The sequence below is a fragment of the Caretta caretta genome, chromosome 4 (assembly GCF_965140235.1).
Source record: "Caretta caretta isolate rCarCar2 chromosome 4, rCarCar1.hap1, whole genome shotgun sequence".
Lineage (NCBI taxonomy): Eukaryota > Metazoa > Chordata > Testudines > Cheloniidae > Caretta > Caretta caretta.
The window spans coordinates 71,547,758-71,619,846 of record NC_134209.1 but is presented as its reverse complement, the minus strand read 5'-3'; the positions used below and the strand labels follow the sequence as shown (position 1 = coordinate 71,619,846).

The 72,089-nt window shown below is 40.3% G+C and overlaps 1 protein-coding gene across 9 annotated transcripts; it reads left to right on the top strand.

Annotated features, from left to right (window-relative positions):
* Window positions 1-18,645: 18,645 nt before the first annotated feature.
* MAP9 (microtubule associated protein 9) lies at window positions 18,646-48,845 on the top strand. 9 transcript variants are annotated; one of them, XM_075127758.1, is made up of 15 exons: window positions 18,646-18,665; window positions 20,380-20,545; window positions 22,188-22,272; window positions 25,859-26,167; window positions 28,285-28,520; window positions 30,187-30,298; window positions 33,433-33,692; window positions 34,630-34,688; window positions 36,539-36,704; window positions 38,170-38,259; window positions 39,548-39,715; window positions 40,188-40,333; window positions 40,875-41,007; window positions 41,314-41,388; window positions 45,537-48,845. In XM_075127758.1, coding segments are annotated over exons 1-15 (2,130 nt in total). In that variant the 5' UTR covers window positions 18,646-18,663; the 3' UTR covers window positions 45,660-48,845. The 9 variants fall into 9 exon arrangements, with proteins under 9 accessions (XP_074983859.1, XP_074983861.1, XP_074983860.1 ...); XM_075127760.1 differs by lacking the exon at window positions 18,646-18,665 and adding an exon at window positions 19,223-19,626; XM_075127756.1 differs by lacking the exon at window positions 18,646-18,665 and adding an exon at window positions 19,985-20,115 and having other exon boundaries at window positions 39,548-39,712.
* The last annotated feature ends 23,244 nt before the right edge of the window (window positions 48,846-72,089 follow it).

The window sequence follows — 72,089 nt, the reverse complement described above, 5'->3', positions numbered from 1 at the left end:
CCTAGTCAATAGCATGGTACACAGGGACTAAGAAAATCTGATTCTATTCCCAGGTCTACAACTGGCTTCAATATTCTCTTGCTCTGAAGGACTAATCTGTGCACGCACCCTCATGCATAAACAAAAATGTATGGTCAAATTCTAACATTTTTGTGTGTGTGTGTGCGTGCACGTACATAGGTCTAGTGCTTCACAGCAAGAAAATATTGAGGTACAATTGCTCAACAGAAATATTGGTGAATGGGAATAGTATGAGAACTTTCATCTGAACCCCTAAAGATCCATTTAGGCATTTATTATGCACCATATACAGTTCTATCTGAGCATTTCCAACTTCATTTTAATCAGTAGCAGCAGCCTCAGACTCCTGGTGATGAATATGAATAATATTTGTGTAGCATTGTAAAAGTGTAGACATACTGACAAGGAATACATTTTGCCTGTTCTTTTTCTCCTTGACTTTAAATTTTGTCATGCAGGTTTGTGTCAAGCACAGACAACAGTGATATGATGCATGATAGTAGGAGCTAAGAAAGCTAATTAAGAATGAGACACCCATGTATTGAAGTGTTTCCATAAAACAAGATTCCTGGTGGGAAATGTTTTTGCTCTTGCCCTTGAAATGGAACTCAAACGTATCAAACACTCGGAGATCCATGCAGCTCTACTCAGATATCTTTATAGTTTTCAGCAAGATTTCTTTCTAATTTGAGTCTACTCTTTTATTTTCTTAGATAAAAATCAAGCAAAAGAAAATAAGTCCATCTGATTGGTCAGGGTTGGATATCTTGCCATTTCTACAGCAGACAAAATCCTATTGACATTTGCAGCTGGGATTCAAGCTTCAAGAACCTGCATGCATCATTTCTGGCTTATTTATTCATTGTACAAACATACATCATCTCATTCATAGTAGCATTGTGATAATGGAAAACAGAGGAAAAGAGAAACACAAAATGATATAGCTAAACAACAAAAAACCCAGCTATGTTAAAAATCTAAGAGGAACATCAGTAGGTACAGTATTTAAAAATATCTTAAAAGTAATCATAATTCAAGATAATAAAAATAGTATTTTACAGAAGACTATTAACTTTCAAATTTTAATTATATTGCCCATGTGATGTCACAACACAAGTACTTATCAGACCATCTAGCTAGACAGAAGGATGGAGCAGTGGCTAAGCTGTTGGTCTATGACTTGAGAGATCTGGGGTCAGGTCTCTGCTCTACCACACATTTCCTGTGTGACGTTGGGCAAGTTACTTACCCTTTCTGTACTTTAATTCCCAACTGTGAAACAGGGATAATAGCACTTCCCCTCTTCACAGGGGTATGGTGAGGCTAAATACATAAAGATCATGTGGTGCTCAATAATATGGGGGGGAAGGAGGGTATATAAGTATTATTATCAGTTACTTCAACAAACAAGTGAAGTTTGTGATCAATACTTGATTTACACACTATAGGCCCAATTGTGCCATCTTTACTCAAGTTGAATAGTTAGTACCTTACTCAGTGAGACTATCTGCAATGTAAAGTACTACTCAGTATGAGTGAGGGTGGCAAGAATCACATCCTGCATTCAAATCTATTTTTAAATCGTCTATTCTAGTGTAGCCATAATAGCAAGGAAGATTTAAAAGAGAAATAAGGAATATAAGAACACAAGAAAGGCCATACTGGGTCAAACGAAAGGTCCATCCAGCCCAGTATCCTGTCTACCGACAGTGGCCAATGCCAGGTGCCCCAGAGGGAGTGAACTTAACAGGTAATGATCTAGTGATCTCTCTCCTGCCATCCATCTCCACCCTCTGACAAACAGAGGCTAGGGACACCATTCCTTACCAGTCCTGGCTAATAGCCATTAATGAACTTAACCTCCATGAATTTATCCAGTTCTCTTTTAAACCCTGTTATAGTCCTAGCCTTCACAACCTCCTCAGGCAAGGAGTTCCACAGGTTGACCATGCACTGAGTGAAGAACTTCTTTTTATTTGTTTTAAACCTACTACTGATTAATTTCATTTGGTGGCCCCTAGTTCTTATATTATGGGAACAAGTAAATAACTTTTCCTTATTCACTTTCTCCACACCACTCATGATTTTATATACCTCTATCAGATCCCCCCTTAGTCTCCTCTTTTTCAAGCTGAAAAGTCCTAGCCTCTTTAATCTCTCCTCATATGGGACCCGTTCCAAACTCCTAATCATTTTAGTTGCCCTTTTTCTGAAGTTTTTCTAATGCCAGTATATCTTTTTTGAGATGGGGGACCACATCTGTACGCACTATTCAAGATGTGGGCGTACCATGGATTTATCTAAGGCAATGAGATATTGTCTGTCTTATTCTCTATCCCTCTTTTAATGATTCCTAACATCCCGTTTGCTTTTTTGACTGCCCTACACACTGCGTGGACGTCTTCAGAGAACTATCTAGGATGACTCCAAGATCTTTCTCCTGATTAGTTGTAGCTAAATTAGCCCCCATCATATTGTATGTATAGTTTGGGTTATTTTTTTCCAATGTGCATTACTTTACATTTATCTATATTAAATTTAATTTGCCATTTTGTTGCCCAATCACTTAGTTTTGCAAGATCTTTTTGAAGTTCTTCAGTCTGCTCTGGTCTTAACTATCTTGAGCAGTTTAGTATCATCTGCAAACTTTGCCACCGCACTGTTTACACCTTTCTCCAAATCATTTCTGACTAAAAAAGTTGAACAGGATTGGTCCTAGGACTGACCCTTGGGGAACACCACTAGTTACCCCTCTCCATTCTGAATATTTACCATTTATTCCTACCTTTTGTTCCCTGTCTTTTAACCAATTCTCAATCCATGAAAGGCTCTTCCCTCTTATCCCATGACAACTTAATTTATGTAAGAGCCTTTGGTGAGGGACCTTGTCAAAGGCTTTCTGGAAATCTAAGTACACTATGTCCACTGGATCCCCCTTGTCCACATGTTTGTTGACCCCTGCAAAGAACTCTAATAGATCAGTAAGACATGATCTCCCTTTACAGAAATCATGTTGACTTTTGCGCAACAATTTATGCTCTTCTATGTGTCTGACAATTTTATTCTTTACTATTGTTTCAACTAATTTGCCTGGTACTGACGTTAGACTAACTGGTCTGTAATTGCCAGGATCACCTCTAGAGCCCTTCTTAAATATTGGCATTACATTAGCTATCCTCCAGTCACTGGGTACAGTAGCTGATATAAAGGACAGGTTACAAACCATAGTTAATAGTTCCGCAATTTCACATTTGAGTTCTTTCAGAACTCTTGGGTGAATGCCATCTGGTCCTGGTGACTTGTTACTGTTAAGTTTCTCAATTAATTCCACGAACTCCTCTTCAATCTATGACAATTCCTCAGATTTGTCACCTACAAAAGATGGCTCAGGTTTGGGAATCTCCCTAACATCCTCAGCCATGAAGACTGAAGCAAAGAATTCATTTAGTTTCTCTGCAATGACTGTAGTGTCTTTAAGTGCTCCTTTTGTATCTCGATCGTCCGGGGACCCCACTGGTTGTTAAGGACTGATTTTATGACAAGCAGAGGCAAACATCACTATCATTAGGGAGCATTAGTCAGTCAACCTTTTTGACCATAAATCCATTTAATTTGGCTTTGTTTGTCATATAATGTGTGTTTTCTAGGATTAATTTTAATGGTGACAGCATGGCTCTCTCCTTAGAGCTAGAAGGTTGTGGAATACCATCCATGTCTTTAATCTAAGGTCCCGTCTGTGCCTCTGGTGATTCTGCAGGTGACAGTTTGTGGTACTACAGCACTTCTGAAAAGTGTAGGTGATAACCTCACTGACATTCTCCCTCTCTGAGTGAAACATGCTGTAATGTTAAGATTTATTGCTCAACATTTAATGACTGATGTGTTTTCCCAGCAGTATTATTTGCTCATTATTTGACAGTGCACTTAGAGATGCTTTGAGTATGCAAGATGTTTATGAAACGGTTAGGCTTGACTGTGGTTTCCATGCTGGCCAAAAGGTACTGGTCCATCTTAAGTCCAATTCTGTAACCCTTTACTCATGAGAGGAAAGTCTTTATATATAAATGGTACTATTCACATGCAACACTTGTCTATAAAGGGACTCCATAGATGAGCAAGGATTTGCAGGACTGGACACTTTAGCTACACTTACAGAAAGTCTTTTCTGCTGTCACAAACAAACTTTGTCTAGTTTAAAAGTGCCTATTACTGTGACTGATGGAAGTGTTAAAATTGTCTCATTTCTTATAAATTGCATTACATAAATCACATCATGTATTCTTAACAAACTGCAGCCTAAAGAAATATAGCCTTAAAGCATGGGGAAAAACCCCTAAATTAGACAAACATGAAAAACCTCCCAGTTCTTTCCTTCAATGTATCTGTGACTGCTGACCTTGAAAGCAGTATATACAATTCTAGTTTAATGATCTGGTTCATAAAAACTTCCATTTCTCAAAATCCTTACTCAGATTTTTTTTACCCGTTTACAAATGAGGATAAATATGTAAGAGTAGGAAGACCATTCTGATGCTAGCACAGCTATTATATTTGATGCATGTAGACCCTTCTCCACAGATCCCCATGATACCACATTATCATGCTGACATCATGGCTAATTAATTTGTGCATACATTCACTGATTTTGCTGCTCTGCATTAGAAGCATGGTGTCTGTCACATACAAAAGTCAGGAATTATGTTTTTCCACTGACAGACTCACTACAGGAATGACTGAAGATAAAGTTCAATTTAAAGTTGTTGGTTTTGAATTTGACACCTTTCCTTAGTTTTGTTTTCAGATATGCCTGAAAAATGTTATTTGTGCCCTATTGAAACACAAGCATTTTTCTACACACGGTGGAGACTCAGCTAGGGTATTGCTCATCAGATGATGACACTTTCTTTTAATGAAAACTAAAAAAAGGAGCTATGTGTATTTGGCTTTGAAGTAGTTTTGTTCTGCGGTTTTTGTAATTAAACTAAATTAAAATGTGTATGTTATCATATAATGATAGACTAGATCACAATGAATATGCACAAGGTGACAGAGGCAAAGTTGTTTGGGCAACCTTTCAGTTGACATTTCCTAACTTTTGTACTCATAGTTGTGCAACATTCACATTTCTTAACATCATTTTTTGTTTAGAATAGTTTAGGTGTCCAAAGAAGACAATAAAACTGTCTTCCTAGAACCAAGTTTGGAGGAGCCAAAATTGATGTTTAGAAGGGTTGGCCCCAAAGTCTTTCTGCTTTTGAAAATGTAGTTGCAGATTTGATCAAGGTATTCACATAGAAGCCCATTAGTATAGTTATCAAGGTCAGTCATTAAATACCGCTCACAGTCTGGACAAACCTTTCTCTGAGAATGAATGAAGTTTACTCAAAATAACTGTGAAGAATAAAAGGATACAGTATTATTGCTTCTGGAATTCTGTGATAGAAAAATGAAGAGATTATAATTCACTCAAAATACCATTTTGTGATTCAGCTAAATTTTGACATAGATCTCAGAAAATGATTATTAAGGAAGCTATGACAAAGTGCAGGGAGTTAGCACCTATTGGGAAGCAGGGGATGGGTGGGCACAAGCCTGCCCACAGCTAAAAGCTCCCTGACCCAGATCCCAAACAATTCTAGGGGACAACTAATGAGAAAACAGAGACGGGTGTGAGGGTCACAGGGTGAAAATCAGGGATCCAGAAGGGTTCACCGACCAGAGAACCCCAGAGCAGGGAGTTAACAGCTATGTATCGCTGAAGGGACTTCATTACTGGTTCAAATGGAGACTGGATCCCGTTTCATACTCGAGACCCTTCTGTTATTTTTTCACACCCAAACTCCCACTCAAGTAAATAAATGCCTAAAGAATCAGAATCAAGACCGTAGACACTGTTGTTGTGGTTTTTTCTAGTGAAAAGAACCCATTACAAGTTTTGTATAGGCTGCAAAGACATTAATAGAGCAATTCTTTTCCTGCCGTTTTTTTTTTAAAGAGATCACGCTGCTGAAATGTTAGGAAGTGCTCACACCTTTAAATACTAAAATAAATAGGTGGAATCTCAATTAATAAGGCTTAGTGACAGATAGAACTTCTGAGTTATATTCCCATATTTGCCACTGATTCATATGTATCATCTCATGCTAGTCACTTAACCTCTATGTGCCTCAATTTATCCATCTACAAATTAGATACAATAATAGGGCTTGACCCAAAGTCTTTGAACTCAGTAGGAATCTTTCCATTGAGTTCAATGGGTTTTGGATCAAGCCAGTAATGCTACCTCATTAATTATAAAGCTTAAAACACTAAGATACAAGTTTCTATACAAACACAAAGTATTATAATACAGACATGAGACTATGTGCAGTTCTATTTATTATAGTACACAAATACTTGTCTTCAGGAAGGATGCTACAATGTTTTTATACACCAAATGAAAAGGATGGTAACAAAAAGTATCTAAGTGTAATATATCAAGGTTATATATATATTCTGCAAGAATGGATTTCCAAAATCGGATGTGTTATAGAGGAAGGGTTATTTTATATGATGCAGAAAGAGTGTAATGCTGTATATTTGATTGTCAAGAAAAAAACGACTGAGAGATTGAGTAGGATTTAGGGATTTTTAAATTTATTTATATTTGAAAAAAATAGTTGGACAATTGGGTATGGAATTACAAAGTTAAATCAGTATATCTTTAAGATTCAAGTCATGCAACAACAAAAATCACTTTATACTTGCATCTGAAGAAGTGGGTTTTTACCCACAAAAACTTATGCCCAAATAAATCTCTTAGTCTTTAAGATGCCACTGGACTCCTCGTTGTTTTTGTGGATACAGACTAACACGGCTACCCCTCTGATACTTGCAGCTACTTAAGCAGTTTATGTAGCTAAAAATCTCATTTCAGGTTAACTTTCACCATCAGGAAATAATATATCAAAGCAAATTAAACACTGCTCTGTCCAACACAGATATATAGTATTTGACTTCAGATATAAGAATCTGTGTATCATTGTTCTGATGAAATACTGGATCTGATTCTGCAATCCTTACTCACATAAGTAACTCTTTCACAAGTAGCTGTATTTAATTACATGAGTAAGAGTTATAGGATCAGAGTCTTTAAGTAGTCAATAGACACCTAAAAATAAGCATCACAGCAGATTGCATTCTGGTTGTAACACTCTTTGAATTATATTGTATTTATGATGTGTGTCTCTGTATTATTTTTTCTGTCCTTAAAAGGTTCTCTTTTTCTGCTATCAGACGTCAATGGTGCTTCACAAACGTTTGAGCAACAGAATTCCTAAATACCTCAGGTCTGTTTATTTTAGTTTCATCAGTGTCATTTAAAAATAAGCAAGACCTTTAAAATACATTTATATTTGTGTTTGGATCCTGCATTCTTTAGGCAAAAATCCCATTCATCTCAATGTAATTTACATATATCAATGGGAGTTTTGCCTGAGTAAGGAAAGCAAGTTCTGGAACTAACTACTATTTTATGCTTTGACAGACACATTCACACATTTTCAGTCCCTCAGTACTGGGAAGTCTCAACTTTTTATTCAAATATCGCCTACATAAGTTATATTGATTATTTTTTTAAAAAATACTTCTGATTTCAGGCCTCTTTGTGTGATTAGTATTAAAAAAACAAGTCTTCTCTCTTTTTCGACTGTGAAAACACTGACAACTGATACTAACATGCATTTCAGGTGTCAGAGAAAAACACAGTCCTCAATCTCAGGTTGGGTGCAGCGAGTCAGATACACTTTATTATCTCAAGCAATTGCACAGAGGGAGAGAGTGCACTAGGACACAGGGTTTCCCCCACCTAGGCAGGTCTCTCTAAAGATAAACAATTAGAGCAAGCATTTATCTTTTTTTACAGAAAATAATAAGCAACAGCTGCATATTGTTCATACGTATTCCTGCATGAGATCTTATTTTTCTCACCAATTTCTCTTATAGTCTACATCAGAGGTCGGCAACCTATGGCACACGTGCCAAAGGTGGCATGTGAGCCGATTTCTGATGGCACGCAGCGGTGGGCTGAGCCGCCGCCGCTCTGGGGTTTCCGCTGCTGGCTCCTGCCAGCCAGGGTCCCCCGCCGGTCCCACTCAGCGCCTGCTGCTGGCCTGGGTGAAGGAACCCCAGGCTGGCAGCGGGCTGAGATCCAGGCTGGCAGGAGCCAGGGGCTGGAACCCCAGAGCAGGGGCGTGCTGAGCCGCTCAGTCGCAGCTCTGGGGTTCCGGCTGCTGGCCCCTTGCCAGCAGGGGTCCCCGGCTGCAGCCCCACTCACCTTGCTTCCGGCTGGAGTTCAGGGCCCTTCTCAGACAGGGTCCAGGCCTCCGGCCCTGCTCAGCCTGCTGCTGGTCTGGGGTACCAGCAGCCAGCTCCACTCACCTCAGCTGCCAATCTGGGGTTCCAGCTGTTGACCTCCTGCCAGCCGAGGTCTGGATCTCCAGCCTTGCTCAGCCTGCTTTCCGTTCTGGAGTCCCAGCAGGCCACCCTGGGCTCTGCTCCGGGCCTTGGATCAGTGCTCTGCAGCCTCCCTGCTGTGGCACACTGTCCCCAGCCTGGGACAGTGAGGGTTGCACACGAGGCAAGAGATGGTGCAGCTCAGCACCCCATCTTAAAATTGCTTATATCAGACCACGCTGCATTTGACCTCTTGCCTGCCTTCTATCGCCATTTTTTTCCCCACTGAGAGTTGAAGGGAACATTTAACAAAATGGCAAAGTGAAGAAAGTGAATCTAGATGTCCGATCATTTCAGCCTGCTTGGACAGACGCATTTGGATTTATTGAAAAGGACAGTGCTATTTCTGCTTTCTGTTACGAAAGTGGTGTTTGTTGCACATCAAGTGTTCGACATTTTGAAACGAAGCATGAGAAAAGCTTTCTTGATGAAGCAGACAAGACTGAATCGATTAAAAAGGCAGTAGCAGCCTATGAGAAGCAAAGCAGTGTTTTTAAAAGCTTAAGTGTAAGTAAAAATCAAGCTACAGAAGGAAGTTACAAAATTGCACAGTGCATTGCAAAAAATGGAAAGCCGTTTACAGATGGGGAATATGTAAAAAATTTTTCTCAGCAGTTCGGAGATTTTGTTCAATGATTTGCCAAATAAAGATACAATCATATCTAGAATAAAAGAACTGCCCATCTCTGCCGGAACAGTTGAGAGACGCATAAGTGAAATGGCAGAAAACATTAAGAAATGCAGACAACTGCATTGAAAGACACAGCAGTGTTTAGTGTTGCAATTGATGAGAGCGTGGATATAAACGACGTTCCATGTTTGGCAGTTGTTGCAAGATATTGTGCTTCCGATGAAATCCAAGAGGAACTTTGTTGCCTAAAACCCCTGCATGGCACAACAAAGGGGGAAGATATACTGGAAAGTTTTGTAAACCATTTTGAAGAACGAGGAGTTGACATCAGAAAAATATTTTGTGTGACAACAGATGGTGCTCCTGCCATGGTCAGAAAACAGAAGGGATTTGTAAAGTTACTTGGAGATCAAATTGGCCGTCTGACAGTCAAATTTCACTGCATCATCCATCAAGAAAACCTGTGTGCTAAAATTTCTAATTCAGAGCTTAATAATGTGATGAATACAGTAGTGCGAACTGTGAATTTCCTTGTTGCTCAATCTGCTTTGACTCACCGACAATTTCAAGCACTGCTAGAAGAGATGGACAGTGCTTATAACGACATCCCACTTTACAGCAACATTCAGTGGCTAAGTCGTGGCAAGGTTTTGTTGCGCTTTGAAAACAGTTTTGATGCAATCAAGGCCTTTTTGTCGGAAAAAGAACAAAACTACCCCGAACTGGATGATGACAAATGGCTGTGTAAGCTCATGTTTCTAACTGATATCACTGCTCACCTAAACGAACTCAACCTCTGTCTCCAGGGTGCAGGGCAAACAGTTCTGGATCTTTATGAAGCCTGGAAAGCATTTGTTGTGAAACTAGCAGTTTTTTCCAGGGATATTCAAACTTCTTCTTTCCGCTACTTCCAACTCAAAAGAGCTATCGACACGTTGCACTGTCAATGTCGATGAGATTGGAAAGTACATGCAAGAACTGGAATCAGAATTTTCTGACAGATTTCAAGATTTCCAGCAATTTGGCCCAATGCTTTCTTTTCTAATTAAACCTGAAAAGTTCAAAGAAAGCGACTTGGACGTGTCTGTATTTCAGTGGATGGGTGTTGAAGATTTCGAAATGCAACTCATTCAGTTAAAAAGCTCAGAATTGTGGACATCAAAGTTTGTGGATCTGCGGAGCGCACCTGAAGCTACCGAGAAATTCGATCATGGGGCCCCTATTCTGACCTGCTGGATGTCCCTGTCAGTGAAATTTAACTGTGTTTGAAGAAAATGCTTTCAGCATTTGGATCCACATACCTCTGTGAACAGGTATTTTCACACATGAAATCTGTCCTCTGTCCCTCTCGCAGCCGGTTAACAACTGATCACTCAGAAGCCTGTGTGAAGCTTAAAGTATCCAAATACGTGCTAGACACTGGAAAACTCAGCAAGGAAAAGCAAGGGCAAGAATCACACTAAACTGATAAGATCTGCATTTTAATTTAATTTTAAATAAAGCTTCTGAAACATTTTGAAAGCCTTGTTTACTTTACATATAACAGTAGTTTGATTATATACTATATAGACTTCTAAAAAAATGTTAAAATGTATTAATGGCACGCAAAGCCTTAAATTAGAGTGTATAAATGAAGACTCAGCACACCATCTCTGAAAGGTTGCCGACCCCTGGTCTACATTCTATTCTTATCTAATACAAGGTCACAACAGCCTCTTTCACAGTTCTTTTCCACTCGCTTTGCACTATCCCTGCTTCTACAAATCTCGCGTTATTAAAGCTAGAGTTAGCCTGACTCCTGCTCATTTCAGAGGCCTGCATCCAAATTCCCTTTATCTACTTCCACAAAGGTAAAGCTTAGACAGCAGTGATAATGTGTAAGAAACATGAACAATATGGACAATTGGCCAGCAAGGCAATGATTTTGTCCCTTTCAAATCTTTTGCTGCCACCTTCTGGAGTTTAAGAACAGTTTGATTGTCGGGCTTTGTGTGGAGGTTGTGTGTGTGTGTGTGTGTGTGTGTGTATATATTTTTTTTAGCACTATGACATATTTTTGTCTTCAGTAACAATTGCTGGCATTAGTACAGACAAACAATACATACATTCTCTACTTCAATATGTTTGCCATTTTAAAAATGCATGCACAGATTTTATGTTCCACTGAGAGATGGGATAGTGCAAATCCAGGATTTTAGGTTGTGTTATGTTTATAAAATAATGAAATAAGATGTAGAGATTTATCTTTATCAATTAAAACAGACTGAGTACATAAGGCATCAGAATTCTCTCCTCATCACTGCTGTACAGCGTTGACTGCTGCCAATTTAGAGCCTTGTGCTAATACCATCCATTTTGAAGGCAATACTATTCCAGTGTATTTGAGTAGGGAGCACTAACTAACCTTTATCAATATAATTGATTTCCTCTGTATAGGTAGAAACTGAAGATTGTCAGCTCACATAATTGAAATACAAAAGCAATATTATCTCTGAGACGGTTTGGAACTATGGGCTTTTAAATCTTGTAAGGATTCTGTCAACATTTGAATAACATATGAAATATTACTCATCACCTCACTGAAGATTCAGATGGATATGAATTGTACCAATATTTTACTACAGTATAAACACAGTCCTGCAGTCCCAGTTCAGGCAAGCCTCCCATTGCCTTCAAAAAGTTTAATACTGGAACTAAAGAGATTAGTGCAAGATAACTTTTTATTAGATATTCATGACATCACTGATTTTGCATCTTAAAATTAAAATGCACAGTGCCCCAACCTCATTTCTTATGTCCCCGTCTGTTCTCTCTCTGCCTCAAGGCCCATTACTTTCAAGAGGTTCAAGGTGGCTAGTAAATGCAGCACTGGGCTCAAAATGTTTCTCATTAAAGCTTTTTTTTTTTTTTCTAATCAAGTTTGTGCTGCGTTCAAAAAGTCACTTTCTCAGGTACTTTTGCTCCAGTATCTGTTTGCAACCAGATAATATGACCTACCCTTAATTCAAATAACTGGATATGAATGTCTATTATTGTGCTAAATAGATTTGAGAAATTAAACTACTAAATGCAGCACTGTGAAAAACCATTTTCCCAGGAGTTAAAATAAGAGCTGTGTCAACTCAACAGAAGTACATTTAGGGGCAAGAGCCCAGCCTGTGTCCTGGACCTTTTGTGCCACTCTGGGTATGCCAAGGGGCTGAAAAACTGTCCTAATAGGGAGGTTGAGGATTTCTGAAACACAGCTGGTTTAGAGCTCTTATAGTCAACAGGCAACTCAGACTGACAAAGAAAACAGTGCTGCAGATAAAAAAAAAAAAACAAGCTGGTAGATTTTCTCCCTCAGACCCAAAAAACATTGAACAAAGAACCCTTCAAGCTGGAGTCCAGATTGATGGAAGGAATGCTCATCTTTGCTTATCTAAGCCTGTCTTCCACGGCCTCAGACTTGTAAATTGAATGGGGGCTTTCTATTGCAGCAGTTCAGTGATATGAGTTAGTTGCAGCACACACTGTTTCATTAAAACTGTACTTCAAGCCCAGGCAGATGCTCCACAGTGAAGCAGAGGGAGAGGAGATAAAGAGATATCTTTCTTATTCTAAAAAGAAATTCTTGTTCACTACCACAGGAAAGCAATCCTTTCTGAAATGTTTCAGAGTAACAGCCGTGTTAGTCTGTATTCGCAAAAAGAAAAGGAGTACTTGTGGCACCTTAAAGACTAACCAATTTATTTGAGCATGAGCTTTCGTGAGCTACAGCTCACTTCATCCGAAGAAGTGAGCTGTAGCTCACGAAAGCTCATGCTCAAATAAATTGGTTAGTCTCTAAGGTGCCACAAGTACTCCTTTTCTTTCTGAAATGCTTTACCATTCATACACGACAGAGATTTGTAGCCTATCATTCAGAGCCTAGTCCTGGAATTGTTCCATTTCTCCCAGGGGGGTCTACACAGGGAAGTCATTCCAGACAGCTCTGTGGCCTAGGGAGGTGAGCAAACTGTCAAAACAATCAGTCTTTTTGGAGCACAAGCACTAGGAAGCTCATTTACATAAGCTTTTCTCTCCAGGGCAACTCCATAACTGCTAGCCACACAGCTGGAGGGTTTGTTTTATGTTTGCTTCCGCTGCACAATAGCCAGTATACTGCATAGGTAAGCCTGCTGTGAAGCTAGCATCTGTGACTTTCTATGGCTATGCAGTAGCACAGGTTGAGTATAGTTTCTACAGGATTGCCTTTTGAAATGATTCTGAATTTGTAAGACTCCATCCAGGTTAAAAAGTAAACCAGGAAGTTTCTGATCTCAAAGTGCTAGCTTTGCTTATTAAAGAAGAGCTAAGCCAGATTTCATATAAACAACTCAAATAAAATGTGACCATTCCAGATTTGGATAAGCAATCACAAATTCTGGGAGAAAATGCTAATCTGCCCATATTGGAATGCCCATTAAGGATTAATATTCAGGATTTGGATATACCTGTCTTTTTGATAAGAAAAAACTCAGCATATAGCAAGTAGAGTGCCAGGTGTCTGGTTGATAAGGGGACCTGACAGCGTCTGGTCAGATCTACTGACACCCAAAATCCGGTTATTGCAGGTGGAGGAGGCAGGGAAACGCTAGCTCATCACTCACACCAGCCCCTACTCAGCCAGGGCCGCCTCCTACCTATCTCAGGTGGCTACAGCTTCCAGCCCCGGCTTGGCAGGCAAGCCCTGCCTGACCCGGGCAGAGGGGATGCGGGGGGTGAGGGGGAAAGCAGCAAGTCCTGGGAGAGGGGAGGAGCAAACGGGGGTCTGACCTTGGGAGTGGGGCTCAGGGGTGGGGCTTGGGGGAAGAGGCAGAGCAAGGCAGATTAGTTTTACAGCTCTATCAGAAAATGAATGATTGTTTGATTATTTCATTTACCAAAGGTAATTGAAGCAAATATTTATGAAGTCATTGGGAGGTGAACTATCTCCAATTCAACAGGTTAATCATTAATATTTGGAGGATTTTTTTGCCATGCTGTATTAGGAGGAGAACATCACCAGACAGACATCTAAATTGTTTTATTTATCTAAAACAACAACTTCATGTATTCTGGATATTTTACTGCAACAGCAAACATAATATTTTAACAAAACAAGCATATGAATTTTTGAATTTAGTTAAACATTTAAGTTTTTTAAAATCAGGTTTGTTTTTGTTAAAATTGTTTTTAACTAAAATAGTTAAATGAAATATTTAAAAAAACATTAAATCTACTGTGTCAGCCAGGTCAACATGAGAAACATAAAATTTTGGCTTCTGCAGCTAACTCAGTCGTCTTCACCTTCATTTTCTTGTTTGTTCTTAATCTGGAAAAGAAAAACAAGCTTTCCTGCTTTTTCAGGTCCCAAACAATTTCTCAATTTGGAATGAATTAGTCCAAAGGAAGAAAATATTCTTTCTACACCGGCAGAAGAAGCTACTGCTCTTAAAAGTGAGATTATTACTTCAACAGTCTCTGAATCCAAGTGCTTAAGTGACTTACATCAATTCACTGGTGTGATTTTCTTTAAAACATCAGCAAACATATATTTCTTGAATGGTTCACCCTTACCTCTGAAGTTTATTATAACTGGCATTATGGAGGGATGATTGCTGGATGTCCATGTCATAGCCAACTCCTCTTCTTCAGCAGTTAAGATTTGACCCTGGTACTGAGTATTGAGAATATCTGCAAGAAAATGAGCTGGAGATAGTGCTTGTCCCATTCTTTTTTTTTATGCTTGTAATTTAACTCTGTCGTTGCATATTTCTCTTTTTAAGATCTCACTCAGTTCCTTCCAAATTTCAACAGCGTCAGCAATAAAACAGCTATTTCCCTGCATTTTGTTCAAGGTTACAGAAATAGGCTTCGGGGCACTCAGCATGTGTTCAAGATTTCTCTTAAATCCAATGTTGAGAACTTTGGCTGTGGCAGTGCCATCTATTTTTTCACAATTTTGTTCACAAACTGTCGTCAGATTAGGCCAGTTCTTGATATAGTGCTCAAAACAGTTCACTGCTGAGTTCCACCGCACGTCTTGTGGGAGAGTTAGCTTGGCTCCTCCCACTTTTTTCAGAGCAGCTGCTGCAAAGTGGTAGTTACGGAAGTATTTTGCAATTTCAACAACATTAGCCTTTATTTCTGGAACACTGAACTCTTTGGCTAGGAGGAGCATCAAATGAGCACTGCAACCATATGTTATTAGCTTAGGACTCTATTCTAAATAATTTCTTCTCATCTTGGATACATTTGCAGCATTGTCTGTGACCAAGCTGCGTACTAGACATTTGAATTTTTTTTCACAGTTCATTATAGCTTTTACTGCTTCTTCTTGAACGTATTCTACTGTGTGTACATTTCCTGATGTATCAATTGTTTCTGTAAGGAAGGCAGTCCCTTCTTCTGTTGTCACACAAGTACATACAACAAGATCACCGTGGACATTGCTCCGCCCATCAAGACTCAGGTTAACAATTTTACCCTCTAGATCTTTCGCACACTGGTCAATTTCTCTTTCATACACTTTATCCAGCGATTTGCATGTGACATCTGCTCTGTTGGCTGGACTGTATCCTGGTCTTAATGACTGAACCAGGTTAATGAAGTGTAGGTTCTCAATCATATGGAAAGGAGAGTTTGTTGCATAAACAAACTGGGCAATTTTTTAATCAATTACCTCCTTTTGTAATCTGCTGGTTCTTATCACAAACTTAACTATGGTTGTTTCTGGATGGTGGAATTTTTTTTTCCTTTTTGCTATTGTGGCTATGTGACATACATGATGTGACTGAAACACTATCCCTGGCAGATAACTCTGAAACTATAGAAAATGATGGTGATCTTGAGGGTGAATAGTCTTCAGAATCCAGAATTCTTCTAAACAAAATAAGTCAATGCAGTTATTTAATTACTGTTACGATACTGCTCATTTAGTATTACTCATTGCATTCACTGACAGGCCGTACTACTTTAAAGATGAAATTGTAAAAGGAAGATCTGCCTATTTCAGCTATTTATTTTTTATCACAACTCCATCTAAAATGATAGTACCAAAGAGTAACAACTATATTTTTTGTTCAAACATGAGAATTCAAGAATGGTCCAGAAGGAAGACAGAAAGTCCTTAAGAAAGAAGTATGAAATAAAAGTTTACTAACCTGAAGGTCCTGCATGTTCAGACATGTTCCTTTCATCATCTTCAATGCATCTTCCTCCTGAGAAGTAACACTTCTCATGAACTTGTTTCATTCGGGCGACCAAGCCTTGCATTTCTTTGTTGCACTGTTTGCATTTTGCACGCATACCTGTCTTACCCACAGGTAGAGGAACTTCATTAAAATATTCCAAAACTGGGTCTCTTTTACGACCTGCTGCCATTATAGATTTTCCCTTTTAGTGAGAGAATTGTATGGTAGATCTCAAATCAATGAAGACTACACTCAGAAAGATCTCAAGACTTCTGGAATATGCTGTTCAAACAGTTTCACTTTTGTTTCTACTGCCTGTCCCTTCCTTCTCACATTTATCTCCAGACTTCTCCTTGTCCAGCTCTATTCCACCCCCAACAATCTTCTATTCATTGAACTTTTTGAAACTTTTCACTTTTAGCGAGAGATTGACTCTGTGTACACAAATGTGCAGAGGGACAATACGGTTGAGGTCTGTTATTTCTCACCTCTATATATTATATATTTTTTTATTTAAAAACATTTTTGCTGTTAACAAGCACGTTATCTCTGGAGAGACAAATCCACAGTTTGAGAACTGCAAAACTAAGCATCTCTGTTGGTATCTTCTAGACTGAGCACTGAGTCCCTGTGGGTAGATAGAAAGATTTAACCTAATAATCTATACAGAAGACCCTGGAACTCCATAAGATTGGGTCCCTAAGCCATGAACTTCTGGAACTCATTTACAAAACTTTTCTTAAACATTACATGAATATATGGTCTCATACTATAGAATTAGAATTTATAATCCCTGATCAGAAATCTTTGAGCTATAAAGTATCTTAATTAAAACTAACTTTAGGTTAGGTTTTTTCCTCAAAAAGCATTTTATTCAAAAAAATCCGATTTAAATAAAAAAATCTGATTTTTTTTAAATCACGCACTAGCACAATAGAATTGCTTTCAAAATAAAAAAATCTGATTTTTTTTTTTTAAATCACTGATTTTTATCCACCCTGGTCTGCACTTGGAATTAGCCCTGATTTCACATATCAACTTAAGTGCATTGATGCAAAACTCTAATGTAGACAACCAAAGCAACAATTTGCACTAGTAGAATTTACCCCTGCTTCTACTGGTGCAAAAGGCAGCTTTCCATTTTTATATTATGGGTTTATGCTCATTCAGCTATATCAAAGACTGAAATTGGGACAAATTCCAAGAGCAGACAGGGCATAAGATACAGAAATGTGCATGTTATCGTCCTATTATGTTAAGTAGAGCAGTGTAAATTCTTCAGAATTACCTGCAAATATTGATTTAAATTAAAGATGGAAGTTACTTAGACTTTGTAGAAAAGGAGTACTTGTGGCACCTTAGAGACTAACCAATTTATTTGAGCATAAGCTTTCGTGAGCTACTAACAGGGCTATTACTCTGAAACCTTAGACTTTGTTGAGCCCCTTGTTGTTCACTTTCTGTGAATATTCTAGAAAATTAGTTTACTGACAGGAATGTTTGCAGAAGCATTACATTTAGGGTGACCTAGATGTACTGATTTTATAGGGACAATCCCGATTGTTGGGTCTTTTTCTTATATAGGCTCCTATTACCCCCCCACACACACACACACTTCCTGTCCCGATTTTTCACACTTGCTGTCTGGTCACCTGAATTACATTTTAAGTGAATACAGAAGTACACTGGCAGAAACTAAATGTTGAACTGGTATATATGATTGTCTGCACTAGAAACCTCCTTCCAATTGTTATTCTAATGCAAGGAAAAGAACCAATCAAAATGTAACAACAGAGTTTTGAGTATCCAGCATTATTACCTACACTGTTTATGAGTAATCTATAGACCAAGAATTATTCACAAAAATTATTCTATGATTTCAAATAACTAAACTTGGCAACATTGTAAACTGCTCACAGACAATTCACAAACATAGATTAAATTACTCATAATGTATTTTATGTTCAAATCTAATATTAATCTTGAGAGTGCCATTTCAGTTCCAAACCTTTTCCTCGGCAGTCACGCACTAGCACAATAGAGTTGCTCTCAAAACTCCACTCTATATTAATAAACAAGGGGGAAAAAAACTAAAGCTGTGGGTGTCCAATTTATTATTTAATCAGATTTTCTTCCTACAAAATATGTATATGCAGTTTGTTTAGGGAAGATTAATATATGCAAATATAATAAAAATGTCTTAACAATATTAAAAATATGTCAGGTTCATTGTTATTAAGATGACTGAAGCTCTGGAATGATTAAAGACAGTCTTATTCTACAGAAAGAAGAAATCACAAGCATTTAATCTGGAGGGAGAGAATGTGAGTATACTAGATTTAATAAAAAAGAGAACGATCATTATCCATGTGTTTGTGGAGTTTTAAATTAAATGGTTTAAAGTTAAGTTTTTTCAAATATAGATGACTTAAGTATTGCTGCAATGTTCTGAGGATTTGTCTGCTTGCAATCATTAACCTGCTCATAGAGGAGATTAGCGACACTCACAACAGACAGTCCCAAAAGAATTAATACTCCTTTGCAAATTGACCACTCCTTCAAGCATGAATTATTTTTAGCAAAGGTTGCACTGCTACCTCCCATTTTAGAGAAAATGGAAGCTGAATACTTAGGGGTATGAGTCCCAAATAATTCAATTACATGTACCTATGTTTTCCCTCAGCCCTAAGAAAGGGAGGAGTTAGGTACTGCCTTAAAGTCAATCCTGACAAATCCTATTGACTTCCCTCAGCTTGTATAAAGCATTAAGCAGGGTGGAGTTTGGTCCAAGCAAGACCTGTGCCCAGCAGCTCATACAGCTTGAAAACTAAATGTTCAAAAACAGAGGCCCAAGTTTCATGGGCAAAAATGTATTTGCAACTGCGTTTTGACTATTGTGTGAACGATTATAGAAGTCACGTGCGAACAGCTAGGTGTTTAAATGGCACTTGCATGCACAAACACCCACTCTGCCCCTACAACAGTGATAATTTCCAGTGCAAACAGAGACACAACTGTTCACACATTTTTCCGTACAAGCGCTGGGGGTCTCCTACGGGAAGTTTGGGTTTTGAGATATACGCAGGTTCGTTGTAATTAACAAAAGTTGCAGCGCCGTTTAACGAAGTTGCACGGGGCGGTGGGAGCACACGGGCCTGGCAGAAGGGGTGAGGTGTCAGGACCCACTGGGAGAAGAGGAAACGCATTTGGTGAGCGTTAATGGGTAAGACTTAAGAGCGACGCAAAATGGAGCGTGTGAAAGGCGCAGCCAGTCATTCTGCTCAGGTACGTTCAAGGCCAGCATCTGAAACAACCCAGCCTGGGGCCGGACACGTCCGGATCGCCTCCGTGCTCTGCGGCCCTGAAAACGCTATTAGCCGGCAAATCGGCCGCAGAGGCTGCCCCACTCCCCGCGCATCCTCCCCCCACCAGCCCCCGCCCGCCCGCTCGGCTCTGGTTCGGTTCTAAGCGCGGGGGCGAAGAACCGCCATGTCCCGGACTCCAGGAGACGGAGCCAGACACGTGACCGTATCCCCTTCCCAACGGGCAGGGGAGGGGGCGGGGCTCGGTCCCCCGAGTAGCGGGGGCTCGGTCTATGCGGTCACTTCCGGTGTTGGTGGGTTGCTAGGTAACGTGTATGGCCGCGCGGGCTCAGTTTCCACCCCTCAGGTCAATGCAGCTGCGGCGGCAGGAGCGGAGCGGCTGCTGCGCAGCGCCTAGGGCGAGCTTCTCTCGGACGGGCCCGCGCGGGCCCGGGACAGGCAGCCACGGGAGGTGGGACCCGTCCGTGCAGGGCCCGGCTCGTGGGGTAGGGGGGCGCCGGCCGGCCGGCCGGCCCCGGGGCTGGGGTTCAGTGGGTCAGAGCTCGTGTGCGCCCTGCAGCGCAGACCTGCCCGGGGCGGGGGGAATCCGCCGCACGCCGGCGCCTCCTGCAGCGCCCCGGGCCAGCCCGAGCGGAGCTGGCCAGATGCATTCCCTTTAGGGGCGGGCAGAGCCTTGCTTCAATCGCGCTGTCTGATCCGTTGTTTAAACCCGCAGGAGAGATTTGAGTTCACTGGAGCCCAGTGCTGAGGGCGTGAAAACACGAAGAACCTGCATAAGAGTCATTTCTCCAGCCTTTTCCCCCACCATGTCTGATGAAGATATTGGCACCACTTTAGCCTATACCAAGAGCCCCAAGGTCTCCAGGAGAACCACTTTTCAGGTAAACTATTTTACCCCACGTTGTCCGATTAAAAAATCGGTCATCTCTAGGCTAGCTAAACTGGCAAACCCTCCTAGTGCAGGTACAGCTTATCCTAGTAAAAACGTGTTCTTGCCAGGATCATCTGTACCCGTTTGGCAAGTGAAATAAAAGCGCTTTTTTATGCAGGTACATGTACAGTGGAGTTTTTGCCAGTTTAGAAATGTCACCAAAATCACACCCCTAAACGACATTGCTATACTGGCTAAAGTTTCTATTGTAGACCTGGCCTTTGTGTTACTAAGGTTAGCGACGAAAACAACTCTGCTGTCAATATACGAGAAAAGCAAAAACTTTCCTATCTTAAAAGTAGAATTGACATTCTCATTTAGTTTCGGTGTGCTTCTTTAGAAAAATCATACTGAGGTTTTCTTGATCTCCTAAATGTACACAATAATTGTCCTAGTTTAAAGTAAAACATCTAGTTTAAACCAATAAAAGCAAGGAACTTCGGACTACAAATCCTGGGTGGGTAACTTTTGCATGCAGCCAGTTTGTTACAGTAGCTTTGGTGTTGGTCATGAAAAGATTTTAGTATATGCTTAACTTCTAAGTCAATGGGATTTGTTATATGCTTGAAGATAAGCACATGCATAAATCTTTGCATGATCAGGGTTTAAGTTTTGAAGGTTGCAGGTGATGTTTATAGAAGATGTCTCCTGTCTAGTAATAAACTACACAGGAGGTGACTGAGGAAAAGAAAAACTTTGTCTTGAAGATTTTTGTGGTGCTTCTAAGATATCCTGTTAGGTATATTATTAATTAATTAATTAATTCATAGTTCCTCACTTACCCATTGTCAGATCCTTTATTTTTGGTGGTAGATTCTATAGGACCTGAAAAGATCTGTGTGGCCTCTTTGTGAAAGCACATTAACGAAGATTATATGCACTTTACTGGAGGGTGTCTCTGCTTCCAGGTTGCTAGTGGCTGGTAATTTTTGAACAAGAAAACACTCCCTACTATTGACTAGCTTAGGAGGGAAGCTGTCTAATATGCTTGCTTTTGTGGATCCCATTCTTAAATGCTTATCTCTCCCCATTCATTGTATAGGGAGCCTAGATACCTAACTCAGGCTTTGTGGTTTTCAGTGCTCTCCAAGGCACCTAAAAGTAAGGCCTTGTGACAGCAGTGTAGCTCCTAAGTCCCTTTGGATCTGAGCTGAAGTGACATACCCAATGTCACACAGCAGGCGCTATCGGAAACAGGCCATGTCTTCTAACTCCCAGTCAAGCAATTTGTTAACTAGGCAAATATTTTCCAAAGCGTGGGCAAGCCCACTGGGAAGAGGGAGCACAAAGTTGTAAGGGGTTGGGGGTTTTACTCAAAAGATATATAAACTAAGATGCATAGACTTTTAGCAGTATGTGGCAAGGATGGAGAGGGGGGTCCAATTGGTGTTGTTTTCCTGAAAGGTGCATCAGCTTTCAAAATTTTGGGAATCACTATACTACACCAGTTTGCTCACCCACTCCCTCTCGCCCCCAAAGATTCATATCTGTTACTGTCCCAAAACACTTTTTGGTAGTGGGAAGAATGAGAGTTGAACTTGAAGTAATGGATCTTAACTTTTATTCAAAAGGAATCTATTAAAATATTTCAGGATGAGCTACAAGAAGCAATTTCTGCTCGTGCAGCAAGACAGCAAACTGCTGAATACTCAGATGACTTTGACAGTGATGAGGATGGTATGTTAAATAGTAGCAGTTTTGTTTGTGTTCTCCCCCTCCCACCCTTCGCTGATAGATCACTAAAGATCCTTTGGAGCCAATATGGTTTAATGTACTAAGATTCCACATTACAACTATTCCTAAATTATGTACCCTGTCCTGCTCAATAAAGTTAGGACCAGAATTCCTATTGACATCAGTAGGTGCAAGATTGGGCCATTGTTTTTCCTCAGTCCAGGGTCTATATAATTTTAAAGGATTTTTTACTTTTTTTATGCAGCCGAAGCCCTAATGAATCAGTTCCCTCCCTATCTCTTTAAAGGAAGTTTGGCCTTTTAAATGTCATAAATTACATTATATTACATTGTAATTTTAAGACACTTCATCCATGTGATACCTGGTTTTACTCACCATATCTGCCAGATCTTTTATATTACACTGATGTGCAAAGGCCCAGACATTTCTTTAAATACAGACTACACAGCAAGTCCCTTCCTTCCTGAATTTGACACGTTACATGTCTGAATGCATCCGATGAAGTGAGTTGTAGCTCACGAAAGCTTATGCTGAAATAAATTTATTAGTCTCTAAGGTGCCACAAGTATTCCTTTTCTTTTTGTGAATACAGACTTACAGGGCTCCTGCTCTGAAATCTTTGATACTTCTGTGTTCTTTAGTGGGCCTTTTTTTTTTTTTTTTTTTTTTTTAACCTGAAACAACTCCGAGCAATTAGTAATAACAGGGACAAGGGCTTATAAAACAGCTTTCTTAATCAAAACTATACTTTGGGGCAGGGCCTGCCTTAGGGAAAATGGCACTCTGGGCAAACTTGTATTTTGGTGCTCCTGGCCCCCGTGGGCATGGTGACCTCCCATTGCCCTGGCCCCTGCGAGTGCCCCCCATTGACACGGGCCCCCTGGGTCCCCAGGCTCCCCACCACCCTCTACACCTCTAACCCCTGCACTGTGCCCCATATGCACCCTTAACCCCTGCACTGTGCACCCTTTGCCGCTAACCGTTGCACTCCTTTCCTGTGCCCCTAAGCTCTGCACTCCCCTCCTAGACCCATGTGGAGAAACTGAGCTGGATGCGTGGAGCAGCTGGCATTGATGCTTGCTCCCCCAAATGCTGCTCCTCTGTGTACTCCTAAAGGTTTGTGAGGTGGGGAGCGAGGAGCGATGTCAGGGCTCCGTGCATCCAGCTCACTTTCCCCACCTGGGCTGAGTAAGGAGAGGGCAGGAGAACAGCAGCTCCTGATGCTTCCTTCACAGCACAGCCCAGGTGGGGAAAAAGAAAAGGTGTACTTGTGGCACCTTAAAGACTAACCAATTTATTTGAGCGTAAGCTTTCGCGAGCTACAGCTCACTTCATCGGATGCATAAAGTGGAAAATACAGTGAGGATGTTTTTATACGCATAGACCATGAAAAAATGGGTGTTTATCACTACAAAAGGTTTTCTCTCCCTCCATCCCACTCTCCTGCTGGTAATAGCTTATCTAAAGTGATCACTCTCCTTACAATGTGTATGATAATCAAGATGGGCCATTTCCAGCACAAATCCAGGGTTTAACAAGAACGTCTGAGGAACAGTAGTAGGTGACAGGACAGGCCTAACAAAGAAAATAACAGAACGCCATTAGCCGTCACCTTCAGCCCCCAACTAAAACCCCTCCAACGCATGATCAAGAATCTACAACCTATCCTGAAGGATGACCCATCACTCTCACAAATCTTGGGAGACAGGCCAGTCCTTGCACACAGACAGCCCCCCAACCTGAAGCAAATACTCACCAGCAACCACATACCACACAACAGAACCACTAACCCAGGAACCTATCCTTGCAGCAAAGCCCGTTGCCAGATGTGCCCACATATCTATTCAGGAGACACCATCACAGGGCCTAATAACATCAGCCACACTATCAGAGGCTCGTTCACCTGCACATCTACCAATGTGATATATGCCATCATGTGCCAGCAATGCCCCTCTGCCATGTACATTGGTCAGACTGGACAGTCTCTACGTAAAAGAATAAATGGACACAAATCAGATGTCAAGAATTATAACATTCATAAACCAGTCGGAGAACACTTCAATCTCTCTGGTCACTCGATTTCTGATCTCAAAGTGACTATCCTTCAACAAAAAAACTTTGAAAACAGACTCCAATGAGAGACTGCTGAATTAGAATTAATTTGCAAATTGGATACAATTAACTTAGGCTTGAATAGAGACTGGGAGTGGTTGACTCATTATAAAAAGTAACCTATTTCCCCTTATTAATTTCCCCCCCGTTTCCTCAGACGTTCTTGTTAAACCCTGGATTTGTGCTGGAAATGGCCCACCTTGATTATCATACACATTGTAAGGAGAGTGATCACTTTAGATAAGCTATTACCAGCAGGAGAGTGGGGTGGGGGGGGAGAAAACCTTTTGTAGTGATAAACACCCATTTTTTCACAGTCTGTGTGTATAAAAACATCCTCACTGTATTTTCCACTTTATGCATCCGATGAAGTGAGCTGTAGCTCATGAAAGCTTATGCTCAAATAAATTGGTTAGTCTCTAAGGTGCCACAAGTACTCTTTTTTTTCTTTTTGCGAATACAGACTAACACGGCTGTTACTCTGAAACAGGTGGGGAAAGTGACCTGTATGCACGGAGCGCTTGGTGTTGCTCCTCGCTCCCCCCATCACAGCCCCTTAGGGGGACGCAGAGGAACATTGAGAGGGAAAGCAATATCTATGCATCACCGCTCCCTCTTCCCCCCACCAGCTTCCTATGCCAGGAGGAAGCAGGGAAAAATCAGGGTGCGTCCCCCCCCACCGCCACGCCACGCTCTCCTGCCAGCCAGGAGCGGTTTCTGACTTTATGCCAGCAGTGCACAGTTCTGCGCTGCTGTGTGGTGCCCCCCTGGACCATGGCACGTCTTAGCGGTTGCTGAGGTGGTCCACCCCTAAGACCGCCCCTGCTTCGGGGTGTTGTATAGAACAGGGCAAGGACCGTGTCTTATTTGTGAAGTTTATAATGTAAATTTCTATTGGACACAACCAGTGAGTGTAACAATAGAAGGGCATGAGGTATCACAAAGGTTCCATTAATAAGATCCTAAGGTTGCTCATTTTATAGTATGTGTCCATCTTTATGATTCTGCTTGAAATACGTTGGGTTTTTTTTTTTAACTTAACTCACTTCTTGTAGTCGTGGAGAAGTGGGTTTTTAGAAGGAACTTGAATCTGGTGATTAGTAGGAATTAACTAATGAAGACTGGGAGGGCATTCTATGCATAGGGTTTAGAATTGAAAAAGGCAGGAGAACAGGGAGTGGGAAAAGGAAGCAAAGTAAATTAAGATTAGTGGAATTGGGGGCAACATAATAAGAGTTAAGATCAGAGATGTTGGCCAGAGCAGAGCTGTACAAAGAATTTTCTTATGGTATAAAATATGAGATTGCTGTATTCCTTTTATATATGAAATACAAATCTAATATAGAAGTAGATGAAAATACATTGTTTTGGGGTATTCTAGAAGAACTTCCTGAAAATAATTCAGCTGTTGAAAACACAAATAAGAAATCAGTTGCCTTTGATATTACCCTCTCAGATGATGAGACTACTCAGAAAAAGGCCCTTTTCAAAAGTGAAATGGCTGATGACTTGTCTTCACTATTAGATGAAGAGAAACATCAACAGATGACAATTTTGAATAGCCAAAACGTGACTGGTGACAGAGAAGATGAAACAGAATGGTCATTCATTGAAAAATCAACTTGTCATGGTAATGAAGGTGACCACTGTAATGAATCACATATGGCTGTACTGCAGAATGAAAGGGAAGAAATTACTCAACATGAATTTGAAAACAAACCAGTACCAAAGCTAAGGGAGCACAGAATCAAGAATATATCATCAGGTAAAAAGAAGGCACTTGAATATTGTTGTTGCTATTTGTATATTCATATTGTAATATTTTAAAATTAATCCAATGTTGGAAATGAAAATGTTAGAATTATTTTTAGACTTCAGTATAGGGTGTGGTTTCAATATCTTTAATATCAAAGAGGATCACAGTTTTTAACTAATTTTTAAGTGCTCCTTTCAATATTCTGCAACTGGCTGCCACAAGTAACTAGATAAACAAACAAATTATAGGCAAATTAGAGGATTGCTGAAATCACATGATAGACTATGTGAGAAAGAGGGAATAGAGAGTAGTATATGGTAATCTACGCTCTGGGACTTTACACTGTAGCAGGTTTCAGAGTAACAGCCGTGTTAGTCTGTATTCGGAAAAAGAAAAGGAGTACTTGTGGCACCTTAGAGACTAACCAATTTATTTGAGCATGAGCTTTCGTGAGCTACAGCACAATGGCCCAACTTGATTATCATACACATTGTAAGGAGAGTGATCACTTTAGATAAGCTGTTACCAGCAGGAGAGTGGGGTGGGGGAGAGAAAACCTTCTGTAGTGGTAAACACCCATTTTTTCATGGTTTGTGTGTATAAAAAGATCTTCTGTACTTTCCACAGTATGCAACCGATGAAGTGAGCTGTAGCTCACGAAAGCTTATGCTCAGATAAATTGGTTAGTCTCTAAGGTGCCACAAGTACTCCTTTTCTTTTTATCAAAAAAGCAAGTACACAGACACCTGCTTCTCTTCTCCAACAGGCAACTAATTTTAAATTATCTCAAGTTTAGAAAATTTGATCTAATCTCTGGTCAGTGACTTCCTTTAATGAAGGATAAGCTTGGCCTCTTTTGATATTCTAATGGCTTATTGAGGACAAATTCACTTTATTTATTTGCAAGTCCTTTCTCCAACTAAGAGCTGAATTAGTGTTTAAGCAATGTGGATGGCCTTGATGAGCCCTGTGCACTGGGATGAATTTCACCCTTGTTTGCACTTTATGAAATGATATTTTAGAAAATGGCACTAAGCACACACATTGTACTGTTACTTCCTAATGCTCATACACCAATACTTCCATGGCTAGCTTTGGAAGTTCATTTTGGATGTGGGTTAGCATGCAGAGGAGCACACCAAGCAACACATTTCACTGTTCCCTCTCTTCTGAATAAATCTAGTCCTTGTGAAAGATGTCAGGCAGGATAGCTGTACTGCCACTGGCTGCCTGGGGACAGCTGTGGATTGGGGAAAATGAGTTTTTGCTTGAAAAGGGGCACTAATTTAGCACTGCTCTGAAGGCTCTGCAACTTGTCTGGGAAAATGCTGAATGTACTGGCTGTTCCTAGGTTCCTCCACCCCATTCCTGACAGCACACTTTATTTCTTTGTGACTGCTGAGCCCTTAACTTTTTACAAAAGGGACACAGATTTATGCATACAAGGGGGCAAATATCCCAGTAGTCACCTGGTCCCTTCCTCCACCCTTCTCACTGCATTTATTTTTTCCCCACAAATTTGATTTATTCTGCCCTGCGCAGAGGGAAGCACATGGATTTATGTAATGAGTTCAGTGGGCCTATTAAAAAAAATAGAGTAGGATCACAATGGAAAGTCTTCCCACTGCAGTGCTACATTAGACACATTCTGTTTTTCCTGCCTTTACAGTCTATTAGGTTTGTCTTCCTGGCCTCAGATAAACACCCAAGTGTAATACTCAAAGTGTATATCTAAATATATAGAATATAAAGAATTTGATCTTTACTATACAGAGAACAAAGTAAATTGAAAGATGAACTTCTGACCTGTGTCTTTACATTACATTGAGAGCTTCAAAACTTTGGTTAAAATTTCTGAAGATACAATTTTTATCTCTCTCTCTCATATACTTGGCTGCATTTGTTCTGGTTTGATTGTTTTCATCTTCATTGTAGTAAGAGCCTCAGGACACTTCATTTTTTTAAATAATATATCATGGTCATTGACCTGCTGTGACTGCTGCTTATTTACAGAAGAAAGGGATTCATCCGAAAATGTTAGTCGATCCTAAATTGACAAAATAATATTCCAAACTGAATAAAGTATCTTTAGTGGATGATGATGAAATAATAATATTTATTGTCAGCTGAGAATGTCAGCATTTCTGCACTGGATGATCGTTATAAACCATCACCTCAACCAAGAAATGTGTTAAGAAAGACCAGCCATGTAGAAGACAAAGATGTTGCCAGGGCAGAAGATAAGACTGCTTCTTCTAGTTACAGATTACCTTCATTTTCTGCACCATCCTCCCTAACTAGGCTGAGTGACAAAATAACAACATCCGAGAAAAGGGCACTTGCTGAAAGCCCTAGTCCCGAGGTAAGAGCATTACTGTAGTATTTATTATATATGTGCACAGTTATCTATTTTTTTCCCTTCTATATATGTTTTGCCTATTCTACACTGGAATAATATCATCCAAACACTCTTTTTATTCATCTGTGATTGTGATACCATTTTTCATAACACAAAAAAAGAGGGATTGGAGGGTGAAAGAGGTACATTTAATCAGGTTTTCAAAGAGCATTGCTACTTGGATTGAAAAAGTGGAGCTTCTATAGGAAATAGTCTCCTATATCTGCAGCTTTGAGCGTTCTGTTGCCTTGCTGTATCTCTTTATTGATATACAAGGAAGTAGTTCTCAACTATAGGTCATTAACTCTGGGAGATATGTAGTATTGGCAGAATTTGATCTTTATTTTTTATAATTTCAATGGATAGTATCAGTGTTTATTTTAAAGCATTTTTCCCTATTTTTTATTGATTTAGTTTTTCATAGATGTGCAAAATTATGGGTTTTAAGCATTTTTTTGTATTTAGCTATTTAAATTTTCACTGTTGAAGGAAATTATGGATGGAGTCAGGATGGTGGTGGGTCAAACAGTAATTATTTGACAGTAGACATTAAGGTTCAGAAAGTTAAAGCTTTATAACCATTAAAACATAAATTGTAAACATCATATATCTAAATGTACAAAACAAATAACGAGCAGTATTTTTTTTTACTTATCTGTACATTTTTATTATTATTGACAAATATTTTTAGTGAATTTGTGTGCACAGTGAAATTGACATTTATCAGTAAAAATCTAATCCATCCAAGCCTAGAAGTATGTTATAAAAAAGTTCTATTCCTTTGCATACACATTTTCTTCATCAATGTAACATGACAAATAAGTTGTATGTAAAGATTTCTTTATGCTGTGAACAGAGACCTAAAGATGACTGGATTTGTTTTGTTTTCTCAAAAGTGGTGGATGATGGTGTGTAAAGAAGGTCATGGGGGACTGGATCCTCCCTCCATAAGATAGAAAAATGCTCTAGGCAGTACACCTAGTTAGTATGTCAAAATGCAGAACCTTTCTACAAAGGAAGGGTAGTTGCCTATGTTGAGTCTCAAACTGACTAGCATATATGCTACTTATCAGCAGTATATAATAGTTCAGAAGAGCGGCGGCAGATTGAACCCTACTCCTTGTTGCTGTGTCCTGCCATGGGGAAAGTGCCTAACTGTGTGCCTGCAGGATTCTTATAGCAGAAGGTACAGCTGACAGCATCTTAGCTCTTCTTTGGCCATGTCTGCTGCCCCACATTTGGCACTAAGGGGGTGTGACTAGCAATGCGCCCCAAAGTCCTGAGCTGTATCTCCCCTGTGTGGATGCTGCAGGTGCGAACTAAAAGGTTCCTAGTTTGCATTAACATCACTTCTTTTCACACCCCTATAATCCAAACTGTGGGGCAGTATAGACAAGCCATCTGCTTCATTACTAAGGGCAGGATTTGACCTTAATCTGTGGTGAGTTTACACCGTTTTTAAAATCTGTTTATCTTTACATCTCCTTTAATTTAAACCGTAGCCATATTTTTCTTAAGGAACTCTAAATAAATATTGCATAGAAAACTATGGTTTAGAAGCAAGTTAACTGATTTTGATTTGGTGTGAATTGTTCATGTTGTTGCTTATGCTGTCACTTTCTGCTTTAAGGGTCCATGGCTAACAAGCTCTTCACCACCATTCCCTATTCATTTTCATTCAGCTGATGAAATGTCTGGAGACTCGGATTTGTTAATGTGTGGAGAAGGCTCTCCTTCAAAAGGTAGAAATCAATATACTTCATATAGAACCATTATACTTGAATATGTGCAACCAGTGAAATAATAGAATTGCTTTGTATAAGCAACTTTTAAGGGTCTGATACTAGTGTCCATGATGTCAATGTAGTCTGTTTCCATTGATAGAGGTGGATCCAACCACTAAGTTTACTTTAGAAATCTGAGACTAGCTACAATATGCATCAGCTGTGTATTATTGATGTCAATTTGTTGCAGAGGAGTAATCAATAAGGTTACATCTATGCTATACACCACTTTTGGTGGCCTATAATATGCATACCCATGTAGCCCCCCTAATATAAATAGTAGTGTAGCCAGTGGGGCATGACGTAGGTGAGTAAATACATACCTAAAGGATGTGGGTAGGTATGTGAAAACAACCTACACTTTTTCTACTTGCCCAAGCCAAGCCTTCCTATCTACACTGCTATTTTTAGCAGCGTAGTGTCCTGCTGCCTTCCGACTTTGGAGCCTTTCCCCTCCAAGGAAAGCATCCCCCAGTGGGGGGAAGGTTCTGGCAGCGGGGAGGCATCAGGGTTTACCAGCTGACTCCCTCTTGCCAGAGCCTTTCACTGACGTGTAGCTACATACCTCAGTGTGGACACAGCCTACTTTTCCCCAGGGTGTGTAGCTACATGTACGCTTCACACTGCTGAAAGTGCTGGTGTGTAGTATTGACCCAACCTAAGGTAGCTTCTGGAAGTTTACTATAGTTACATTAACAAATTGAAATCATAACTGATGTTGTTTTCAGGTTCTTTGTTAGAAACAGTTCTGAATAGCGTCACAAAGCATGATACATAAGAACCAGATAAACATTCTTTTTAGGGAGACAGGCTAAAGTTTGAGAAATGCAGAAACATCCTTTGCTCATATTCTGTGTACTTAACACTGTCTAAACATCTTTGAGACTTGCTTAAACCACTGCTCCTGAATTTCCCTCTCCATTCCAACCTAGTCACTTTCTTCAATTAATAATCTCCATCTGCCTGCCTCTCCCTTATCTTCCTTCATCCCTTCTAGGCACAGATCAACTGAGTAGACAAACTGTTGGTCACCATTTTATGTATAATGGGAGGATGGTCTTGTGGAAATTACAATGCCTGCGTTCTGTTCCTGGCTGTGTGAACTTGCTCAAGTTACTTATCCTCTCTGTATTCTGTTTAACTATTGCTTAAATGGGGATGATAAATATTACTTTGTTTCTGCATTGTACAAGACACAAACATACTGAGAATCCATGCCCCAAAGAGTTTACGATATTTAAGACTGACACAGATAGATAAGAAGCACAGGCAGACTCATAGAAGAAATTAATAGTGTTTAAATGGGGCCCCGCTGTGCTATGTGCTATAGAATATGTATAAAAGGTAGTATTGTCCTTGCCCTGAATAGTTTACAATGTAGACAAGATAGACAAAGGGTGGGAAAAAGTGTGTAACATATAAACAGAGGGATGACTGGAAAATGTCATGTAATATCTATATTTAATTTGTACTCTTGGGTTGAAGAATACATTTGATGTGGGTTAATGCTTGTGGGCATTATGGATGAAGCAAGTCTTTTGGACAGCTTTGAACACGTAGAGGATAGTGATCCCTGTTGTACTTGATTGGAGAGGTTTTCCATGCATGGAAGGAAGAGATGAGGTAGTGAAGATGAGGACATCTATGGAGCAAAGGAAGAAGGACAAATACGATAGACAAACAATACCGAGATGTAGTCTGGGGTAGATTTGTTCAGGGCATTGAAAGAGAAAATGAGAAAATGTAAACTTGATACTGTAGTCTGTAGATGGGGGAACAAGTGGAATGGTTCTAAGAGGGGGTACTATAGTCTGATCTGGCAAGGAAGATATCACAATTATAATGGTTGTCTTATAGCATTTTTCAACTGGAGATCTCAAAGCACTATGGGAGGATAGTACTATAATCTCTATCTTCCAAACTGAGGCACAGAAATAAAGTGATTTGTCCAAAGTCACACAGTAAATCAGTGGCATAGCTAGCAATAGAACCCAGGTTTCCCAACTTGCAGTCCAGTGCCTTGTCCACTAACTCCATAGGACAATGGCAAGTGTCGCAGTTTAATTAATTTTTGTAAAGTCCTCTAATACCTGTAATTGGAAAGTGATATGCAAATAAAATATGCAAACTTTACTTATCCACAAGAGACAGAAACTTGTTTATATGGTAATGCAGAAATTGTGCACAATTAGAGTTCTCATTAGTATGCTGGACTTTCCAGTGACTTAGCTTTCACACCTTCAAATTAGAACGTGTCCAAATGTCACCCTATAGAAGCCTTATAGGATACAGAGTTCTCCAATTCTTTGTCTTTAGATTACAGTCTCCAAATTGTAGGCCCAGCCCACCTTCCATAGCTGCAGTGATCTCCTAGCTAATTCCCTGCCACTTCCTCCTTTCAGAATTCCACCAAAAATGTGCACAGGAATGCAACTAGAGAGTTACTATGGCTCCTCTTGATTTTTGTCTTTATGTTTTACAGGTATAGAATAGAAATCCTATATTTATCACAGTGTAAATTACATTAGGAATACCAGTTTTTAAAGCCTTTTTAAAATGAGTGATAATTACTAACTATTCCAGTTAGGCATACATTTTTGCTACTTAGCAAAATTTTCTTCTTTCAAAGGGGAAAATGTTTGAGAGTCAGAAATATCATACAAAGTGTTTTCTGCCATTGTTTTGCAAAAACCTCCGTAATACTTTAGTGAATGCCAGAGTAGCTCTTGATGTGATCCAAATGTTTCTTGCTGTTACTTCATATGTTAGAAACTTGTCTGGATATGATCAGGTGACTAATAGTTTACAGTTTTGCTGAGCTGTTTTATCTCAAAACTGCTGCTACTTGCCTTAAAATAAAAAATACATTTATTGCAGCAGTAATATTAACTTGTAATATGATTTTATGTATACTTTTGTAAGTCATTAAAGTATACAGAAGATAATGTCTTGTATCAAGCTTAATAAGCTTTTTCATACATGAATATTCTAGGTACGGTATAGAAATAACTGAATTAATGAGCCACACTTTTTCTTAAAAATTACATCTCTTGATGTCTCATCTCCCGAATTGGTTTTTTGACTTGCTTTAGGGCGGGATCAAACAGAAGATGATGACAGCAGGGATTTGAAACTGGAGAATAATGGCAGAAAATCCCCATCTGTGATAGAACTAATGATGACTACAGTGTATGAGAAAACTAAGAAACTACAGAAATCAACTGATGACAAGCTTGAAGAAAATTTGCAAACATTGGAAGAGAAATTCGTTGCTGATGGCATAAAGGAAATGTCACTGAATGATAAATCTGAAGACATGGCGGAAGTGAGCACTTCAGAGGACTCGGACAAGGTATCTTTTAAACATATAATTTGTATCATAATTTATAATAATGTCTTGGAAGCTTCAATGAAAAGTTATCATACGAAACTTGTTGGTTCCATCCTGTATACGTACAGATATTATTTTATAATAGAATCAACATTAGAAGCCACCCATTCCTGCCTGGTTTCTGGTATTGATTCTGTTATAAAATAGCATCAATTTTGAGAAGATGAGGGGAACATACATTCAATGAATATTTAAAAACAAATAAAACGTATCAAACTTTGTGCTTGCTGGCCTTATTTAAATCCATGTCTAGAATTTAAAATAAACTAAGTCAGATCTTTAGGAGGTATAAACTGGCTTAGATCAGTTTAGGTGAATATACCAGTGGAGGATCTAACTTACTATGTTTTAAGTGCTGTTCACACCAGTGATTTGTGTAATGCATATGGTAATTGTTAGCTATAGTACAAGGCAAAAAGAGAATATACTTACATTTAGATTGTAAGCTTTTTAGGGCTGGGACTGTCTCTTTGTTCTGTCTGAGCCCAGCATGCTGGTATCCAGGTCCATAACTAGGACTGTTCAGCGCTTTGGTAATACAAATAATGAATAATAACTGTATACTATCTATTTTCTCATTCTATATTGAGACTTTTAAAACGTAATCCTGACTAAATAGTGATGTTTCTGGGTAAAGACTTACAATGGAGATTATGGTATACTTTATTTTGGTCTTTATTTATAAGATCATGCTGGACTTCATCTAGGCTATGTTTTGTTGATTATAATAAGCACAAAGAATGGCAGAAAATACTTGTTCACCGTCCTTGCATTCATATTTTGCATTCCTGTATTTTATAAAGCCTCTGATACAGCATTTGCGGCTATATGCTGCAGAACAGGTTTTGTTGTTTGACAGTAAGTGTAATATTTTTATTTTTCCTTTTCCATTTGTTAGAAAGAATTTGAATATAAGGAAACACTTTCAGAAAAAGTGAGACCTTCTTCATCAAGCAGGTAAGTAAACTATACAGATATGTCAGTGTTTACAATCTGGTCCCACCTGATGTGATTTCTGCAGAAAGGTAAGATCCACATGATCGACACACACTGGCCACTCATTCATGCCCATCATCACCCTGTCGCCAACATTTGGCCTTCTGAAAGGGTGCTGGAGGAGGAGAGTGCAGCTTTTTTGCAGGGTGACAACCCTTCACATCTCCACTGGCAGATCAGACCCACCAAGGGCCTTTATCAAAATCTTCATCTGTTTGTGCCATGGGACCCACAAATGACTCTAGCCCACAGTTTTACTCCTGGGGGGAACTCTGCGCCACTGCACATGTGTAGAATTTATATTCCCCACAGATTTCTTTGCTTCTGTGCAGAAAAATGACTTTCTGATAGGGAAGCCACAAGAGTGGTCACATGACCCTCCCCAGCAGTATGTTTTGGGTGCCCAGGGCAGCCGGCAGAGAGGTAAATCACTGTGGGGCAGGGGGCAGGACTGGGGAAGACCTGGCTGGTGGCTCCTACCCTGCGTTGGGCTCAGCTGCTAGCCCCAGCTAGGCTGGGGAGGACAGGACTTCCTCTTCCCCTACACAGCATCCGGAGCCCCCAGATTTCTCCACCAGCTGCAGGAATCTCTGCAAACTCTTCAACCCCTCTGCTTCCTGCACCCATCACTTCTCAGCTGCAGGGAGAGGGATCCCTGTACAGGGAGCTACTCTTCCATCCACCCAACCCCCATACATCCAGACCCCCTCATACCCAGTTCCTCTCATCGAGCCTTCTGCACCCCTGCACTCAGAACACCCCTGATGAGCCCCACTCCCCCTGCACCTGAACCACCCCGATGAGCCACCTGTATCCCCATCCCACCGAGCCCCGACCAGCTGCACCTGGATCCCCACTGAGCCCCACTTCCCCAGCATGTAAACTCCCCACTGAGCCATCCAGACCCCTCCCCTCCCCCCGCTGAGCCCCAACCACTTCACCTGCACACCTGTGCAGACTCCCATTACCATTGCACCCAGAACACCCCGAACAAGCCCCTGTGCATCCAGATTCCCCCCCACCCCCGATCCCCCACTGAGCCACCCACACCCAGATTGCCCCACACACAACCCTCTCAACCCACACCTGGATCCCCCCACACTAAACCCCTCCACACTTGGATCCTGTCTTGCTGAGCCTGCCTGCCCGCACCTGGTGCACCTGGCATGGAGGAACAGAGCCCTGGGGTGTTTCTGGGGCAGGTCTGGCCCTTGTGCTCTGTCAGGGTTGGGTGCAGCCTCTCCACTGAGTCCACGTTCCAGTGGGGAGCTGCACAGTGATCTCCCACCCCTGTGCAGCCAGTGGCCTGTGCTCCCCAAAGCCACGCTGGAGCCTCCACATTTATTTGATAAATAAAATTTGCAGAATTTTAAAATATTGTGTGCAGAATTTGTAATTTTTGGTGCAGAATGCCCTCAGGAATAACAGTTTGTACCTGTCTCAACATGTTCTTGTTAGGTTAAAGCATATAGGGCTTTTAATACTTTTGAACTGAAATTATTGTGTTTGTGGAGTTCACATTCTCTATTGGGTCGACTAGCAGAATTTTTGTAGGCCCTGCAGGTTCTTTTAGTAGTGATACAATCCATGTAAAAACAGAAATGGACAATTCAGGCTGTCTCCTCCTCTTTCTCTTTCCCTCTATCCCCCTTCCCCCCCCCCCCCCCAAAAAAAAAAAAAGATATAAGCTTGTGAAAACGGGATTATAAGCAATATCTGGATGTAACTGCAATGAGAAGGCACTCTACCTGGCATCCACTATAAGAAACTCAAAGCTTGTTTTGATATGTTTATGAATTGATGCTTCACAGGTCTCTGTCTTCTACATACTTGAAGAAAGCTGGGAAAACCATCCCTCCATCTACAACTACATCTTCTCAATACTTGGGAACATTAAAGGTCTTAGACAATAAACACTTGCAAAAATATAGTGCTGAGCTTGACAAAGCAGATAGTTTACGAGCAGCTGTTTATCAGGTAAATTTTGGCATATCCAAAGCCTGCATGAAAAGATCCTGCCAATAAGAATAAAAGCCTGTTAATTATACTCAATATCTGTATGCACCTTTCTTAAATTGAGACTTCTTTTTATTTTTAAAAAATTATGCTTCACTACAAAGCATATGAGCCAAGAAGGGTAGATTCAGATGAGAAAGAAACATACTTATCTATATTTTACTATTGTGGCAAAATGTTTTCAAACACAATAGATTATCTCCGTTATTGTATTTGTTGTTTTTTATTTTTAATGTGTATCCTATAGTTTCTTTTCTCTGTATTTTCTGTTCCAAAGCTACCTTTCATGGGAAAGGTAAAAAGAACTTGATGTCAGATCTTAAATTTTTCCCTAAAGCAGCATAATCTATCTGAATTCTGCCCTCTGCAGTAAAAATTAGCATAAATCTCAACTGTGGTCATATCTGTTTATTGATCATAAATTGTTTCCGCATAAGGAAAATCATATTCACTTAACAGTTTAATGGTTCTAAATATCATGCTGTCTCAAGTATGTGTGCATTGACTCATAGCCACTTTCTAAAGTCAAATAGTCTTCATTAAGATATTTTAGCTTCTCAGTACAACATACTAAACACATGAACAAATGTACAAAATTTGACCCTGATCCTGAAAACACTCACACACTTATAAAACTTTGTGGGTGTGTATTGCCTTTGAAGTCAATGGGTTGAGGACTTTTCACTGTAGATATTTCTGAATTAAACATACAATAGGTTAGAGGTTTTTTACTAAATTTTGTGGTCCTATAGATCCTAAATGGATAAAATGTATTCTGTACTTTTAAAACAAAAATTATCCAGGGGAAACTTAAAATAGTGGTTGTAAATATTTTGTATTAAAAGGTTTAATAGCTGCAGCTCATTCTTGTACATGTGTACATGGGGATGCTTCCTTCGCTCCCCAACAACTATTTTTCTGAGGCCCTATTGAAGATTTTGAGAAGTAGTATTATGTCATTTGTATCGCTCTGCTCTCCCTTCCCTCAACCCCCCAGGATTGTAACACTGGAGGTAAATCCACCATGATGCTCCTTCTTCTTTCCTGCCCTTCCATGCTCACATTCTCTTTTTTATTTCCATACTGAAATCTTTTTGTTAAAATAAAGTTATTAATTTCTTAGGTTTTAGTCTTAAAAGTTGAAACTTTTGATCAGAATGTTTTTTGTGCTGCAGATCCTCAGAATGTGGTTTAAATGACACCTCACTCATCCAGATGGGCTTATTGCTATAGAAGTAGTTTGCATACATAAAATGATAATGGTGGTGGTGGTGGTGGTGGTTATATATGAAAACAGAAATACTGTCAGTATTGCCTGTGGTCATTACATCAGATGTTGCTTTATCAATAATACTAAGTTACTTTGGTACAAGATCTAGTTATTGCTTAAAACTCTTCAGCTACAGCTTTTTCCTTAATCTTTTAGGATTGGTTGGAAAAGAAAAGAGTCTTTCTACTAGAACTGCAAAGAATTAAAAGGAACAAAGCAGAACATTTAAAGAACGCAAATGAAAAGGTTTGTTTAAAATATTTGATTAAATGGGAGCTAGCCAACTGCCACTCTATAGAGTAATGTCATTACAATATTTGTTGTGGTGTATTTAAAAAAGGAAAGAAACACAGAAATGAAATAGTGAAAACTGTTGTTATCCCCTTCATTGGGGCTACTTTGCAACCACTCTGCCATCAACAAGCATCTCTAAATCCATCATAGAGAGCCACAAGAAGATTACTCCAGTTTATGTGGAATGGAGCTGATGTAATAGCTGTTATATGTCCTAATCCTTGTGGCTGCCACAGGGAATATGGCTAGGGAAAAGAGGAGTGTAGCTGGTGCTTCCCTGCACCCTTAGAATCCTTGGATGCCATATAAATTAAAGCTACCTTTGCAGCTCCCTTCTTGTTTCACTTTGTGCATCTTGATTACAGCCAGCAGTCTGGGTCCATCTTTGTATTTTTATTATGATGATTATGGGATAGTCTGTATTTCAGCAATGAAATTTAAAGAAGTCATGTATCTGAAGATTTTCATGCTCTTGTCTTGGCTCTTCTATATTCAGCGGTATATAATCATAGAATCATAGAATATCAGGGTTGGAAGGGACCTCAGGAGGTCATCTAGTCCAACCCCCTGCTCAAAGGAGGACCAATCCCCAACTAAATCATCCAGCCAGGGCTTTGTCAAGCCTGACCTTGAAAACCTCTAAGGAAGGAGATTCCACCACCTCCCTAGGTAACCCATTCCAGTGTTTCACCACCCTCCTTGTGAAAAAGTTTTTCCTAACATCCAACCTAACCCCCCCTGCAACTTGAGACTATTACTCCTTGTTCTGTCATCTGGTACCACTGAGAACAGTCTAGATCCATCCTCTTTGGAACCTCCCTTCAGGTAGTTGAAAGCAACTATCAAATCCCCCCTCATTCTTTTCTTCTGCAATTCCAGTTCCTCAGTCTCTCCTCATAAGTAATCTACATTTAAAGCAACATGTACGCAATTATATTATATTCATCTTTCTTCATAAATTCTCTTAATTTTTCCTATTTAAGAACTAATGTTTTTTATACACAGTCTTCAGAAGTGAGTCATAGTAGTTTCTATATCTCCCAATCTTGTAGAAAACAGCCTCATACTGTAGGTCAAAAAAGTTGGTCATGCTCAAGCAGTAGTTCAAATCACAGCTGAACCATTGATTTTAGAATGTTTTCTACAAGTCAATTTTCTTTCATTTTTTTCTTTGGCTAATGCTACATTTGAGAGTTTAGAAAATGCAGTGTTTTCTGAAGTATAAACTTTTCTTATGTAGAAAGAAGCTACTAAGAAAGAAGAAGCAATTGCATCTTTTGAAGCCTGGAAGGCAATGAAAGAAAGAGAAGCAAAAAAGAAACTAGCTGAAAAAAAGAAGCTTGAGGAGTTGAAGAAACGGAGAGCAGCAGAACAGAATGAAGAGAAAAAAGAAGCAGCTCAAAAGGCAGTGAGAAATCTATACCTGACAGACACTTAACTCAAGAGAGTCCTTAGTAAAAATGTAGTTGTTAACAACAAAAGAGGGACCCAAACCATACCCCTAGAGCTGGATACCCCGATCTTTGGGAGAATTCATGTCTAGATTGTTATCTTTGTAGCAGGGGCTAATCTCTCAACCTATGCACATACACACATTTTTTCTATTGACATTTAGGGTTTTTTTAATGTGAAATACTTTGTTCCATATACGTAAAGTAGTTAATCAACAGAATAACGTGTTGGCAGCAGAGAGGCTTTTCTAATGAGCTGGGAGTAGTAAATTCTTGCTCCTTGTAGCAGTATCCTTTGCTAAGCTACAACCCTGTGAATGCGCAATCCAAAGGGGGATGGGTAGGAAAGAAAAAATATCTATAATGTAATGGAAGGTTTGGAACAAAGATGTTATGCAACTTTGCTAATGGACTTGAGGTCTTCTTTAGGCATTTGAAAAATGGAAAGAAAAGAAAGCAGAGTATTTAAGAGAGCAAAGTAGAAAGGAAAAACAAGCTGAAAGAATCAAGAAGAAGAAAGAAGAGGAAGTTATTGCAGAAAAGAAACGAGACAGCATGTCTGCCGTTGATAAATGGTACTGCTACAGAGGATTTAGTTACATAACTGTGTACGGGCCAGCACCTTTGTCTTATCATTTTGCAGGGAATATTTGGCCTGAGGGCCTGAACCTGCAGGGGGCTGAGGATCCTCAATTCTCACGGAAATCAGTGGGAGGGAAGGGTGCTTAGCACCTCACAGGGTCAGGCCTGTTGTTCCCAAATGTGAGTGTGGTAGCTTTATTTTCGTTCCCATTTGTCCACCTTATAAAACTTGCCATACAGCTTCTAGTCAATCTGCTGAATTGAAAGTCTCTTCTCAAGAAAGGCCAATGATTTGAAAATGCTGCAAATCAAAAGTGAGGTACAGTGGGTAGCATGGAACCTTGTACTACCAATCCCATGCTTAATTAGTAACCCAGGATTAAAAAAGCAAGCACTACAACTACATGTTATCAAATTTGTCAGTAGACATAAATGTCAGTTCCTGGCAGTGTCCATGATGATTGGTTAACCAATCACATTTGCAGCATTTTTTTAATTCAGTGAATAGTATGTTATATTTCTCTCCATATTTAGGAATGAAAAAAAGGAAGAATTTGTAAAACAAAAGAAGACAGAAAAAATCCAAGAGAAAAGACGGCAAGAAATAGAACAATTTGAGAGGGGAGAAAAAGATAAAAGGGCTATGGAGGAATATGAAAGATGGCTGGTAAACATATTTGTTCACACTTTACTACATTTATCCTTGTGTTTTTTAACAAATAATGCGTGTGAATAACTTTGAATTATAATTTTCAATGCTGTTCATCATGTTATGAAAATGGCCAGGTGATGGCAGTAGTATATACCTTTTCATACAGTTCCTCTGAGGGTTATTTTAGCAAATCACTTAATAGTGCAGTGTATACAGCATCTGGCATACATGCGATATAGTCTCCCTATCTGTATGCCATTGAGTTCTTTGCATTTTACAGTCAGTGAAAGTACAGTCTTCTCTTCTCCCATTCAATGTCAGGAAGAGCCACCTCTGAAGGGCCAACTCAGCACAGCACAGAACCAGCAAAGGCTAGAAGCAGCACCAGCTGCAAAAGTGAGTGCATTTAGATTCAAGGAAACAGTTTTAAATATGGCGAGTTGTATAAATCGATATAAATAAGAACGATTACATTGAGGATTGAGATTACCTCCATTTGATAGGAAGGGGTGACCTCTGGTGTGCTGTTGTGGGAAGAAGTCATTAGGAGCCTTTCCAGTCCCACAAAAACCAATAAATCAAGATTTCTTTACCACCGCTCAGGGGAACCCTAGGAGACAGACAGCTAATGCACAGGAACATATACTGTGCTCTTAAAGGGTATGATTTTAGGAGAATGTCTAGCTTCTTCTGCCCCATCCCTACCAGCACTTGTCGTGATGCTGTTGGCAGCACGCTGAGGCATCAATCCTGTAAACAGATAGTCCCACTAAAGCGAAGCACCTACTTACGTGCTTAAAGCTGGGTATGTGCAAAAGTGTTTGCAGGATCAGGGCCTAACTGGCATGCTTGTTGCTGCTCTTCTGAACAGGAGCAGATTGTACCCCACATCACATCTCCTCTGTCCATTTTCTAAAATCTAGGCCTTGGCTGTGACTCAAGTCTCTGTATTTTGGAGGTCACATCAGCCAATGTTTCTGTTCATCCTTGCTCTGCTGGCCAGAGCAGTATTTAGGCTTATATAAAAACAATGAGAATGTAAAACTCACTTTTTATAAATTTAGGGAAAGAACACTTGTGTGACTCAAGTTGTCAATTTATTATCTAGGTAACTAGGAGGATTTTTGTATGTACCCAGATTATTGGTGTCAGTAGTTCTAAGAAGATAAATAAGTGTTCTATTAAAAGACAAGTAACTTAATGAAAATCTGTTAATTCTTCCCCTAGCAATCAGTAGGGAAAACTAGTTTTGAGAATTAATTAAATCTTTCAGCTCATGGAGCAAATGGCAGCATTTATGGATAGCAAAAATAGGAATTTAAAAATCCTCCCTAAATACTTCTAAAACATAAAAATACAATAGAACAGGGAATTCTGTTGTTACTGAAGTGTCATACTGTGGCATAGAGTTCACTGATTATCTCAAGGAATGTTTATCTCAAGGGAAGGGCATGGACAGGACTTTTTCCATCTTGAAATTTAAAACCCTAGAAATGGAGACAGAGTTTTTGTTGTTAAGACTTCCAAAACTCTTAACATGAAAAAGATAACTTTGTTTCCCCTACAGTTAGGGGAAATTCCGCTTTTGTGATATTATTTACCTCTTAGCTACTCAATTTAATAGCAATATTGGTTCAATTTCCATTTTGTGATACCATGGAGTCATATAAATACCTAAAATAGATGAACAGATGCATGTAGGCACATTATAATGTTTGCCAGCATATATACTGACACCACACCTGGTTCTAGCTGGTGAGTAGTGAGATTTCAAGTAAGCACTCTTTCAAAACTACAGATCTTGGAGATTTGTATAGTATAGCAAGTTTATGTACCCTCTAAGAAGCTTGGCCCTTATTCTGAGGCTTAGCACTGCTCAACACCCAGTTTTTAACAGTATTCATCTCATGATGCACCTTGTACATTTGTACACGCTAGGAGTTGTGGTTAGTTGAATTAGATGGGTTTTACAGATTTGTTATTTTTCTATGTTGGAAATAACTCGGATGATTTTACAGATATATGTTGTTAAGGCTTATTTTGAAAAAAATTATATACTGGAAATCTAGCTCAGTAGTGGTGTAGTAGTGCTCAGCAGTGTTGAAACATGGGCTTTGCTACTGTTCCTTTTATCTTTCTCCCTAATGCTTCATTAACTGCCTAAAACAAAATCGTTATGTTGCAGCCACACTGCCATGGGGTATGGTCTTATCAGATGTTGTAAATGAAGAAAAGTTGCACTGACTCATTAGGTCTGTTGAAGCAAGTGTGCAAAAACAGCAGTGTGAACGTTGAGCCTCAGGTTCTCAAGTCCAGTCAGCCCTCCGTGCCTGAGCTTGGGTGACTAGGGCAAGTCTCCTCTGGACACACAGTATCCCTGCTGCTATTTTTAGCATGCTAACTTGAGCCCTGCTAGCGCGCACGTCTGTCTGCCAGGCTGGGAGGCTCACTCGCAGCTGCAGTGTAAACATACCCCAACACAGGGTCTCTGAAACAAACATTATTTAATGTATGACAGACTGCTGCTGCTATTTTGTTTCTTACTGTATCTCTCTTTCATAATTCTGATTATGCTTCCCTCAACACCTGTGTGCACACAACCTTCTTCTTTATTATTTGGGGAGGAGGAAGGTTTTTGGTAAATTTATTTCTCATGGGGTTGTGAGTAGTGGTGAGGACTATTTATACAAAAGGCTGTGTTGAAGGGGTGGGAGAGATAATAGCAGAAGCGCTCTGTTGGCAGGACTTGCTTATCAAATGTTAAAAACCAGCAAAACCAAAACAAGAACACTCAAACGATTTAAAAAAAAAACAAAAACCCTTCATTAATACAAATTAAGGTTAGGAACTGAAATCTCAAGAAATCAAGAAATTCTTAATTAAGCTGCCCAGACCAGCTTTAATGCTCATCTTGGAATATATGCTGTGAAATTAGGTTTTTCCTTAAACAAGCATGCTATGCAGCATGTAGTCAGTAATACAGTGTTACATATAGCAAGGTGCAATTCCTTAGTAAGATATTATTTGTTAAGTACGGGCTACCAGTGATACGATAAATGCTATTTTTTTAATCATTACATATCAAATACCAGTCCTAAAATTTATTTCTGTACTCAATACAGATTCCAGAGTGACTGTAATTAAGTTAATTCTGAAATACATCCGCAGTATGTGTGAATTTATTCCAAACAGTGTGCACTAATCATATATTTATTCCTTTTTAGAGTATGTATCCGTCCTAAACTCATATGCAGCTCAGTATTTCAACAATATAAAATTTTGCCTTGACAGTACAAACTCTTTCCTCCGCAAACCACTACAGTGTTCCCTTAGAAAATCCTAAAGAAGTAACTTGCAGCTTGACTGAAGGTCAAAAAGCTCAGGCTTTGTCAATCAAATGAAGGTTTGTGTTGGAGTGTGGAGAAGAGAGCAATGGCAGCTTGTAGAGGCAAAAGTTAAGTCAACTAGTCTGGAACCTCAAAGCTTATATTATCATTTGGGCCCAAGATATTCCTCGCATCTCTCCATTGATTTCGGTGGAACAGTTAGATGTGAATTTGACCAAACCAGACTGCCTATCCCTAATTCAAGAAGCATTTTAGAAGGATTCAGAGTTTGGGAATTCACTGACTGCCCACTTTGAAATTTCTGTTGAAAACCAAGGTTCTCTACAGAATGAATTATAAATATTTTACAAAGGAACAAACTAAAAATTTCACGTAATATGAAAATATTTTTGCAAACTTTCTGCTCAATATCATTGTTCTAATTTCCCAATGGTATGTCTAAAACTATAAAAAAGTCATTAGAACCTTATGACACTGTTAGCATGACATTAAAACGACAGAGATTTGTTATATCTAAACTGTTAAAAACCTGTTTTATTACAGCATAGTGCCGGAGTAATTTAGAAAGCACTGAAAGGTATAGACATCAAATGCCATCCTTTTTTATTGAAAACAATATTTAATATTGGAGTTCAAGAGTCCTATATTTGAGGCATTAGGATGTGAATAGGCAATTGAAGATAAATACAGAAATTAGCTTGCTATGCCTTGTATGTCATGCTCCGTGTTTGGGTAGTACACAGCATAGCTCAGCTCCAAGCATCCACCCGAACCTTGGAGAAATATAAGTCTGTAGCATGGATGTTGCACTGCTCATGCTGTGTAGCTGTATTTCTATAAGGGATGCTAGGATGAGCTTCCAAGCACAACTCACCATTGCACATTAACATTACCTCTATATCTTCTCTATAATACGATGCCAGGCTTGTCACTCAGACTTTGTGTCACTATGAAGTGTAGATGGTCTGAGTCAGGGTGAAGAGAGCACTTTTTGTTTAAAATATCTCCAGGTTCAATCATCGCTGGGATTTGTCGTCAGTTTCGATCAAGTTCTCAGCCATTTTCATCTTTTTTTACATTTTATGAATTGCACCAATGAAACATCATGGACTTTCAACTAATATCTTTTGTAAAATAGTAATTATTTAATTTTCCTTTGACACAGTACTTCTCTGACACAACCTCCTCTAATTTCAGGAAACGAAAGAGAGGAGAGACCAGACTGAGAAAAAACAAAAGAAGCTCCAGGTTATCCTTGAGGATGAAACCCCTCCTCCATGGAGCCCGCCTGGCAAAGCTGTTTCGTCAAGGAACTACTGAGATGTCCATTACCCTTTGTGAGGAAAGTTCATGTCCAAAGTTCTGACACTGGCTAATCATCAATATTTCACAACAACTGACTTTAAAGTGAATTGATACTGGCTCTTGCATCCTTTCTTTTTTAGGGTGATTATTTTTAGACTCCTCAGTTGGAACAACTGGGTGTATGTGCTAAATAGCTCAATTGTTCTTTTCCATTACATTTCACCAAAAGATTAACTTGTGTGATTTTTTTTTGCAATTAATTTCTTGGTTAAACTTTGTGTCATTTGGCCCCTTTTGGTGAAAATTCATGTTCGGGACACGCAGGGCCGGACTCTAACACACCCTTCCTCATACGAGTAGCGCTTTAGCCCACAAATGATGCCATTGAAGTCAGTGGGCCTGCCTGTGGATTCAGCCTGAGTAAGGATGTCAGAATCTGGCCCAAAATGAGTGGTCAAGCAAGTGCTAGATATGTTCCCATACAAAGTGCAGGGTGAAGAAGTAGAAAATATTTGAAACCATCATTCAAGCATAGCTTCAGAGCTACATTATTTATAAACCGGTAAACAATCCCTGAAGATTGGCAGGGGGAATAAATACATTAAGCAAAAGGAAGTAAAAAAAAAAAACAAACAGTCCTGAGGTTTTTACTGTATGATGAGACTTGCAATGTGCAGTTGTGCAGAATGTAAGGATAACTTAGGTTTCGCAACAGCACAAATATCTGACGCTTTTTCAGTTCGAGTTTAAAGGACTAATAATGCTAGCTCCAGAAAAGGATCATTCAGAGTTGTCCGGAATGTATTCAACCGAAGTAAACTTTGTCCGTGTTGAATCAATGGTGCTAGGTTTATTCTGTGAAGAGGGCCAAAGTATATTTTTATGATCCATGGGCCTAGCCTATAATAATAGGGCTATGTGCAGCGGGGAAAGTAACTTAAAGGACTTACCGGTACTCCGAAGTCCTGAGCGTGTGGCCTCGACCAGAAGAGGTGGGGCCTTTAAATACCGCTGGGGTAGCGGCGGCAGGGCTCTGGTGGTGCTTTAAAGAGCCCGGGGCTCCGGCCACTGTGGGGAGCCCCAGGTCCTTTAAAGCACCAGCCTGGGGAAGCTGGTCCGGTCCGGCACGGCATACTGGTTCTTGCTGGTACGCCGGACCGGACTGGCTTACTTTCACCTCTGGTTATATGCTACCTTGAGCCGCAGTAGAGCTCCTATTGATGTGCAAAGATTAATGCTAAGATATGAGCCTTTTGTACTAATGAAACTTTTAAAGGCCAAATTCCATTCTCAGATACACTCAAGTATGTGCACAGTAATTTCATTAACTGTCAGTATAACTGGAATTATTCCAGAGAATATGAGAACAGAATTTTTGACCTCATAGCTGTTTTAGACTGTCAGCAGACTCAGAATGACAACTTAGTAATGGTAATACCCCCTCCTGCACCCCAGCCCTGAGCCCTCTCCCAGAACCAGCCCTCAATACCCCCTCCTGCACCCCAAGAAATATTACCAATAACGGTAATATTACCCTATCAACCAACAAAGAACTCAGAATGTTCAACCGTCTGTGTCGGGTATTTGTTCAACCATCTGTGTCGGGTTGATATGGCTCTCACATTGAAGGTATTTTGCCAAAGTGGCCTCCACTTCAAAAATAGTGAAGAGCAGTGGCCTAAATAATATGGTCATGTTGTGATTTGGACTATGTGGAGCACACAGGAGTAAGTGGACAATATTACATCCACTACTCCCCGTACTGCATCAAGTGGCTGGGGAGGTAAGGGAACACTCTGGCTAGCACAGCTGAGCTGTTGTTGGGGCATTATCATCCTACGCTGGTATAGAGTAGCAGGAAATGACTGCCTCTCATCCCAGAGTAAGGAGGCAACTGTACTTTTGGAGGGATGTCCCTGAAGTACAGTGCCTCTTTGTCTACTTCTTGATGGTGCATCTTATGCTCTCGCCACTTGCTCAAGACTGTACCTAAAAGTATAATCTAGTCTGTATGAGCAGAATTTCAACGAGAAAAGAGTTCTAATGCCTTTTGCTTGATTGGTCTTGACTAATTTGTAAACCCTTCAAAATTAAGGAGCTGATATCTGTTAAAATTACTGTCTTCTATGTAAAATGTTTTAAAGAGATGATCAAAGATTTTAAAGAGCTTTAAATAGAAGTGTTCTTTCATGTTAGTCTTGGAGAGATTATGGTGCAGCAGTAATAGTGAAGGTTGCACTGCAGAGTTCAATTTAAAACGGGTTGACATTAAACCTTTATTTTGTAAAAATCTTATTGAAATAGCAAAAACCAGAACATAAAATATAAGCTTTGAGCACTGTTTTAATTTTTCATGGTGGTTTGATGGAAATGAATTGATAAGGAAAGATTTAAGAGTTTAAAATTCTTCCCTCTTAGTGATTTTCCCCTCCCTGCTGAATTCTCTTTTTTTTGTACCCCTTTTTACAAGAAATCTGAAATACTCTGGGCCATGCCCTTTGGCTACATTGTTGCTCCTCATGGGCTGACTCCAGAATACATACATAATACATAGGCTGTATTTGAGAGAGAGAGAGAGACACACACACACATACTGTTGATAATGCACTTTAGCACTCCATAAAATTTTTTTCTTCCATCCTCCACAGATACCAAAAAGTAATGCATACCCCAGCTTCATTAGACTTTCACTCTAATAAAAAATCTTAACAGTGACCTCAGCAGTGTTAAGGCAGAATAACTTTATAAATGTGTGGAATATGTAACGATCAGATGTGCTGATCTGTTTCTGTAAAAGCATAGGAGGACACTGTTAAGAGTTTATATTAGAAGGGGTGTATGTCTTGCTTTTGGGTATCTGCTGGAGATGGAAGTAAAAGCCTCATGGAATATTGGAGTGCATTGTCAATAGCTTTGGAGGCAATATGAAGGTGGAAAGGACTATCTTGTTAACTTTTTATTTCCTTGCTTATGTTTTGGTTGGATGGAGTGTGTCGTGTTACATCCTTAATTGTCACTAAATATAGTTTTGTTTGCTAATTTTTATTTTGGAGGACAGTTTTAAAATACAGACACTACGGAAAGGAAGGATAATTATCTCTCGTATTAGATTATACACTGTGTCTATTTTTCCCTTCCTCTACATATATTGTGTGTGTTATAATTTTCTAAATGTATTAAAAGATTATGTTTTGCAGTCCATAGGTTCAAAATCCATGTGTGGTTTCCTCCCCTCTGGGAATTTGGCCAATAAATCTCTGGCTACCGTTAGTTGTGATTACATATGGAAATATGGGGAGATGTTTAACAGTAATACCCATTTTTTATTTTATTTTTTAACTGAATAATTAGGGAAGTAAAACACGGAGAAGTTTATATGCTGTCCGGGAGAATATACTGAGGTGAATTTTATGTATGTATAATGACCTATTGATTCCCTCAATAACAAGATTTGCTGATCTTGGGAATAAACTTCACAGTGAGCAACATTTAGGAAAATGGAAAATATACAGGGAGCAGGGTTGATATATGAGCACATCAAGATCAGAAGAATTTGAAGTAAATAATGCAGACTAGCTACATGACATTTGGGATGCTGTTTTACCTAAATAGTTTTGTAGAGTTCAGAAGCATGCTGGGCATTTAACAAAGTAAGAAAGACAGCTCCCTGCCCCATATATCTTTTTTTTTTTTTTATTATAGACATGACCGTACAATTGCTTTGGATACTATCAGACCTCTATTGAGCGTGCTCACAATCTAACATTGTCTCATTCCTGTTTATTGAGCATGCTCACTACTAAACATTACCTCATTCTTAGCTACTGGACAAACCTGCTCCAAACCATCCCAGGCTGGAGCTGTTTGACCTCTCTCTACCCTTATACTGCAGGTGCTCATTCCCAAGCATTTTCTCATTCTGAACATACTAACTTGTGTTGCTTTTCCTCAGAGCCATGATTATCTCATCTGACCTTACTTCCCATGCTCCAGATCACCATTACTTTGTGGCCATACCTTAGTAACCACAAAAACAATGAGTGGGTCTGGTGGCACCTTAAAGACTAACAGATTTATTTGGGCATAAGCTTTTGTGGGTAAAAGCCCACTTCTTCAGATGCAACATTAAGTAACCTACATTCTACTGGGCATGCTCAGCCCAGAAATACTTTGTGGCCATACCTCATTCTACTTGCAGCACCAGTCTTGTGACCTAAAGCATCCAGTGGTATGTGATCTGCAGCTTCTCAGTGGTGAAGTGACTCCTGCTTATTCAAGAAGGAAGCTAGGGATCCAAAATGGAGATTAGGAATACAAAGTGGAATCTGGGGAATTTCTCCGGTATCAGCTACAAAGAGCATACTTCTACCATTGATGAAAGAAGTATTATAGACATGCAAAGGCATCTATAGTGTGTCAAATTCAGTGTTTCAAATATTATGGTGAACAGTTGTGAGACTTTTGTATAATTTATCTTCTAAGTGCTAAGTCAAATTACAGGTTGACACGTACTTGGCAAGAAAAATCTGATAAAAGCATAAATAAATGTACTTTAACTTGTATAAAATCTTCTCATTTTACCTTAATTAGGCAAATATTGTAAATATATTGTTGTACATAGGGGAAAATATTTTGATATTAAATTTTGTTTTGATATAGTGAAATCAGTGGTTTCATTTTAAATTAATTTATGAAATCTTACTAGAAACTTTCTATGTATTTAAATCACCTAATCAGTTTCAATGAACACAAACCATTCTTTCATGATTGCTAATATTATAAATAGAACAGAGGGACAAATCCAGGCCTCAGATTTGGAGGCAGAACTCCCCTTTCATTCCATCCTTCATGCTAGGAGTCTAGGGTTGTTTGGCTCATTGACTCTACTTTCTGTTACTTCCGTTCCAATACAAAGAAACCGCTGTGAAACACCAGTGTTTCAAAGTTATGTACCTGACATATGAGCAGCATATGATTTATATTTCCCCCCAGGTATATTATTCATCAGTCAAGCTTCTAAGTTGATGCATTAAAAGTAGAAATGAATGACCAAGTTAAATTATAAATGCTTTCCAAGCCATAGCAACCGAAGAACATCATGGTATGCTGGCTCTGTGTCCCTACCAGTGCAAAGGGAAGGACAGATATTCCCCACCCCTTTTGCTCCAGAACTGGGGATCTGCTCAGCAAAGGAAAGTTTAAGTAAATCAACAAGTGCAATGTAGGATAGAGGAGTGCCTGGGACAATCTACTTTTTTGTTTAAGACCATGGATTCTAAACATGCATGTTTATCCAACACCCCCATTCTGAGTAAGAAAGATACTATACTGATACTTTTCCATCTTTCCCCTGAACTCTTCAAAGATTTCATTGCATTTGAGGCCAGAAACCCATCTACTCTGGCCTTCTGTATATTAAAGCCCATTAAATTTCAGTCTACCCGTTTTGAGCCCAGTAACTTGTGTTTGACTAAAGCACATTTGTTCCCTTCACTATTCTGCCAAGAAATCGCTCTAGCTACACTGGTGTGATGTGTTTTTCTAGACAAATCTATGATTAGCCTCAGCAAGTATGGCAGAGCAAACTGCAACTAGTACTAATAAAGCTGTGCCATCTTTGTAGGCTCACAAATGATATATAATCCATAAAATGTGATTTCTTGGGTCTCCTAAGTACCACAATAATGTTTCAAATGCTGGTGAACAGAAGAGTGAGGGCTACTGGGGGGCATCCGTTTGTGCTCTTCTCAGTTGGGGAGGATCATATGAGTAGTTCAGGGGGTTCTTCTTATCTTTTTAATCAGGGCTTCAGTGGCTGGTGGCAGGATCGGCTTACCAAAGAGGCAAAACAGATGGTAGCAAAACCTTTATTAATTGCTGCTAGGATGAATGCGGGCTGTTAGGATGGACATCTGGTGGTTTGCTTAGGAGCAACAGAACCCCGAGATCTACCTTCAGCTGGTGATGGAATGCTGCCTTTGGCCTTCCATCAAATACTTTTGGTGCAGCAACATCTCCACCTTTGAGGACTTAACAGTTTAAATACAATCTTATTTCTTCAAGGAGTAGAAGAAAGTGTTCATGAAAGTCTTCTAGAGCTAGAGCACGAGAGGTTGCCATAATGATGGATGTTAGCTAACAAGCACCATTTACATAATACAAAAGAAAAAAATTGACTTGAAAAGATTCAGTTTTAAGTTTTTAGAGGGTTGGTAATAAACATGTAAAAAGTAAATAAGATGTACATGCACATCTCTCTGAACTGTTAACCCTTTCTAGGTCTTATTTTTCCTGTACAATCTCTACTTTCAAACTAGCTGAAAATTGCAGATAGTGCAGAATGCAAGTGCCTGTGGTTTTTAAGAATGGTGGGATGAAGAGACCTATGCTCCATGTATTGGCTACCAATTGAGTTCTGATTTTAAAATACTCGTTTTGATCTGCGAAATCCTAAATAGTCTGGATCTTGTCTGACTGAGTGACCACCCCTTTCCCTGTAGGATACCTGAGGCATCTTTGATCATCTGAAATTGCTTGAGATAATAGACCTCAATTTAAAGAAGAGAGATCTGGCAAACCTGGCAGAAGGCTTTTCTTTTAAGACCGCCAAAGAGCAAATATTATGGGTCAAATCTTTTGAAGTTCAGTATCCCAAATCATTTTAACCAGGGTCATCCTTTTCAAACTCTGTCTTCATTATGAATAACCGCACATTTTTGGTCGATTTTTATTTTCATTGAGTCCATACTAGCTTTAAGAAAAACAGTTTATAAATTGGGGGGGAAGGGGTTAGTAAGATTTTGGTGCCCACGTTTTTCTTAAATGGGTGCTGAGTGCTAGTGATTGCCTAACTGTTCTCTTGCTGATTCAGCATCATATTACCAGTGAATTCAAGTCACTGTTTGCTTGCTTATAGTACCAGTGAATTCAAATGAGTACAATATATTTGCTGTATAGCACCAATGGTTACAGGTTTTGGGTCATGCTCTTGCAGCAGGGAAGAATAAGTATTGAAACATCCTAGTATTGCAAGGTATGTTTCTTCATTGCGACTTGCTCATTGATGAATGAGTTGCTTGTGTGATCCTTTATTTCTGGGTAGATTCTGACTGGAATGTTTAAAACACAGCCAAGTCTATAAATTTCCTCTGCTCTTTAGAAAAGAAATGCCATGTGTGGTACCTTGCTTTTCCATCACATTCCCATTATAGGCTAATCACATTTTTCATTAAAATAAACTTACCTGTCCGGCCTTTGGATGACAACACATGACTTGGATGCTGAAGTTACTTCCAAGCACCACTGCTCTCCAGAAGCCTGCTCTGACTACAAATAGATCATTGCATTGCTTAACTGTTTCAGGACCTTGGTATGCTGTCAACATTCACCATTACTACCATGTGGGATTACATTTCTCTTTTCCATTCAGATCTGTACCACGGCATTACAGAAAGAGGCCCTGGACTTATGTGTTTCTTTTGATAAAAGGGGTCATGAGAAAAACAGGAAGAACTAACTTGTTAAAGGATATAAAAATATTCCAAAATATCCTCCAATCAATTTCATCCTCTACAAGTAAATATTACAGGATTTTGAATTGTCTCTTTGGAACAAGCTTCCTTAGCTGCACTGAGTACCTGTAAGTTTCTTAATTGGTACCCTGTCAAAATGGAAAGTGTAATTGCAGATAATGCACAGAAGGCTATTTAGAACCCATTTATATATGTCTGGTCATAAATCTCTGCAGTTCGATAGAATGATTAGTTCCATTTTGAAGTGGCTTTAGGAGACACAGGGGATCCAAATTCCATTCTGTTACCCTGGTGCAGCCACACTGACTACTTCTTCTCCAAAGCAGAAGCATCTCTTCACTGACTATTGTGGGCAAAACAGTGGAAAGACTTATTTTCAACCAACTACTCTATGTCATGGACACCTCACTTCTCCCCATGTTTTTTATCTAGGTATAGCACTGCTGAGATGATATTTGCTGCTCAGCAAGGACTTGATCTAGCAGCACTAGGGGAGTTTTGCCATTGGTTTTAATGGGAGCTAGCTAGGACCTCAATTGTAGAAGTCCAGGGAGCAAAATGAAAATACTTTCAGTGTCTCAGGTTAGGTTAGACACTAACCAATTTATTTGAGCATAAGCTCACGAAAGCTTATGCTCAAATAAATTGGTTAGTCTCTAAGGTGCCACAAGTACTCCTTTTCTTTTTGCGAATACAGACTAACACGGCTGTTACTCTGAAACCTATCAGGTTAGGTTGAAGCTGTCCTAGTCTAAGAGGGTGAGGCAAGTTTAAATGCATGGATGCCCTTACAAGTTGATCAGTAATACTAGTATTATAGTTGTATTGCAGTATAACCGAAGAGGCCGAGTCCTGGAGCTAGGTGCTGTACAAACGAACAAAAAGAATTGCAATCTAAGTATAAGTCAAGTACTGGATAGACAGAGAGATAGGGGAGCATAAGGAAACAATGAGGTGATATTGGGTTGCATGATAGGCAGTGGTCTTAGCACCGCATCTGCAGATCTGTTGCACAGGAAGCTCTCTCCATCTTGGTTTAAGTGGTCACAGCAATTAGTCTTCTTGACTACCATCGTACCACCCCCACAAAACACAGCCTCTGAGATCACCTTCCCTGCCCCTTGTTCTGACTGTGTTCCCAAGCTCCCTTTTTCAATACCTCTACTGGTTTCCCCTTCTCTAGTGCCACAAGATTCTTATCCTTTCCTCTAACTTAGAAAAATTCTGCCCATTCTTATTCATCAGTATTATCCAACAACTTCATATTAGAGCCTTCTATTCAAGGAGGCCTAGTATCTGTCTTAGGTATTATATTGCAAATAGTATTAAATAGTTATGCAACATCAATTAATTATTTAGGCTTTTTTTTTTTTTTTTTTTACAGTGGTGGTAGGTGAAACAATTTGTTACCTTTCTCTGGCAGCAAAGATTAGCTTCTGCTCGGGAAAAGTTTGTCTTGTTCTTGTGCATCAACAAAAACGTTGGAATCTCTCATTAAAGAACTACGGTTTGCAAATGGCTGTGAACTTGTAACCTGCTCAGAGCAAGACTAGCAATCTATAAAATTTGGCTTGCTTGACAAGTAGCATTTCAAAGGTGAGATTATGTGCAAACAACACCATGCCAACAGTAAGTGGAAACATCAGGATTAATAGTACAGTGCTAAACGTAGCAAAGTGCATGTTAAGTGTTTTCAGAAAGCCAACACACACATTTGCAAGTTAAATTTATTTCATGTTACAAACTCTCAGTTTTTTATGATTCACTTTCATCTTTCCACCCCAGATCTTCAACAGTTGTATGTACTGGTTAGAATAGTCAGAGTATAAAGATCTGTGATATATAGTGAATTCTTGTTGGTCCAGCAGTAGGTATGTATTTAAGAAATATCCTCAGTGCTATAAGACAATCATTTCTGTGACCTCTGCTATCTACAACCTACATATATAAAAAAGACCATTAAATGGGCAGGAAAAATGAATATGGAATTTCACTGGCTGATAAAAGAATTCTGAGCTATGACTATAATACTCAAAAATCATTGTCTTGAACTTAGGAAGTTCCGAACAATGCACTGGACTGTTTACAGTCACTGCTTGGAACCTCGTAGCTGTATCACACAGGAATACAATTCCATACCACTACTTCTGCACCACTCCATATTGTGCAAGGGTGTCCTGCTCAGGTGGAGGTTACAGGGTTGGAATAACATGCACAGCCAGCATGTTTCCCCTCTGCTGGGGTGGGGCACGGCAGGGCAGGGAGAGGAGAAAAAGAAAATGACCAGTGGATTTGAATGTGGTCCCTCTGCCTATCTGTTATTCTCCAAGACCCCCTGCATGTTGCGGAACTCAGTGCTACAGCATTCTGGGGTCCTGAAATGCTGCCCTCCTGCTGTAAAACTACACTGGTTTCCCTGAGAGCAGAACCCTCCTTGTCTGTGGAGAGAAGTGGTTGGGGTTTGCCTTTAATGAACATTAATATTTTACAAAAGGGAATATTTTGTTGTCACAATAAAATGCTCTACAGGCAATAACTGTGCATAACTCATGCCTAGTTGCATGGACAATACCTGCAGCATGAATTAGCCCACACTGGTTCACCCATTCTTATATCAAACTGCTTAAACATGCTACTGAATATTATCACAAATGCTTGGGAAAAAGCAGGATTTATGGTTGTAGCTGCATTTGAAAGTTAAATAGCTCAGGGCCAAATTCTTCCTGCCCTGAGAAACCTGAGCTCCACCCTGCTGAGCTTCCCACAGCGTACCCTCTTCAACAGGAGGGCTTAAGAGGTTGCAAGGTTCGCAGTAGGCAGTTCCTCCCAACTCTACAGAACCTGGCAATCTGCTGGGAAGGCATCCATAATCTGTATAAGCAGAAGCCATCTACATGGACTTCTGCTCATGCATATGGGAAACAGGAATTGTAACACTGCATCAGATCTAATCCAATATCCTGTCTCTGAGAATGGCAAGCACCAGCTGCTTCAGAGGAAGATGAAAGATGTCCTGCAGTGGACAGTTATGGGATAAACTGACACCAGGAAAAATTTCTTCCTAATCCCCCTGAGGAGTTAGTTCGTGCCCTAGTTGAGTCCATTAGATTCCCCTAGCCCAGTGGTTCTCAACCTATTTATCACTGTGGGCTGTATATGCTGCAGGTTGAGAACCACAGAGTGCCCTCCTAGCGCCTCCTGCCAAGAGACCCCTCCACAGAGTGGGGCCAGGAGTGGAGCCCTGGGTGGGGGGGCTGGGCAGCAGGGACCCCAGATCCTGCTGTGTGGGGCCAGGCAGCAGCCTGGATCCTGGACCCGGCCACTTGGGGCTGGGTGGTAGGGCAGCTGGGTGGAAGCCCAGACCCCAGACCTTGCAGGACCAGGCAGTAGTCCTGGAGTTTGTGGGGCTGGGTGGCAACTGGACCTCAAAGGGCTGGCTGGCAGCTCCAGACCCCTGCCACATGGGGCCAGCCGGCAGTGCCAGACTCCCACCGTGCTGGGTGGCCAAGCATCCAGGAACCTGAACCCCGTGTGGCCCGACAGCCTTTAGCACACAGCTGTGTGCTAAATTGACCACATGCAGCCCCCGAGCCATGGATTGAGAACCTCTTCCCTAGCCCTAGCCGACACAGCTTGTGGGCCTCTGCAGCAGAAAACAAACCTGAAATGAGACAGAGTAAAATTCTAAAGAACAAAATAAATAGTTTATGTGTTATGAATTGTTATAAATGTGCATTCTACTTGAGAAACTGGCGCAAGACCCCAATGAAACCAATCTAGTGAACAACAGTGGATACTCCATTGCTTCTCACATGGAAAAATAAGCTTGGAACATGCAGCATCATGTTTTACTTGGTTGAAAATCATTTTGGACTGGTTTTTATATGATAAATTAATTATATGATTTATATGATAAAATCTTTTGTCAGTGCATTTTTGGCTACACGGTATTTTGTAGAGTTCATTATGAAACTTGCAAATAAGGAAAATCAAGAATAAGAATAATTAAAGAAAATATGTTAATTTCATAGATAATCAAGGGATAGGTATGGGGCCTAATGACATGCCCTAGGAGAAGTTAAATTCACTAACCTTTTCTTCTAACTTCACATAACCCACATGTGGGAATATAAACTATTTGAAAGGAGTGGAATAGCAAAATGATGTAATATATTATATCAGCATAATTTGTTTTGAGTCTTTTTTATATAGATGATTAAAAATGGGGAAAGAACTAATGGGATTCATTGAAAACATAAGAACATAGTGCTGAAAGGGACCTCTGGGTCATTAAGTCCAGTCCCCTCCTACCACAGGCACCCATGTCATATACTCCTGTTCATAAATTTATCAAGTTAAACATATTTATATGTGTTTGCAGCATTGGGTCCCTGAGCAGGAGACAGGAGATAAAGGGCCTGATATAATGCCCATTGGAAAGACTCCATTAAATTCAGGGGCTTTGAATCAGGCCGGATGTGGCTAGCTGGACAGGTGAGTACTGGAAGTGAAGGGAAGAGACAGCAAAGGGAAGTATTTTTAGTCTATCCCAGAAAAGGGCTAAACTAGAGAAGCAACAGAGTAAACTGAGCAAAACAATGGAGTCCCGAGATTAGAGAGAAGCAGACAATTGTCTGAGAGACACCAAAAGTTATAGGTAAGCACATGTCCTCTGTATCTGAACACTCCTGAACATATTTTCTTTTAAAGTCCATTACTCAGGAAGCTCTGACAAGTAGGACACCTTCTGAGCTTATTTATGTGCAATGTTTTCCTGCTATTGAATGCCAAGGTCCCTCCAATGAAGAAAAATTACCCTGGAAGAGCTTCCACAGTTAAAACCTGCATTGCTTTTAATAGCTCTGTCAAGAAAAGATTTATGTTCCAATGCTTCCTATGAAGCCTTCCACGTGCCATCCAATGGACAGGTTGCTAGGAAAAGATTCTTCATCCAAGCACTGGGTTTATGTTAAAATGATCTGGAAGGGAAAGGGTTATAAATGGAACCAGATTATATACCATTTTAACCTTTCTCCACAATACATGTTTTACTTGTTAGATCTCTACTGCTGAAGTAGGATGCACTGCAAATACTCTGCTGCCACTTTCCTTCCAGCCCCCATTCCAGGCCCTAGCCATCCTCCTCCCTACCAATAGCCAGCCATTGTTCTCCTATCCTGTTCCTTCCCCTTTCCCTCACCTCACCTGGTTCCAGGCAGCATGGGACAGAAATGGGACTGCTGTGTATGTTTTATGAGTATTATAGACTTGTCTGATTGTTGTAAGGAGTTTTATCGGTTTAATTCAAGAAGAAGCTGACTGCACATAGTCAGGGAAAAGTACAATGGCTTCAGATATCATCCTGTTGGTGGGTAGATGGGTGCCTAAGGATGATGTTCTACCTCCAGCCTCCTGCTGAGCTCACTGGACCAGTTTGTCAAGGGGGAGGACCAACCTTGGGAAACTGAGAAGACAAAGGACTTTTGTCTGAATGAAAAGTATCTTTCTAGGGAAGGGAGGCAGTTATGGCCTTCCCTAGAAAGAAGGGAAGCTGTTCTCTCACACACAGAGTCTCACTGGCGGGTCTGAAGAATCACAGAAATGTAGAACATGTTCAGTCCCCTGCAGTGAAGTAGGACTAAGTATTATCTAGACCACCTCTGTCAGGTGTTTGTCCAACCTGCTCTTAAAACCCTCCAGTGACAGAGAGCCCAAAACCTCCCTAGGTAATTTGCTCCAGCGCTTAGCTACACTTAAAGTTCAGAAATTTCCCTCACGTCTAATCTAAATCTCCCTTGCTGCAATTTAAGCCCATTAGTTCTTGTCCTGGCCTCAGTGGATAAGGAGAACAGTTTATCACGCTATTCTTTATAACAATCTTTTATGTACCTGAAGACTTTTACCATGTCCCCCTAGGAAGGTAGGCCTTCCTAGGCTCCCATCACAAGGTGGAAGAGCTAAGGTAAGCCAGATATGTGTAGTCCCTTTGTTGTTTTAAAATCCTTTTTCTCTTATGCTTTGTTCCTACTGTTACGATTAAACAATACTTTGAATTTAAAAAGGCTGTATGGTCACTGTTGAAGGGAAGAACCGCAGGTGCCAAATGCAGTTGGACCTGCTGGGGTAAGGAGGGACAATACACAGGATACTGTTTCCAAGCACCCAGTCTAAGAATGAGAGAATCATGTGATTCTGCCCCAGGAGAAGTAAAGACACAAGGTCTGGCACCTGAAGGTGTGCACTTAGGCTAGACAGGAGTCAGAGGTGCAGCTAGCCCTGCAATGTGACACACCTCACCCTCCAGTTCCCCTACTCCCTGTCCATACCCATCTACTGGTGCCTCCATGCTACATCTCCTTCCTCTTTACACCTATTCATTGCTGCATCCTTCCCACTCGCTATTCCTCTTCTCTCTCCCCTATGCTTTCTACTGTTTTCCTCCCACTTTCTCTTTCCCAACCTGCATCTGCACCTCTTCTGTGCCCTACTCTCCCCATTGCTGCTACGTCTGCTCTCCCAAATGCCATTACTTCATCCACTGCTTTTTTACTGATCCTTTTGTCTCCCAGCTACCACCTGTTCCTGCCTCCTCCTCCTCTCTTTCTTGGTTCCCTTTCCATTTACCAGAGCTGCCAGTCATGGAGGAAGAGTCCTGTGACATCTGTTAAAGCTAGAGGAAATAAAAAAGGAGGTGTCCTATGTTATCTGTCTCAGAGAGTAGAAAGAGAATCTCTCTTCCTCCTACATGGTAGGAAATTGGAGGCTCCTGCATCCAAAGTCCTGACTGTAGTTGCTGGGGAAGAGATGGGGAAGGTATCTCATCATTGTATGGGAAAACTGCACTGAGGCTGAATTTGGGGAGTGATTGGTTATTAGAAACTCCTGTTGCTTTTAGTCTGGGGCTTAGCTAAAGGAAGTTATATCCTCTTGCCCTTTTACTTGACCTTGGCTGAATGAAGCCAAATTATGTATGTTTCTGTTGGACTATAACTATGGGAAGTCCTGTTGTAGCTGAGTTTCAGCCTGGTGGAAGGACCAGACCCTAGGCCATGCGTACAGCTCAGGAGGGATTATGCAAAGGTGTCCTTTGCACTGCCTTGATGCTGGGCTGGTTGTGTGCCATGTAGAGCTGTTTGTGAATTTTTGATGGAAAGTATAGTTTCTCCATCAGGAAACAGAAATAAAATATTTCATTTTGGTTGGTTTGACACAAATGGGATGATTGTCTTTTGAACTGACCTGAAATGTTTTGTTTTTCAAATCAGTTCAACAAAACATTAAACTGCCTTTCCCTTGTGGTGTGTTACTTTATGGGTAGTTCACGCCCCCATTCTCTCCTGGACTGCCCTGAAGGACTACATCTCCCATAATTCAATGTGGCTTTTTCTTTTGGCCAAGCTGTAGTCCAACGGGGAGAATAGGGACAGCAGGGTGCCTTACGGGTGATGTTGTTTTGGAATGTATCACTAGGGGAAATCCACATTAATCGACTCGAAACAAGAGTTTCAGGTCAGTTCAATCAACTGAAATGGAATGTTTTGATTTTTGGGACTGTCAGTGTTTTGTCTAGATCAAAAATGTCAAATTGAAACTTTGGAATTGCATGACAAATTTTGAAATTTCAACTTATCACAATTTGTGATGAAAAATGTTGACATGTCAGAGTTTCCCACAGGATGGAAATTTTGTACTTCACACAGCTGTACTGCTGACCCATTCTCTCTTCTTTCCCCCCCCCCCCCACCCCGTATACCTTAAAGCAAGTTGAAGGCTACCTTAAATTACATCAACTACCAGTGAGCCAAGGAATCACTACAGCACCCAGGGATCCTCCAACCATGTCTTCTTTCCTCTGGCCACACCCTATGCCAACAGCTAGGGGAAGTGATGTAGGCCACTGGAGGAATTTTTTTTTAATGCTGGGGTCATCCTCCAGTAGCTGACTATGCTAGTTTGTAATCCAGAGTCTGACAACAATGTGGTGGAAAGTGGTCCCACACCAGGATCTGGACCAGGATGTTCACTCTTTTCTGTATGTTAATAACAATGCTTACCAGAAAGATCTTTACACTTGACCCCTCTGCTTCATTATTTTCATGGTGGAGAACTGGGCAGTCCCTGAACAGGCAAAAACTGCACCTCCCTGGACACTCTTATACAGCTTTTAGTAATGGATCAGTGAAGAATGAGCCCAAAATCTGAACATTACTCTGGCTTGTGTGCTACATATCAAATAACTAGTAAAGCAGGTGATATTGCAAGCTTACCCAACTCAAAACATGTAAGGGAACTGGTTTTCAAAGGGACCAGCCTTCCATTACTAGGTTATAACTATATTTGATGGCTATGAAAAACGTACACTTCTGGTGACAATAATATCTGGACCCAGTTCTGCTAGTCCTCCTCATTATCAGGTCCCAGTGAAGTCATTTGGCATTCTTCACGCAGAGAACTTACTAAATCAGGCCTTCATCTGCAATGAACTGGCAAACAATGTAGCAGCAAAGCCTTCCATAAGTGATTAAGCAAATGTGATGGCCAAACGGGAAATCTTAATTTTTTGTAATGAACTTACTATTTTAAGCAAAAAATAATACACTAAATATGAGAGAGATGTAGAACTGATTTTATGTTTATTTTATTTTAAAAGTATACTGTGCTCAACCTTATAGTATCCAAGCACCTGTCTTTCACTGTCGTTTCTTAATTCCCTGAAACATTAAAATGCCTATGAAAAATGAAGAGAAAAGAGAACCCAATACAAATACTAGCTAGCCCTCACTTATTGCTCCTGTTCCCCGTTAAGTACAAAAACATTAAGTTCTGCATATATGGGTCATCTCTCACCACTGGAGGGTGGGGTTGTTTGTGTTTCCCCCCAACAAAACACTCATTTTTTTTCTACCTGGGAATTCAGTGTGTGGACTGATGGCAGGATATAACCCCTAACAGATACACTTGCCTTATGTTATCTAAGAAGAAACATTCTTAAAAGAAATCCAATATCTTGAATAGAGTGTTTCGTTTCTTCTTGGCTGATTAAATTGGCTAAGTCTTTACCAGGAGGGTTTCAATATAGTAGCTTGTTCCTATGGGCATTGTCATAAGGTCCTTTCTCAAACCATGTTTTACACCTTCTAGCAGTAGTTGTTTGGACGGCAGGTATAGGACTGTTCCTGTACTTACGTTTAGTATCTCAAGTCTATTTCTACCTGCGTGTCACTTCGCAGATAATTTGTGTCCCAGAATAGGCCACGGGGCTGTTTGCACATTTTTTTAAATCTAAAGGATTCTGATCTCACCCTATTTACTTAATTTAAAAAAAAGGGACTTCATCCTCAGCCAATGAATACGTTTAAATTGTATTCTCCCTACCTTGTGCACATTTCCAAAAAGTAGCATGTACTGTCAAATAAAATCAGATTTCCTGGGGAATCATTAACTTTGCATAGGCTTGGCAATGTACCCTTTACACTTGAAAAACAGACAGTATGCTAAAAATACACAGCGCTCCGAAAAACATTCTCCCTCACATGCTTCTGCACCACCACCTAACACACTGTGTGTACCTTCCCTAACCTGCCACTTACAGTATGCATCAAATGGAAGCACAGGCCAAAGAACAATGTTCTTCCTAATGTCTTTTGTAGCTTTTTTATGCCCATTTAAAATAGGGGTGGGGAGGAGAAATCTTGTCAACACTTAAAAACTCAGACATAGAAAATAACTCCTTTGAATGCCTAACATATTCCAGAGTTTGAGGAGCAGTTCATCTCAAGTTAGTTTGCCACTGCAATTTCATCAAAGCTAATACCTGTCATTTCATCCTGGTTCTAAAATACTTTCCACTTCACATCAGGCAGCATAGCAATGGGCTGCTTGCTTTTCAAGGACGTGGCATGACTTGCCAAGTGAGCAGTCTATGCTTGGAGCCTGATCATCTACCCCCTGGGATTGATAGTTTTGGTTTTGACTTTAGTGGATGTCCTCAATGTTCCAATATGAGTTGCAACAGAATACCTCTGGGTTTGCTGGTGAAAAATTGTTTTTCTGGGGCAGCTTCCCACTTCAGAGAAAAATCAATAAAATTTCACCAGGAGCTCAACCTTAAAGTCAATGACAAAACTCCATGTGCTTCAGTTAGGGATAGGTTTTCACCCCAGGTGTTTTGTTAGACATAGTAGCTGAGTAAAATATGTAGGGTTTGGCCCCAGACAAATCTTGAACAGTTTCACCAGGCTGCAAGGCTGATGAAAAGGTAAATTAGAAGAGTTGAGTGCTTTATAAACAAGATTTTTGAATAGCTTTAGAAGTAGGAAATGTGCATCAAAGGGCATGAGTCCCATTGCATGAAATCCTATGAAATGTGTCAAAATGAACAAATGAGAAATGTCTGTTAACAATGCATTTAAAAAACTTCCCTTTTTGTGTCCCTTTTACAAAACATTAAATAAAGCACAATGAGTGGCTAGTCCATGTGTTTTTCCTTTCATTTCATCAAACAAACCAAAGAGATCTAGTGAACAGTCAGCTGAGAGTATGGCCCTTTTATAACATAGTTTCATATCTTGACTTATTCATTCAGCATAAAATATTCAAAAATTAACATACAGAGTGCTCTGAGAGAGCTAGTTTGCGCAAGCTGCCAGCTAGTACTAAAGTGGTTCAGCTGAACCAAGAGAAGATTTATCTAGCCTTTCAAAATGCAGAACAGCCAATCATGCTCTTCAGGTGAAGTTGCTTTATAAGACTTAATGGTTTCTGATATGAGAAGCAGAGATTTGAATCTGGATAAATCAATAATACTTAGCTTGTTTCTAAAAGTCTGTCAGTATCTTAGTCCATTGGTCCAGCCCTCTTAAAAATGTTCTCTGACCCTGTGATCAACAGCTTGTCAAGAACATCTTTGAACATTCTTCTAGGTCTATATTTAACTTTTTTTCTTGCTAGGCAAGTGATGTGCATCTGATCACAAATCACGCTGTTTCACAATAAATAAGCTTATGAGAATGCCGGGAAATGGTTCAATAATCCAATCAGCCACATGTAAATCTTAGCATGTTTATCCAGATGCATTTAGTTTCATACCATTGCAACATCTGCAGGCTTTGCTACAGCACCCCTCCATACAGTGCTCAGGGAACATGAAGCTCAGGAAACATTCTGATTCACCAGTTCACAGAACCCAAACTCTTTCAGATCTGCTCCATTCCATTTTTATAATTGAGGAAGTACATCCCCATGGTGGTGTAAAGTGGCACAAATTACACTACAGTTCAAAGGACAAAAGTGAATGCACCTAAGCAGAGTTAGAAGACCATGCAACACTCAATATAGCTTTCTGTCCCTAAAGCAGCTAAATCTGATTGTTTTGTGCTTGTTATTTAGGAGTAGTTTTGTCATAAAATTCTGATGCAGAAGATTATCTGAAAGTAATTGATAACCTAGTAGCAGTTCAATGTTTTGGAGAATGAGAATAACTTTCCTTATGCAGGATCACAAAGGGCTAGAATTTGTCCTTTGTAACCCAGGCCGCATTAATCTACAGTTGGACAAACAGTGTAGGATTGGTGTGAGGAGATGACTTTGTAAAGAATAGGCATTTTTAGAGGCAGTTCTGCTAGCTAACATTGTCTGAATTAGGAAGAAACAGGAAAGGTAACTAATCTAAGCCTCTTGTGTATATGTGTGTGTGTGTGTTTTTCATTAGCATGGGGGTTCTTTTCCAACAGAATAAATCTAGCACTTTCTGCCTTATAAGGTACTGGCAAAATCTATTATACTGGGATCAATATGGGGTTGCGATAATAAAACTGGAGAACTGTTAGGCTGGTGGTGTTAGCGATTTAACCATGGGGGTTCTTGTACAAAATGTACAGGCTTATTTGGGCTGCAAAACTGTAGTCTAAGGCAACTTTCAAGTGCCTCCTTTTGTAGTATTTATAGGCTATCATGAAGAAACAGTGAGCTTGTGCACACTGCAGCAAATGTCCTCCCAAATTCTCTGCCCTAACTTCTTATCAGTGCCTGGGGCTAGAAAGGATCGCTTTGTTAACTGCATAGTGGCAGTACCCTTGGGACTCATTCACCTTCCTGTGGAGCAAGGATCAGCTCGTAGGCTCAGTTTATTTGGTTTCCTGGTATCTGCAGATATCCCCTCAAGAACACTGGTTAGCACTGTGGAGTAATCCGAGAAAGAGGAGGAGTACTTGTGGCACCTTAGAGACTAACAAATTTATCTGAGCATAAGCTTTCGTGAGCTACAGCTCACTTCATCGGATGCATTCAGTGGAAAATACAGTGGGGAGATTTTATATACACAGATAACATGAAACAATGGGTGTTACCATACACACTGTAACGAGAGTGATCAGGTAAGGTGAACTATCACCAGCGCGGGGGGTGGGGGGGGGAAACCTTTTGTAGTGATAATCAAGGTGGGCCATTTCCAGCAGTTGACAAGAACGTGTGAAGAACGGGGGGGGAGGGGGGGAAATAAACATGGGGAAATAATTTTACTTTGTGTAATGACACATCTACTCCCAGTCTTTATTCAAGCCTAAGTTAATTGTGTCCAGTTTTCAAATTAATTCCAATTCAGCAGTCTCTTGCTGGAGTCTGTTTTTGAAGGTTTTTTTGTTGAAGAATTGCCACTTTTAGGTCTGTAATCGAGTGACCAAAGAGATTGAAGTGTTCTCCAACTGTTTTTTGAATGTTATAATTCTTGACGTCAGATTTGTGTCCATTTATTCTTTTACCTAGAGACTGTCCAGTTTGGCCAATGTACATGGGAGAGGGGCATTGCTGGCACATGATGGCATATATCACATTGGTAGATGTGCAGGTGAACAAGCCTCTGATAGTGTGGCTGATGTGATTATGCCCTATGATGGTGTCCCCTGAATAGATATGTGGACACAGTTGGCAATGGGCTTTATTGCAAGGATAGGTTCCTGGGTTAGTGGTTTTGTTGTGTGATGGCTGGTGAGTATTTGTTTCAGGTTGGGGGGCTGTCTGTAAGCAAGGACTAGCCTGTCTCCCAAGATCTGTGAGAGTGATGGGTCGTCCTTTAGGATAGGTTGTAGATGCTTGATGATGCGTTGGAGAGGTTTTAGTTGGGGGCTGAAGGTGATGGCTAGTGTCATTCTGTTATTTTCTTTGTTGGGCCTGTCCTGTAGTAGGTGACTTCTGGGAACTCTTCTGGCTCTGTCAGTCTGTTTCTTCACTTCAGCAGGTGGGTATTGTAGTTGTAAGAATGCTTGATAGAGATCTTGTAGGTGTTTGTCTCTGTCTGAGGGGTTGGAGTAAATGCAGTTGTATCATAGAGCTTGGCTGTAGACAATGGATCGAGTGGTGTGGTCTGGATGAAAGCTGGAGGTATGTAGGTAAGCAGTCAGTAGGTTTCAGGTATAGGGTGGTGTTTATGTGACCATCGCTTATTAGCACCGTAGTGTCCAGGAAGTGGATCTCTTGTGTGGACTGGTCCAGGCTGAGGTTGATGGTGGGATGCACCCAGTGCATCCTGAGACAGAATTGTGGTCCCTGTGCACTTCTTAGTGGTCCCTGCGCTCATATAATGCAGACCCAAAGCCTTCAGTTATGTACCACACTATCAACTCATTAGCTTGACTTTTGGGAGCTCCTGCTATTATGGAGATGTGAGGATTGGTGGACACTGTCTTCTGATTCCGGTTTAGGCATTGAATCATAGAATCATAGAATATCAGGGTTGGAAGGGACCCCTGAAGGTCATCTAGTCCAACCCCCTGCTCGAAGCAGGACCAATTCCCAGTTAAATCATCCCAGCCAGGGCTTTGTCAAGCCTGACCTTAAAAACCTCTAAGGAAGGAGATTCTACCACCTCCCTAGGTAACGCATTCCAGTGTTTCACCACCCTCTTAGTGAAAAAGTTTTTCCTAATATCCAATCTAAACCTCCCCCACTGCAACTTGAGACCATTACTCCTCGTTCTGTCATCTGCTACCATTGAGAACAGTCTAGAGCCATCCTCCTTGGAACCCCCTTTCAGGTAGTTGAAAGCAGCTATCAAATCCCCCCTCATTCTTCTCTTCTGCAGGCTAAACAATCCCAGCTCCCTCAGCCTCTCCTCATAAGTCATGTGTTCTAGACCCCTAATCATTTTTGTTGCCCTTCGCTGGACTCTCTCCAATTTATCCACATCCTTCTTGTAGTGTGGGGCCCAAAACTGGACACAGTACTCCAGATGAGGCCTCACCAATGTTGAATAGAGGGGAACGATCACGTCCCTCGATCTGCTCGCTATGCCCCTACTTATACATCCCAAAATGCCATTGGCCTTCTTGGCAACAAGGGCACACTGCTGACTCATATCCAGCTTCTCGTCCACTGTCACCCCTAAGTCCTTTTCCGCAGAACTGCTGCCTAGCCATTCGGTCCCTAGTCTGTAGCGGTGCATTGGATTCTTCCATCCTAAGTGCAGGACCCTGCACTTATCCTTATTGAATCTCATCAGATTTCTTTTGGTCCAATCCTCCAATTTGTCTAGGTCCTTCTGTATCCTATCCCTCCCCTCCAGCGTATCTACCACTCCTCCCAGTTTAGTATCATCCACAAATTTGCTGAGAGTGCAATCCACACCATCCTCCAGATCATTTATGAAGATATTGAACAAAACCGGCCCCAGGACCGACCCTTGGGGCACCCCACTTGATACCGGCTGCCAACTAGACATGGAGCCATTGATCACTACCCGTTGAGCCCGACAATCTAGCCAGCTTTCTACCCACCTTATAGTGCATTCATCCAGCCCATACTTCCTTAACTTGCTGACAAGAATACTGTGGGAGACCGTGTCAAAAGCTTTTCTAAAGTCAAGAAACAATACATCCACTGCTTTCCCTTCATCCACAGAACCAGTAATCTCATCATAAAAGGCGATTAGATTAGTCAGGCATGACCTTCCCTTGGTGAATCCATGCTGGCTGTTCCTGATCACTTTCCTCTCATGCAAGTGCATCAGGATTGATTCTTTGAGGACCTGCTCCATGATTTTTCCAGGGACTGAGGTGAGGCTGACTGGCCTGTAGTTCCCAGGATCCTCCTTCTTCCCTTTTTTAAAGATGGGCACTACATTAGCCTTTTTCCAGTCATCCGGGACTTCCCCGGTTTGCCACGAGTTTTCAAAGATAATGGCCAATGGCTCTGCAATCACAGCCGCCAATTCCTTCAGCACTCTCGGATGCAACTCGTCCGGCCCCATGGACTTGTGCACATCCAGCTTTTCTAAATAGTCCCTAACCACCTCTTTCTCCACAGAGGGCTGGCCATCTCTTCCCCATTTTGTGATGCCCAGCGCAGGAGTCTGGGAGCTGACCTTGTTAGTGAAGACAGAGGCAAAAAAAGCATTGAGTACATTAGCTTTTTCCACATCCTCTGTCACTAGGTTGCCTCCCTCATTCAGTAAGGGGCCCACACTTTCCTTGGCTTTCTTCTTGTTGCCAACATACCTGAAGAAACCCTTCTTGTTACTCTTGACATCTCTCGCTAGCTGCAGCTCCAGGTGCGATTTGGCCCTCCTGATATCATTCCTACATGCCCGAGCAATATTTTTATACTCTTCCCTGGTCATATGTCCAACCTTCCACTTCTTGTAAGCTTCTTTTTTATGTTTAAGATCCGCTAGGATTTCACCATTAAGCCAAGCTGGTCGCCTGCCATATTTACTATTCTTTCGACTCATTGGGATGGTTGTCCCTGTAACCTCAACAGGGATTCTTTGAAATACAGCCAGCTCTCCTGGACTCCTTTCCCCTTCAAGGTAGTCCCCCAGGGGATCCTGGCCATCCGTTCCCTGAGGGAGTCGAAGTCTGCTTTCCTGAAGTCCAGGGTCCATATCCTGCTGCTTACCTTTCTTCCCTGCGTCAGGATCCTGAACTCAACCAACTCATGGTCACTGCCTCCCAGATTCCCATCCACTTTTGCTTCCCCCACTAATTCTACCCGGTTTGTGAGCATTGAGAAACATACCTTTAGAAGTGTCCAATTCATTGTATGCAAGGGCTTAATTGTATCTTTATTTCTGGGTTATGGGCTAGCTAGAGTATAAATTTAGGATTACCTACTACTTTCAAATTCACAGCAGAAGTTTCTCTAATGCCAGTGAGAGGCCTGCACAAAGATCAGGGGTAGAATCTGGCTTCTGTGTAGTAACTAAATATTTATCGCTTGTTCTGAACCCTTCAGCATCCTGCAGGGTGAAAATGAGCTCACTTAATGATCCAGCTACTTTTCTATTTTTTCTCTTCCTTTTAAATCTTCCTTTGTTTCTTTCCCTCTTCCTTGTCATTGTTTCATCTGTTCTTCCTTCTACACTTCCTTCACTACAACAACTCCCATTACCTGTGGGCTTCACGTCCATGCCTTTCAGCATTCCAACCACTAAAATGGTCTGGAATTAAATAACTAATGTTTCCATGAATGTCCACGCTGGGCCTTAGAATTACTGCTGTGATGAGGGCAAGGAAGGTCAACCTCTTAGTCACTACTTTAAGGTTGTCTGCATTTGCAGGAAAACAGAAATGCATTAGTTCCCTTTGGTTCATATTTGGAACATTATCTGTGAAGGTGGAAGGTCTAGGTATCTTTCAAATCTGCAGAATCTAAGCTTTCTTGTAAATATGTTGTAGAGGCTCTAAGTATGTCAGGTTTCAGATTAGCAGCCATGTTAGTCTGTATTCGCAAAAAGAACAGGAGTACTTGTGGCACCTTAGACTAACAAATGTATTTGATCACAAGCTTTCGTGAGCTACAGCTCACTTCATCAGATGTATTCAGTGGAAAATACAGTGGGGAGACCAAATGTTTGCTGTGCCAGCCCTAAAATAAACAGGCTCTGTATAACATCCATGTCAGAGGCTATATCTCTGACGCTGGCTCCTGTGCAAAGTGCAGTCATTTTTTAATACCATCTGTGGTTTTTAGATGACTGCAACAAATGACTCCTTATGGCAAAATCGGATACAGCCCATTAGCTTAATAAAGCCTTAAGGCAAAACATTACTCTGTTACACTGGTGTCGAGCAAAATTCTCTCTTGCAGATGGAATTAGTACAATTTGGCACCAGTGAAAAAGCATATTATGATTTTGTATGTGGAGGGAATCTAAAACTGCCACCAGGACCAATTTGTGTTTGTATCTTCAAAACTGAATGAGACTGTCTTCTGCCTCAGAGTATGGGGAGAAGAGGGAGAAACACTTTCATAATAAAGCATGGTAATATACAGGCCTTTTGGGGAGGATGCTGAATGTTGGGATAAAATAAACAGTAATTCCTAGTCACAATCCTAGGATTATAAAATGATGAGCAACACTAGGCTGAGAGAACAGTAATTAAGAATTCATTGAAAAAGGAATAGCTTTTTCAATGAATTCTTAATTACTGTACTCTCAGCCTAGTGTTGCTCATCATCTTATAATCCTAGGATTGTGACTAGGAATTACTGTTTATTTTATCCCAACATTCAGCATCCTCCCCAAAAGGCCTGTATATTACCATGCTTTATTATGAAAGTGTTTCTCCCTCTTCTCCCCATACTCTGAGGCAGAAGACAGTCTCATTCAATCTAAGGTCTTGATGGGAAGAATAATGACACCTTGGAAGACAACTATATATTGTATTAATTTTGAAACTGACAAAGAGTTTTGGAGCTACTTTCTGAGCCTCAGATGAATGATCCCTCCTGACCTTTTGAATTCCTCATCTTTTTGATAAACTCTCACTGAAACAAGGTCTTAATATCCATAAATGACCACCTAGCCCAGGTGCATTCATGTGAAACTAAATCATCTCTGAAGAGTGACTTACAACAAAGCTCTGACATGTGTGGGAGAGTGAGCAGGTGGCTCAGGGCACTGATAATTGAACACTAACGGATCACTATGCTAGTTCTCTAATTAGTCATGGTCTATAATTTACTGTTCAAAACTCATTGCTCAGTGTCCTATATGAATTGAGTTTGACAGTCTCAATTTTGCTGCTGGTGGGCAGGTGTCCACATACACATTATCACAGTGAGCACCCTGGTGGGTGGTCTTAGTAAAGGGGTAAAACCTGATTTAGCATAGAGATTGAATTATCTTCCTCCGTGTGATTATTTGATCACATGTGCCTGGCTAACATGACCTAGCAGGATGCTTCTGCTGCTACTACTCACCAATGCTGAACCTCTTCTGTGGGTAAGTTCAACTTCCTCTACTCTAAAACTGACACACTTCACCAGTACTCAAATCAAACTAGAACTGCCCTGTCCGTTGGTAGATTGTTGGTTAATTGAGTATATACCTTTGAGCTAAATTTCTGGGGGGAGGGGTTAAGTTCAGCCCTTACTATTAAAACAACACACGGAATAATAACATACTGGAAAGAGCAACTAAGTAGTAAAAAAAAAAGAGTAAAAGTTGGATAACACAATTTAGGAAAAAAAAGTGGTGATCTAAATTGTTTACAGTGGCAACTCCATTTTTTCCCATCTCCTGTTTTGTTTCAAACAGTGTTCCAGTCAATGCTCTAGCTCTTGGACACAGATGTTCAGTGTTAATTGCAAATTGAATCCTTAAAATGTCTTACTGCCGTCTGAGTTTCAACATGTACAGTATTTCCGTTCTTCTAAATGTTACTGTTCTGGTTGAGCACAATTTTGAAACTTGGGCACCTTACTAGGACATCTCAGTGCCACATTTGGCTGGTCACTCATTTAGACAATTGAAAATATTCAGCATCTAAATGCAATTCAAACATCTTATTCAAACATGATGTCTGTCCAATAAGTGATTGACACAAACAGGTCTGTGAACATATAACAGCTTTTAGTTTACTGCAATAGGGATTATATTGATAAGAGTACCCTGAATCATGGTTCCATATTATTAGAA

What these genes read in the sequence shown, in the direction of transcription:
- MAP9 (XM_075127755.1), top strand. Translation starts at nt 20,015, where the DNA reads ATGCAGCTGCGGCGGCAGGAGCGGAGCGGCTGCTGCGCAGCGCCTAGG. An exon ending in AGGAATATGAAAGATGGCTG is followed by an intron (nt 41,008 to 41,313) that starts GTAAACATATTT and finishes ATTCAATGTCAG; the next exon opens with GAAGAGCCACCTCTGAAGGG. An exon ending in AAGCAGCACCAGCTGCAAAA is followed by an intron (nt 41,389 to 45,536) that starts GTGAGTGCATTT and finishes CTCTAATTTCAG; the next exon opens with GAAACGAAAGAGAGGAGAGA.